General features: G+C 31.0%; 3 protein-coding genes across 3 annotated transcripts; all 3 read left to right on the plus strand.

Annotated features, from left to right (window-relative positions):
- Positions 1-6,530: 6,530 nt before the first annotated feature.
- LOC139094151 (uncharacterized) lies at positions 6,531-28,835 on the plus strand (the record flags this gene model as incomplete). The annotated part of the gene is made up of 13 exons (XM_070645097.1): positions 6,531-6,670; positions 9,685-9,976; positions 10,341-10,679; positions 10,914-11,135; positions 14,210-14,500; positions 22,642-22,772; positions 22,851-22,875; positions 23,014-23,066; positions 25,272-25,451; positions 25,822-26,710; positions 26,771-27,249; positions 28,108-28,293; positions 28,366-28,835. Coding segments are annotated over 13 exons (3,332 nt in total), but the record flags the coding sequence as incomplete, so codon positions are not given.
- A 9,547-nt stretch (positions 28,836-38,382) lies between these two features.
- Positions 38,383-39,429, plus strand: LOC139094150 (NADH dehydrogenase [ubiquinone] flavoprotein 2, mitochondrial-like). Its single transcript, XM_070645096.1, has 3 exons — positions 38,383-38,489; positions 38,607-39,125; positions 39,188-39,429. The coding sequence occupies exons 1-3, from the start codon at positions 38,454-38,456 to the stop codon at positions 39,356-39,358; spliced, it is 726 nt and encodes a 241-aa protein (XP_070501197.1). The 5' UTR covers positions 38,383-38,453; the 3' UTR covers positions 39,359-39,429.
- A 396-nt stretch (positions 39,430-39,825) lies between these two features.
- On the plus strand, positions 39,826-41,387 carry LOC139094152 (chromobox protein homolog 3-like). Its single transcript, XM_070645098.1, has 3 exons — positions 39,826-40,196; positions 40,268-40,611; positions 40,835-41,387. The coding sequence occupies exons 1-3, from the start codon at positions 39,942-39,944 to the stop codon at positions 41,100-41,102; spliced, it is 867 nt and encodes a 288-aa protein (XP_070501199.1). The 5' UTR covers positions 39,826-39,941; the 3' UTR covers positions 41,103-41,387.
- The last annotated feature ends 30,702 nt before the right edge of the window (positions 41,388-72,089 follow it).

The following is a 72,089-nucleotide window of genomic DNA, read 5'->3' on the forward strand; positions in this document are numbered from 1 at the left end:
GTTATATTTCAATATTATATAATATATATTAAAAATTTTTTGACAAAGTGATAATTGATATTGAAAATGCAATCTGTGTCGAAAGAGTAAGGGGTCGTAAAGGCTAGACGACTTCAGGACATAAATATATTTGTATTGCACATAAATTTTATTGTTTTAATATTAAAGAAATTAATGACTATGTAGAATAGCACAGTAATAAGCAATATATACACAAAGTTTAATGTATGTAATGGAAGTTAAAATGATAATAAACAACAGCAATAAAAAGTCATAAAATAGACTTCAGTTTTAGATTACGATGACTTCTTCTTGTTCCTTTAACATTTTCATTTTTTAACCATTCGCGTTTCTTTCATCGTCTTTTAAAAGAAAATAACAAGCAATTTTATGAATGGAATTGTTTTGAATGTGAAGTTATTTGCACGAGATGGGTTAGAGTCACTAAAGAATTTTACTTATATGCGTATTATGCGTGCCTTTCATTCCACCGTAAGTATTTATGCCGTGAAAATTATTGCTATCAAATTCTTATGAAACATTGTTGAAATTACTGCAACATAATATGGGAGTTGTTGAGATGGATTAAATGGATGTTGTTGATGGTGTTGATGGTTTAATGACTAGGCATAACTGGAAGAGCAATATTGAAACATATTGAAGGGATTTCGATCTTGACATATTATTTTTGGCTATTGAATTCGAGCGGCTGTTCATACCGTGAATCAATTGTATTAAAAACACATCGCTCCTAAATTGCAGTGGCAAATGAAGCATCATGTCGAAGAAGGCATTTGTGACTGGCTTTTTGTTAGGTACAATTTTGTATATTTTTGGAGGGCTGCAAATATCGATAGGCTTAAAGATTGACAATTAGATAGATAAATCAATATGTTAATAGATTTTAGCAAGCAGCTCCATATTCTCTATCAAGTTTTGAGTCTAGCATGCAAAGTTGTACCTCGTGTGCTCCAGGAACTGATTGGCGTATTTACTGGGCTTATTAAAATTGATCTTGTATGTTGATATCGAACATGATTTCATTCCTTTTAATAACCTATTAATAACTTATCTCCTTTCTGTACCTTAAAATAAACGTTTTTAATTAATATAGTGAGCATGTCCTTTAAATATACTCGACGTAAGCATTGTCTTGTTTGTATTCTTGGATGACTTAAAATCTGAGGAATTGTCTTTTCTCTAAATTCTCTTGCAAACCTTTAGTTCGAGACAGTTCCATTAGTTCGAGACATTAGTACTATAGACTCATTATCTATAGACTCATGATTATATCTTCCCAGCCATCAAAGGAGTTAAAGTTAGAAAAGGATTGGAAGTGAAAAACCTTAAAAAACTTTATTGGAATCTTAGACGTTGCTACTCAACCTCTGTGATTGCTACTTCATCTTTGGGATTAAAAACACCTTAATCAAGTCAATTTCACACTAACTGGATCTTTTAATCCAAGAGATTCCTTTGATTCCAAAAGATTTCCTCTCAAACAATAGAAACAGCAAAGGCCATTGACTTTTAGCTTCAAAATTGAACAAAAGAATTTCAATACACAATGTGCAAAAGAGAAAAAGGATATGAGTACCTGCTGATAAAACTCTTTTTTTCCTTTGTCAATCTTCTCCATCATGAAATGTCAATGTAAAAAAATCCCATAATGAACCGGAAATGTAATGAAAAGAATTTTTAAATACCCAAAAACAGACAAAGGCTTCTAGCTTGAATATAAATCGCATTTTACTGCTGCTGTTTATAGCTTAAAACAATTAGACAAAAGTGCTGGAACCGTCACAGAATATCAAGTTTGTACAGGTTTCAACTGAAATAACTTGAAATACTTAAATTATATAAAAATGTTAAAGTCATGTGCTGTTCTGACTCAGCTTAACTTATGAAATCATGAAATTCCCAAATGCATTTAGACATCCCGGTAAACAACTCTTGTATGATGCGTTAAGGAATTTCAAGTCATGATGAAATATTGAATAATATCATTCAGAAAGAAATGTACACAAAAGAGAAAGGAAGGCACCGAAACGCAGAATAGAAGGAGATGGAAAAAAAGGCTATCCAATATAATGTAACAATTCCTTACCTGCTTCAATCAGAGTAAGGTCATTCTAACAATGAAAAAATGTTTTATGATGTTTATCCGGAAGGATCAAAAAATACGTGTCTCCTTAATAGCTGTGGGAAAAAAGTATCCTCTCAATGTTGTTGTTTGAAGTCAAAAAAGAAGAACTAGAAGTTTTATGCATCAACATTTATTATTCCCAGAAATATTTTTCTTATTTATTTTTTGTTTTCTTCATCATATGTGTCTTCTCATATGACATAATCTATTGTGTTGAGGTCATCCGCAAGTGATGTGTGTCCATCTTTTGGGACACTACTTCATTTGGTCAAAGTGGCTTGGTGTCCGGGATGGTTTCGCGTCTCTTCAGTAATGGTATTGCAACTTCCGATCCAGCAATCTGGACCGAGTTCGAGACTCGGCATGAACAATTTTTCAAAGGTCCTTTTTCGATAAATATGTAGAGGAAACGCGGCTCACATGGTGAGAAGGTTTGAGTTCCGAGTTACTACTTACTTACTTATTTACTTTGCTGGTCGTGCAGATCAATTTTGATGCTTGATCTCCCCCAGAAACCACCTGAAACTTGCCCTATCACTGGCTTCCATTTGCAAATTTCTAATACCAAATGCAGTACTATCTCTCTCAACAGCTTGCTTCCATTAAATTATTGGTTCCTCATGATCTTTTGAATTCTTTGGATGTCAAGTTACGAGTTAAAACAATTAAAGCTAGTATTATTCCATCAATTTTGGTTTCTAAGGCAATACTCAAGCCATATTCCTGATGTAATTAATAATCCTGTCACATTAAGGTATGCGAGAAGGAAGAATTAACCGAAAATCTGTTGAAATCGAGAGATTAGGAACTCTAAATCTCTCCCTTAGTCTACAGACTGAATGGCACACACTGTAACAACGATTTAAATCTGTGAGGTAATAGTCTGTGCCATTAGTCTCATGATATTAAGCTTTCAATACAAAATAGTCATCCATACGTTGGTTGTCCAGTTCTGTTTACCTTGTGTTGCCTTATAGTCGGTTGTAAGCGCTAAAATCCCTAGTCTGATTGTGGGGCTGGCACCCTTCAGACAAGGTGGTTTGGATAGGCTTTTACTCAATCCTTTAATGTACATATCCCGGCACATAGCTCGGTCGCCAGCGGCGTGTTTAGCGATATCAGGGAATACCACGAGAAAGTATACACTTGACGTTTGGTTAGCTTCGGAGTCAGACTTCAGCTTCCCCAAATCCCCAGTCTTCCATACAGCTGTTATATAATAACTGACATCAAGTTGTAGCCGGTAAAGCATCTCTCTTAGCGCTTGCTACAATCATATGACAGTACTGCCTGAGCTACCTAAATAATATCAACAGAGCTACATTTTAGTGACATGACTTCAACTTAATTGGAAGCAAAACACTACATCAAGCTACAAAACGTCCTGTTTTAAGTATTAGTTAGTCATTTGCTTATAATTTCAAACAATTATGTATAAATGATGTATCTGTAGCTTAATGACATTTTATATGAATCTAATGTGCTGTATGAGCAATTCATGAATGAAAGAACAGGAAAGAAGTAGCTTAAAAATTCTAAATTTGTCATTCATCACTTACAACACCTCATCTATTTGCATTACTGCTTTATTTATATCCGAGCATTAAACATTATGAAATTCACTATTAAAGGAAGACAGAAGTCATTTCATTATAATTTAACACAAAAATAACGAAAATTATTCTTCATTGAATTTATTTTTGTTTCCTGCACAGCAATGAACCATGAAAAGTTCCGGACATTGAAGCACACTTGAATTCGCAACATTTTTCATACTTAATTATTTATTTCAAATGCTGATTTTTCCTCTTTAAGCGTAATTTTTTCACATTTAATGATGTGCCTTATTTTTCATTTTGGCACAATGTGTGTGTGGGCAGTTCAGTGAAAATGGATCGAGAGGGGATTTATGCTTCATTTTTATTGCGAGAGATCATTAAGGAAATAATAATTAAGCACATGATGTATTTTTGACAGCATTTGTGTTCTAATTATAATCTGGTATTAAGACAAGTGTCTGCTTGATGCATTACTCTGTGGATAAGCATTGTTAATTTCATAATATTTTTATAATTGAAAATAAATTGCTCGTGGGCTTCAAAAAGAAAAATTTTATTAATTTGTTTAATAAATAACAAGGTACATAAATTAATACTTTATCATATGCTTCATTTTATTCATTGAATGTAGGCAATGTGGTGTCTAGTTGATAGTGTCTGCAATTTTTGATTTATTGTTCTGAATTCTTTAATTTTTTAAATCCAGACTTAAAAATGTCTGAAATTTATAAAGCAAATCAGTTAAAAATAGATCAACGGTCATTTAGAATTCAAATTGTTTTTGCATCTTTAGTTAGTAGATTTCCCCTTTCATAGTTGCAAACCCTTTTCAGAGAAAATTCATTTTTTGTTTACAATCGTCAAATAATTCACATCTGCTTGTTAAAATCAACTTCATTCTTCAAAAGCTGTACAGAAATAAATTGGAACAACCAACTGACATTCCCCACAACAATTTCCCATCTCTACTTTATCAAAAAATTAAATATTCAAAATTCTCAAATAAATTTTTCATCCTTAACAACAAACTTTATGCTCAAAATTTTATTACTTCTTCTATTTCTCATATTTTATTGCAAATGCGGTTATCTCTGCATGAAAGTGTTGCTAAGTAATGAAATTATTAACCCCGAAGGGGTCAAGTATGATGAAGAAACTTATGAATTAGCATCAGCCGCAAAAGTTTTTCTGTCTCGTAGGAAACCTAAATTGACCTTTAGTATGAATAAATAGTTGTAATGGAATTAACTTTTGGAGACTTCTAATCGATATTATTCAATAGAAATGATTTCGGTGCCTTTAATGCGTAATAGACAAACACTTGTAGCTGATACTCAAATGCAATAAAATATTCTGGACATGATTCCGAAAAAAGCTATTTTTCAACTTATATCAAACACTTAAAAGACGTGCATGAGGTCAAAAAGACATGAGAAGCTTTGAGAGGGTTTGGAAGTTAAATTCAACCATTTAGATTCCTTAAGCCTTCTGATCGTTCGTAATGGTTTCATGTAAATAATTGCCCTTGTATCCAGACTGCTTAGATTGTTTTGAACGTCGAGATGTGAGTTCCTGCTGATGACAGGATAAATTGTTCTTGGTGCAGTCTGTGCTATGTTTACCCAGACTGGATAGAAATTAGTTATTATGTAAGTTGTGTGTCCCTGGGAAACTAGAATATCATCGCCAAAATTCAATGCTGTGAACCGAATACCGCGAGTTTTGGTAACAACTTACCACCGAGGAGTAGCTAGTGTAGCTCAACTGGCTAACCCAACTAGATGATATGCTGTCTTATGATTATCTTCTAACTGATCAAGCTTCTAAGGGCTTCCGTTTCTCCAATTTGACAAATTCTCTAGATTGAGATTGAACCAATCCCGGGATATCTTGATCTACTATTCCATAACCTACAATACATCATATTGTTGCATTTTCTCATACTTTGTTGGAAAATTTCACAGTGAACTTAATATAGAGCAGTTAGAAGTCACTTATGCTTGACTAGAATTCACTAGATTTCAACCGATTCTTTACCATAGACTGTGCATAGACAGCCATCACCCTTACCACCATACCACAGTTGCATTTCATTTTTCACATGCCAAAGACCGCTATCCAAACATTATTAAAATAGATCATGCAATTATGATTGATGGAAACGCAAACTTTTCTGTGCCATTTTCCATTCTTAATATCCAAATATTGTCAAAAACAACAATCAACAACCAGACACCCATGTCACAAATCGTCAACAGCCCAAAAAACTAAAATGCGTTTCAGCTAAAAGCACACCGGATATCATGCATGAGCATATTCATACTCGTTATGCTTTGTTTGCGTCTAAATAATATTATTTTTATTATTTTCATGATCAGAAAAAATTAATTCAATGTGAACTAAAATGTGATTTCACAAAATACAGCCAACAACAATAACAACAACAGCAATGAAATAAAGAAGACCTATTAAGCATGCATGTGTATTTGAAGTGAAAATTAATTTTTTGCTGAATTAAGTTCATATATTTATGATTTTCACATATGTTACTGATGTATGGAATAATATTTATATTAATTCCGTATATACTGTATATATTAAATCCATTAAATGGTGTGTAGACGAATATGAGTTATAATCTGTTAAATCCAACAAGAATGAAAAAATTTGTAATTGTCTGTAGATTTTAATATTAGTGCTGCTCATAAACAGTTTAATAAACTGTAAATATTTTATGTTAGATATAATATTAAATTGATGATAAGGCTTAGCGTATAAAAATTTATGTTTTTCATGTGCTTTTTTTCACTTTTCTCTAATTAAAGATAACGTCACAGCGATAAACAATAGCAGCACATTAGCACACTCACCGCGTATTATTGACGTGCAGGATATAAGTAAAATAAGCCTCGAGACACAGAAATATTTGAAAGATGTGCAGAATTCAAGTCCATCAAGCGATGAGGTAAGTTTCACTTTAGAATTAATTGAGATTGAGGCTAGATTATTTTATGGATCTAAATCGATTATAATTATTGATGTTAAGGTCAAGATTAGACTTAATTTGAAAGATCAGATCAGCAATTCAATGACTATAGATTAGATACAGATCAAAGATCCAGATTACCTAATAATTAATCTAGAAAATTACATGAAATCAGGAAGAATATTAATTAAAATTTCAAGGAGAAAACTATTTTTAAATTGCCAATTACCAACACAATTAAAGCTAATTAAGGCGGATAATAATTGATGGCAGACTGCATACAGCCTTGCAATTAACGCATTGTTATTGGATTTCACTCAATTTATTTATTTTCTGACAAAATTTTTGAATGTCGATTTCATTTTCTTATCAGACAAACATTATAGCTTGCATTGTAGTCAGGCGCCGTAATAGACATTATAAATTTATTATAGTATCATGGCAGTTAGTTTGTTGCAGTTTCGTAACATAATTTGCGACTTTGATGATTGTGAAATGTGCTGAACTTTTTAATGGCTTTTTGAAATTTTGAGCTTTTAAAAAGTTGTGAAAACATTAAAATTCAACGAAGTTTTAAAATTTAAAATTTAACGGCTAAAATTTAAATTTTCAATATAATATGAATTTTGACGGCTAAAATAAATTTGAAGTTTAACGAGTTAGAAAAATTAGAAATTTACCATAAAAATATTTTTTGGAAATTAACGATTTTAAAAATTTCTAAATTTTATCCTTTTTAAGAAATTTAAAATCTACCGGCTTCAAAAAATTTGAATTTCAATCATTCCGAATTCGATTTTTTAACAATTTTAAATTTTAACGGCTTAAACAAATTTAAATTCCAACGGCTAAAATAAATTCAAATTAAAGCGGCAGAACGAAATTTGAATTTTAACGGTCAAAAGTAATTTGAATTTCACCCAAAAGCTCATTTTTTGACAATTTCAAAACAGAAACAACCGTTAAAAGGTCAAATTGCATCCAAAATTTCCCACACTTTCCCATAGAACACATCTAATCATCCGTACAGAATTTCAATGTTTCCTTTATTAAGGTTTATCTAGTAATAATAATAAAATGGCAAACAATAATAGCCAGCAATATAAAATTACATTTAATACTAGATAATAATAAAATTATTTCCTCTCAATTGATTCAGGCGAACATTCCCAAACCTAATGGCATGAGATATCAATACTCATATTCATCCCCTCCATTATCATTCCTTTATAACATATTATCAAAAAATTTATTGGCTTTCCGTACTTCTTCCAACTTTCATGCCATGAAATTTATGACCCAGCAGCTTTTCCATCAATTTTCAAGACAAACTTTACATGTACAGGCATACATATACTCAAATTTCAATTTTGTAGCAATTTTTGATTGAATTATGTATGTTATATATTTCCAACGGTACATACATAAGATATAAATTTTTTTATTTCTGTTGAAATAAGAAATACATGAGAAGGAATGAAGGAAATAATTTTTTTTTCTCATTATTATATTGAGGCACATGAGAGGATATCGAGTGGAATTTATGGATTCAGTAATTTATGTATTTTTTTGATTTCACTTCTCTGTACATTCAACCCATTTTTCAAGTGCTTCTATTTGTTCATCTATTTGTTGCATCAGGCATGTAGTCGGGGGTCAGGTGGGTGGGTCTGTATGAGGTTTGGGGTTCTCCTCCACTCCGAGCGACACAAGATGGCGTGCCACATGGGTTGAATTAGTCAAATCAGTCAGTCACGGTAAAGTCAGGGCAACCTCGCGTCTTACCGTTGATAAGACGATGTAACGGTTGCTTAGGGAACACTCTCTGCAGTTCGAGTTTGTAGCTTGTTGCTCGAGTAGATCTTAGGTTCTTAGAGCACCATACTCTGTGCTGTATTTTAGCACAAACTCCATGTAACTGGGTCTACCTATGGAATCCCTATTATACAACATAGCGATCAGTCCATGACCTCTTTCACACACTGTGTTGTTCGAGTATGTGACTTGTTGCTCGTGTATATTGAAGGCACTTAGAGCACCAATCAGCTATATATTAGCACAAACCCTAAAGGAATAGATGTCTACCTAAAGAATCCATATTATATAATCCAGCAACCAGTTCATAACCTCCAAAACCTGACTTACCATGAATACACAAAATCCTAAGCTGCCTTGAAACTGCCTCAATCCCCTCAACTCCATCCCTGCATCACATCCAGACACAGATCTCTTTTTAAAGCCAAAAAGAAATACTTTTTCTCATTTTTTGCTAATGGCAATCATAAATTTTCATCATATTATTTGATTTTCTCGAGTGTGATTTGATGATATAGATGATGCTCTTCACTTTTTTTTATTACGTCTATAATATGAGTTCATTCATGAGTCACTAACATATTTAACTGCATTTATCATGACTGGGTTTTACTAACTGATAAATTGAACGTGAAATTAGTGATGAATGCAGTACTAATGATGATTTATCGCGATTTGTTGGTGGTTGTGAATAGATAGATAATCGCGTGTAGAAAACAAAAAGCGAAAAAAGAGAGACTTTTTTTCATATCGTGCTGATAAGATTGTAGATAAAATTTAATTTTTATTATTTTTCGCTTTGTTTCGCAGGAAAATAGTTTGTCATTTATAACTGAATTATTATTTTTAAAATTTCGCGTCAGTTTTTGCATCTATTTGCTGAAATTCAAAATAAATTTGTCAGTTTTTCACAAGTTGCTCAGTTCTTGTGCGTGTGTTTTTGAATTTTAGGTAATTTAATTATTCTGCTTCATAAAATAGTCTTGTAATTGTTGAAAACTATAGAAGGTTTCCTCCTCTCAAGCATGTAATTCGTTTATAACTGAATTATAAATTAATTAAAGAAACCTTACTGGATCTTTGATAAATAAACAAAAGAAATTTGTGAAATTATTTAATTTTATTACAATTTACCCATTCTGTATATCTAATATTGTTTCTTTTTATTTCACCCTCAGGTATTCCTTTTGTTAGTCAAACGATTGGCATCATTGCAGCAACATAACAATTTAAAATCATTACAACAAACAAAGGAAATTAGAAATTGTCGTCGTGAACGTGATCGAAATTCTGAGGATAAAAAATCAAATGAATCGAGTGAGCAGAATGATAAAAGGAACATATTAGAGCCAGCATCTGATGATCATTGTATTAATGACAAAATTAGCACATCAACACGCACTGAAAAAATTATGGGATCAAATGTGAGCTCGGGAAAAGGATTATCAGGTCGCAGAACACAATCACAAAGTTAGTATGAACTATTTTGCAGATGCAGTGTTGGCAAAGTGTTATGTCTGCTGATTGAAAGTAGAAAACTGTCATAATTTTCATGTTTACTGTATCTTCTAAGATCCAGAAAAAATTAGATACTTTTAATCCATTCTGGATGTTTATGATTGCCAAATCCAGAACAAACCAATTTGACACTCTTCCAACACTGTTTCTAGGTCGTTTTGTAACATAAAATTTATATCTTTTCGAAATGAAAAAGTTAAGTAGCTTAAAGGCAATTTGAGAGATCTAATTGAATTGAATTGAAGCCATTTCCAATTTTCTATTTAATACATATACGTAAGATAACAAAATTTAATAATGAGGTAATATTTTACAGACAATATCGATAACAAGTCATCATCTATAACTAATGGCATCTGCTGCTCAACAAAATACTCAAAATCAAAACGAAAGAACAGCAATATATCAGCACAAGATTTCGACAAAAAGCCATTTAGTAACAATAATACCGGAGAACAGAACTTTGACGGAATTGGACAAATTATAGCAGCAAATTCAAATGTGACCACAATAACAAAACCAAAGAAATTAAATCAAGGAAAAAGCAGGGATAAAGAGAAGGACAAGGATAAGAAGAAAATTATACATGGAAGTTTGCCTAATCATCTCGATACAGACATTGATTATGAGGGCAGTGATGATACGAATAGTAGCAGTAAGTATTAGCAAATTGCTTTCTTTTGTTCTATCTAAATATACATTGGATATACTATAGGCTTTTGTGATATCATTTTGTGTGTGTATAATAACATCTTACTGGTTTTCATTCTCTCTCTATTTGTTGGATCTATCTCGAGATTACATTACATTACAAAATTCTAACATGACGGAATAACTTAATGTTGTGGACATTTCTATCTTTTTTTTCTTTCTACTAACATCATTGTAGTATATCAATATCCATCAAATCAGCCACCAAGTTATGATAATGCACAATTATCAGCAATTAGGAAATTTGATGAAATTTATCAGCAACAGCACCGCTATCAAGCCGAACAACATTTTGTTCATCTAAAACAACAAAATCTTTCATTTCGCGTTGCTAATACATATGTTAGGGAAAATTTTATACGAAATCATGAAACCAATTCGTTCAGGATACCGCATCAAGGTGATTGATTGATTGATTGATTAAAATACACACAAAAAAGCTCGCGAGACATTTGCAAGGCATCCACAATTTATATGTGCATGCATTAATCACCATTTTTTTTACTGCTGTTATTTTTCGCTTTAAATTAAATTGTTATTTAGCAAATTTATACATTTTTTATGTCCCTCTCTTTTTTTATTGCCAAATTTATGTTGAGGAAAATTTCGAACGAAAACCACACACAAAAAAAAATAACAAAATCTGAATGAATGAATGATGAATGAGGAGAGATCTTTAAGCAGTAAAATACTTGTTTCCGCTACCCTCACACGAGGATAACTAGTATAGGCGTAGTTGAGTGGGGTGGTGGAAAGCGCATTTTTAAGGCAGGATAGCAGGCAAATGCCGTGTTTTTGCTGAAAGCACGCTTGTCAGCATGCTCAACTAGTATAATTAATCAGAGTAAACTCTCCTCATTGCCTGCTAGAGGCAGAAAAGCTGCAAGTTTTCTAAGAGAAATTATGTAAAAAACTAACGGTTAAATGATATTTGAAAAGTAACGGTCTAGAATTTATTTAAAAACTAACGGTTGAGAAATATTTGAAAAATAACGGTCATGAAATATTTGAAAATTATCGGACGTGAAAAATTTGAATACAAACGGTCGAAAAGTATTTCAAAAATAACGATTGAAAATTATTTAAAATATAACGGTATTTGGAACCAAAAGCTTTCTAAAAGCTCTTTTGACACTTACGCAGCCTTACGCAGAGCTTTCTAAAAGATCTTTTAAAACTACGCAAACGTACGCAGAACTTAAGTTCCTAACATAAGAATTCTAAACAAAGCAATAGAAACCCAAATAGACATAATACGCCCAACGACTTCCTATTCCTATAACATAATGTGTCGAAGGAAAAAAAAATGAAAATTTTATCTAAAGAGGGAAAGAAGCTCCTCAAGCAAGTTCCTAAAGCCTTTACATATAAAAAATTTTTTATTTATGTCTACACATAGGAATACATACGAGACAGGAAATAATTTGGAAAATAAACAGTAATCAGTTAGAAGCGCCACACAAATATAATATATTAAGCCTCACTTTGTGCTTCTTTTCAACGTCCTTTTATGTTGAATCTATAATAAAATATGCTATCATGGAAATCCTATCTCACTTATTCAGCTGTTCCATTCATTCAATGAGGAAAATCCGTATATTTTTATTATTCAAATAAGCGCGCACTTAACAAGTATAAGATTAAAAATATATATATATATATTTAGCAACAAAGAAAAAGGAAAAATTGAATTTGATTTAGAAAATTGATATAGCATTTTTATGTATTTCTTGTGTCTAAAAACGAGACATTTCCTGATTACTTTAAATACATTTTTTTTTTTGTGGCTGAAAAGAGCTTTTTTCACATAATTTTTCTCTTTTTTTAGCTATTTATGTTATTTTTTATAGATATATATTGAGATGTGTATCGATGTAGGAACACATATATGTTGTTGTGTATGAAATTACCATCCTTGATTCCTATCTATTTAATATTCGTTTTGCATTTTAATTTTTCATTTTCATATAAAAGTGAAAATGTGGGGTGGAACAAGACCTCACATAAACTTTTTTTTTTTTATGTATTCACACGGTGCGAGAGATGTTTATGGATTGAGGAACGATCAATATTGTTGGATAAAATGATGTTTTATATTTTACTGTTTTTGATGAAATTTTTAAGGCTAAAAAGACATTGATTGTATAATGGGATTGAAATGGTTTAAAAATTGAATTTAAAAAGGGCTTTTTTGTCAATATTTTATATGGAAAATGCAGAAAAATTGTGTGTTTACTTATTTGATTAAATTTGTTTTAAAACGGATTTAAAGGTAAATTAAAGGAAATTTTCATTAAATTTTTGGGATTTAAATTGAACAATTGAGCAATTTTTTTGTTCATTTTTGAATTTTTTAATTAAAATTGAGCAATTTCGCAGATTTGGATTTTGTCACTTTGCTCAGTTTTGAACTTAAAATTGAGCAACTTTGAACTGGAATTTAAGCAACGCAACAACTTTTGCTGAGCTTCTGACTTAAAATTGAGCAACTCTGCCTTATTTGCTCAGTTTTGCATTTAATTTTGAACTATTTAATAAATTTGAACAACTTTGAACTTAAAATTGAACAACTCAGTCACAATTGCTCAGTTTTGAACTTATAATTGAGCAACTCGGTGTTAATTGCTCAGTTTTGAACTTGAATTTCAGCAATTCTGTCAAACTTGCTCAGTTTTAAATTTAAACTTGAACAATTTTGAACCTAAATTTGAGCAACTCATCCGTATTTGCTCAGTTTATAACTTAAATTTGAGCAACTAAGCCACATTTGCTCAGTTTTGAACTTTAACATATCTTTTAATTAAAAAACAAATTTTTAACATTTCCCAATCCAAAACTCGTGTTATTTAGACTGAAAAACTTTACATTCAAATGCCATAAATCCTTAGCGTTGTGAGCTTTTATATTCTCAAAAGCTTCTATACACAATTACTTCATTTTTTTGTTGTTTCATTTTTTGAATTCATATTCATGCATGAGGAACACAATACTCATGCATTCATTTCGGGTTTTATTTATATTTTATGTATTCTGCAAACTTCTTTCACTGTTATTGTATTTTCTGAAAATTTATGTACTTTAAAGAGTTTTTTCTTTATTGATTTTTGCGTTAAACATTAAATCATATTTTCTTCTCATGTTTCCTCCATTTTTCCTATCTAATAAAAGTCTGTTTTTCATAAAATATAAAATATATATAAAAATTGCATGCAATACATGTATTTTTATGATATTTAAATTATTCTACATGCTTTTATGAGCTTTTTTATCCATTTTTCTTTATATATATTAGACTACTTGTTAACAATGTTGTTATTATCATGTTCATCATAGAATGATAAATTAATTCTCTTTTTCTCGTTTCTTCCCTTCGTTTAACTTTTCATCTCTGTGCTTATGATAGCTTAAATAATTGAAATATAAACATTATGAGAATAATTTAATAATTTTATTTCATTTTTATCATCATTTCAGCACACGGGCATCGTGTTAAATTTGATCCAATAAATCGAATTGTTACACAAAATCCACCACCATTACAACAAGTAAATGATCAATGTTATGATCAAGGTTATGGAAGTGAGAGATCGCCTGAGGATGAAGTTCTACCGCCACTACCGCAAATTACCGATCAATATAATACAATGGTTGTTAATTCATTACCTCAGGCAATGCTGCATAATTCGAATCAATTATTTGATATGGACTATCAGCAGAAATTTCAACAACAATCTATTCAACAAAGCTATGACTTTATAACAGAAGGTAAGTGCTGTTTTGCTGTTGGTTGTAGATAAGAAAGAAAACATAATTTGTGGATACTTATCACGTTATATCGAGCGCTGCTTTTTCCTAGAATAAGCCATGAACTTGAAGTATCTCAATTTATTCAACATTCATGACATATTCTCGTTCACTTGAAAATTCAATTACTTCCGTTTTTTTTGCTTTCGTAGCAACAGTGAAACATGTCAAGGTGTACAGAAGTCAAACTTTTTTTTAGCGTGATTAGTATTTAAGGATGGATTTGTTAGCATTTCATCTGTCTGTCTTACTAGGATAATTGATTGTAGAGCTTAAAGTGCTGAATTCAGCGAAATAAGCTTTTAAGCTGTCTTGCTAGGACTATCCTTGATTTAGAGCTTTCATTGCTGAATTCAGCAAAAAATGAAGCTTTTTAACTGTCTTCTTGGATTTTGAATTAGAGCTTTTATTGCTGAATTCAGCAAAAAAAAGCTTTCAAACTTGATTAATTTTCAAAAAAAATTTGACCGTTATTTTTTAAATATTTCTTAACCGTTAATTTTCAAAAATTATATTGTTGACTGTGAACAGCGTTATAGAAGTTTATGCCTTCATGTTCAAGAATCCTCCTTACTTACTATCCTATAATCCAAAAACATTCCAAAAAGAAAAATTTCATAACATATTTTTCTACTGATAAGAATCAAGTTTTAAAACTAGTAAGGGGCGAAATAAAGTCAAAAGGGATGAAAAGTTCAACTACATATGCTTTTGTTAAAAAAAATAATATTTATAGATATGAGGGTTACATGCACAAAAAAGAACTTTCCGTTGTTTACCTACAAATAATATGACTATGGCGCCAGGTTGCTGAAATAACTTTCTATACTGTATAATATTGGAAAGGATGGAAAAATAAAAGGAATTTTTGAATTTACATTCACAATAGCACATAGAGAATGTGAAGGTGAACATGTAAACGATATGTATGCTTAGATAATAGTAATTTAGATTAATTTGAATTCCTTGCAATTATCCTCAATCATCATATCAAACGCACACTGTTCTTGACATCTTAATATGTATACAGATAAGAATTTTGTAGAGATGCAAAATATTTTCTCCTTAAATATGTATGTCAACAATGCCACATCTTGAGCTGATATGAATGACTTCTTAACATTTTCTGTCGTCTATTGTACAATTCTACCAAAAGTGCTTGTTCCATTTTTTTTGTATTTTTTTATTTCATAATTTCCTTCTTTATCATCACCTAACAAACTAAGATATGGCATGCTTACTAATTGCGAAACAGCAGTAGTGTAAGAATTGGCGCCTTTTAGCTAGATGAATGGCTGTACTTAATTTTTGGAAGGAAGTTAGATAATGATTGTGATTCTGTTTGATTTATAACGGATATTTTTTAAAATTTTGAGGGGTTTGTGACTATTTTTTGCATCTTTAAGGGTTATTTTGAATTATTGAAAATCGAGAGGCGTTCAACTGTTTTTGCATCTTCAACGGTTCCTTTTCAAATTTTAGAATTTTTTCGATCGTTATTTTCAAATAATTTTTGAAATATAAGGGCCGAACTACTGGTTTTTGCATCTTTAACGACTTTTTTTGAAATATGAATGGTAAAAACTATTTTTTGCATCTTTAACGACGTATTTTGAATTTTTTTCGACCGTTATTTTTTCAAATTATTTTTGACAGTTACCTTTTAAATTTTATAATTTATTCCAAAAGGAGCTAACATAAAATACGGGTTATATGCGCTTTCATCGACTATCACAGACCATAATTCATCTCAGTCTTTAAGTCTTTTTTTGAGGAAATAGAAAAAAAAATTCTTTTGCTTCTGTTAAATGAGACTTTTCCTTTCGGTACGTATGACAACAAATTACAGAGCAAAGATATAGAGTGAATGAATGAAGAGAGTGGAACAGTCAAAAAAAAAAAGAATTTCTTCTTTTCAACTATTTTTTTCTATACCAGTTTCCTTATTTTTATTTGAGAAATGTGTGGCAGACAAAAGCATGGGAAAAAATTTCCTTCCTTCTTTTTCGTTGTCTGCGAGAAAGTTTTATGTCCTAATTTTTTTTCATCTTCTTCATCTTTCATCGTATCTCATCTTGTGCACTATAGTGCAACCATAATTTCTTTTAGCTCTATGATTTAAGCATCCATTCAAATTTTAGTTTGTTACCCTACTTCATAGCTGTACAGCAGAGTTGCAAAATAAGCAACTGTGACAGGCAAAAACCTTACAAATTCTCTAACATTTGCTTGTTTTTTCTTACAAAACCATACAAATGATCAAGTACTTGTATGGTTTTTGCCAGTCACAGGTGCCATTCTGCAAAAGGCACTTGTGACAGTCTAAAACCGTACAAATTATTGAAAATTTGCATGGATTTGTAAGAAAAACCATACAAATTATCGAGACATTGTATGGATTTTGTCTGTCCCAGGTGCCTCTTTTGCAACTCTGGCTGTACTTTACGTAAAAAATGTATATATAAAATATCTTTTATTCAAGAGATAGCTTGTTTATATAATATATGTGTGCGACATGCTGAGTGTCTTTTTCTTCATAAAAATACATGATCACATATTTGTTGTGAATGACGCATTTTTAGTAATATTTCGTGTTTGAAATTTATTTATTTTCATGCGAAATTGTCAGAATTTTTTGTGCTGAGTCAAGATTAACTTGAGTATTTTTTTTGAATGACATACTGTCATGATGTTAAGAAATTGACAAATTTTATTTCGCTTGTCTTTGATCAATTTTGAAATTGAACAAGGCATGAACAGGCTGTGGTGCATTTGGTAATGAAGTTTTGATGGAATGGAATGTGGCAATGATTTTGAGGTTAAAATGTTATTGTCAATTTTGAGAATCATTGACAATGAAGGTTATGTGCTGTATACTTGAGCTTATATATACATAATATAGATTTAAGAATTATTGTTAAGGATAAAAATGCTATGATTATTATTTACTTACTTCCTTGGTTAGGGCGCACGTAGGGAATGTCTAGAGACAGCTCTATCCTACGAAACCTTCTGTCAGTTCAGAATATTAAGGTTTCTATCATCCTTTTTAATATATCCAATCCAGGCATTCTTCTGTCTGCTACGCTTCTAAAAATCTAGAAACGTTGACGCTCGATTTAAGAGAAATTATGATTATTAACTAAGAATGCTAGATAGTGCTAGGCAATCAATGTACAGAATGCAATTTGTACAGGAATTTTTCAAATTTTTGTAACGGCTTTTCTAAATTCAAAAATTACTATTTAAAAACACCTAACCTCAAAAAACACAAAAAGCTCATTGTGATTCAGACTAGTAAATTTCTATTTCGAGCAATAAAAATTTATTAAAACAAATAAAAAAACAAACAAAAAAAGTTAAAAGCTTCCTCAAATTCCATAAAAAAAAGATCCTATACAATCCTAAAACTCTATTGAACTTTATTAGTTCAAATGAATTCGTTCCATTCATTCCACAAATTCATGCATGAAACCCATAACTTGCCCTTCCTCTACATTGCTCCATACTTCGTGTAATCAACAACTTAAACTTTTTTTCTGCATGTTTTTTCTAAAAAAAAATAAACTTTGGAAAGTAATTTTAAAAGTTTTCCATTTCTCAGCGTGCCTCATTTCATATTTCTGCCATTCTCATGCTAAATTTTCCATTCAAAAAAAATAGATTTTTCATAAAGCTATAAAAAAATTTGTTAGTAGCTTTTAAGATAATAAATTTACAAGAAAATGAAATTAAAAGTACTTAAACTGCGATTTCGATTCAAAATGAAAAGAAATAAGAAATAAAAAAAAAAATAAATAAAAAAGCTCAGAGGAATAAAAACAATAAAATGAAAAGATTTATTTGAGGAAAATGGCAATTGTCATTATTATCATCAACATTAGCTACAGTACAATGAGAATGAATTGTTTGTAGTTAAATTATCCTATTCTTCATACAGCTTTTCTGGTGCTGTTTACCAACAGCTACATGTTAATTGTCTGCAATTTGTCTTTGTTTGTGTAGCATTTAAAAAGGAGCTTTAGAGCTCAAGTAAATGGTCGTTATTTTTTAAATTTTCAAATTTTTTAACCGTTGTTTTTAAAAATTCAAATTTAATTTGACCGTTATTTTTCAAATTTGTAATTATTTTAACCGATTTTTCTTAAAATTCAAATTTAATGTAGCAGTTTTAAAATCTCAAATTTGAATTTGAGTTGACCGTTTTTTTTCTAAAAATTCAAATCCATTTAACCGTTACTTTTAAAATTCAAATTCTATTTGACCGTTATTCATTAGATTAAAATTCAATTTGAGCTTTAATTTTCATAAGATTGTCCCATCCTTAAATTCAATCTTAATAGTCTATGCTTAATGCCTTATGCTGCATAAATGCGCATTCGTCTGCCCCAAAGTAACACGACAGTAAACGGGTTGTCGCTTCTGATTATTATTATTATTACTATCATAATGTCAACGAGGAATAAATTTCAATCTCATTATATGTGACTATACATCCCTTTTTTTTTTAAATCCTCGGAGGACATTTAAAGTATGATAACGAATTTCCGTTTAAGCTTGCATGACTTTCATTCCATTAAGCTATAAATGTGTTGAACATATACACACAAACATTTATCATACGTAACGATATTAAGACTAACTGCAAGGGTGGATCTAGTACACAAATGAACATTAAAAGGAATCCGAGGAATTTTTGCATAAATATCATTTTTATTTACTCGACTTCCTTTATATCATGCTAAATGAATACAATAAAATTTCTAGGAATTCCTCACGTTTAAAGCTTAATGTTGTCAGGATTATGTGAATTAAGGTGGGGGTTACGAAAAAAAAAGCAATTTATTCACTGACCAGGAAAAAAAAAATCATTGCTGTAAATTTTTAATTTATATGCTTGTTTGTGAAAGCAATTCATTTGTCAGTTCTGTAAGGTCTGGATTTGAGGTTGTTATTCTGTATGCTTTTTCAATTAAACTTGAATCCTTGTTATGAAATTTTGTCAGGTTTATGAGAAGCGGATGTGGTTATGATGTTGTGTATGTAAAGTGATAGTTTTGAATGCTAATTTATAAATTTAGTTAAGTTGCAGGATGGAAGAGTTTAGTTTGTAGTTTTATCATGTAAATGTAGTCAGGAATTGTTAAAATTGAATTGTAAATGATAATTTGAACGTTTTAAATCATTTATCATTTTTTTCAGCAAAATCAACACAAAATCTGTTCAATTTCTGACTACATAAAGTTCAAGACTAAACACACATCATCCACATCCATCATTAAAATCAAAGAATATGAGGGCTTATATTGCCATGATGAATTTTTTTCCAAGAATCAAGTCGTTTAAAGTTTTAAAGAGTCGTAAACAAAATGTAAAAAGTCTTTAAATCAGACAATATTACACAAAATCTGGGCTAAAGGAACAACCTTAAATCTTTATGAATAAGAAAACAAATGAGAACTTTTCAACCTTTTTCGGATGCTATGTGCGGGTCGTATGGCTATGATGTGTCATGAAGAAGACATACAGATGTTTTAAATGTGAATTTTCTTCTAATTCTTTTTATGTCCCTCTCCGCATTAATCAACGTTCAAAATATTAGAATTTTGTTTCCTAAAAAACGGTCAAAATAAATTTGAATCAGTTCAAATTTTGAATTTTTGTAAAATGTGGCCAAGGGCAAAGATATTAAGGGATTTTGAGAATTGAAAATTAACGAATTTTGAGAATTCAAAAGATAACGGTCTTCAAAAATTCAAAAAATAGCGATCATCGAAAATTCAAAATCTCAAAATTTTGTCATCTCGGAAAGATGCAGAAACGACTAAAAATCAATTTTAATGGATCGAAATAACGGTCGTCAAAAATTCAAAAAAATAACGGTCATCAAAAATTCAAAATCTAAAAATTCTGTCATCTCAGAAAGATGCAAAAACGATTAAAAATTAATTCTAATGGACGTAATTGATGAACAACTGAAAAGTTGCCTGAAGGAACTTTTTGTCAACAGTGAAATTAGTTGCTCCATAAGTGTGAAAACCTCGTAAATGCCATAAAATGTACATGCTAAATTACAATTTTTTCTTTCTTTATAATTCAAACATAACGAACCACGTACAGGATCATTAAGAGAAGAAATATTATTTTCTTTAAACATAATGTCGGAATGAAGACTAAAAAAACGAGAGCTTTTGAATATTTTAAGAGAATCATCATTATGCTTTATGTTACACACATCACTTTTTATATATCTCAGGATTTTTTTTTTTCTTTTTTTCTTTTTATTCAAAGGGATTACACTTCATGCTTTTAAAGATATAATGTGTACAGAAAGAAAAGAAAGAAAAATCATGAAAAACGAATATGGTGGTGAATATTTTATTCCTGCCTAATCTTTTCAACTTTTCTCCTCTTTTGCCTGCCTTTCTTCTTGCTCCAGTTTATATTTTAGATATTTTATTTCTCGTTTAAGGAAAAAAACAAAAAAGAAAAGTGGGAAAATTTTCTCATTGATTTGTAAAATCCTTTATAAATGACGTCGATTAAGGATTGAATTTCAATTCAGTTCTCATGTCTTATTGAGATGTTCTTGAAATTTGAATTTTTTATGACCGTTATTTTTTTGAATTTTTGGCCGTTAATTTTTGAATTTTATTATAGTTTTTTAAATTCTGCTAATTTTTGAATTTTATGATCATTAATTTTTGAATTTTTCGTTAATTTTTGAATTTCAAATGACCGTTATATTTTTGAAGTTTTCTACGATAATTTTTTGAATTTTTCAATTTTGAAATTTTAAATTATTCTTGAACCGTTGAATGTTAATTTTTGAATTTCTTTTCGACCGTTAATTTTTCAAAACTTCCAAAAACCTCATTTTGAGTGTACCCAGGACGTCATAACAGAATGACCCTCCTAAGATTGAAAATGATAACTTTATCTTCCGCTTTCTTCCTTAAAAATCTATTTTTTACTGCCTTCACACGGTTCTAATATGAAGTGCCGAGAAAATGTTTAAAACTCTTTAGGGATTTATTCATAAACCGAGTTATAAAATTTTCTGGAAATATTTTGACTCTCTCAAAGCGTTGTTTTGAATGATTCAACATAAAAAAAAAAAGTTTAACAGGTACTTTGAGAATAGTAAAATGTACAGCATAAAATACATTTAAGTACCACAACGAACTCTTAAGTGCGTTGGAATTTTAGGTTAATTACTGTAGGTGTGAAATTTTATTATTTTGTAAATAAAATGGGTTGATGTGGTGCTGACTTTAAAAAAATTAGCGTTAATATATAAAATTATGAGATAAAATTTTATTAAAGCAGATAAAAAAGTTGTAAATTGAGCATTAAAGTTTAATTGAAGCAATATTTGGAATTGAGAATTTAACGGTTAATAAAAATTCAAATTGATTTCAATTCAGCTTTTCACATTTTCATGAATAGAATTGTGCAAATTTTAACGGTTAAATTGACTTCAAATTTGAATTGCTAAAAGAAATTCAAAATTAAACGGTAAAAAAAATTCAAAAATTCTTGAAAATTTAGTCATCTCAGTTTTTAACGGTCAAAATTCAAAAATTCTTGAAAATTTAAGTCATCTCAGTTTTTAACGGTCATAAAAAATTCAAAAATCCTTCAATATTCTGTCATCTCAGTAAGATGCAAAAAAACATTAAATCACCTCAGTTACATTAAACTAACAAATAATTCAAATCTAAAGTAATACGTCAATCAACTGTCAATTTTTGACACAAGGTTGGTTTTTCTGAATGAAAATTTTCTTTATGACTCAGAATTTATAAAGGTTTCCGTAAGAATTAACAAGTAAATGCCGCAAAATTATGTAATTATATAAATGTCATGTTTGCTGAAATATTAAGCCTCGATTCTCGTGCGGAAGCTTTTCCTATTAGCATTATGAATGCTAATATCAAATTAGAATAGAATATAAATATTTGGCATAGTGAACCGTTCAGCTTTAAGAAAATATCCGCAAAATATGTTCTTTCTTCCTCTACCGTACATCCAATACAGTTATTGATTCTTTTAATTTTTAATAAACTATTGTACATGTTCAATTCATAACTTTATTTCAGACTGCACATTTAATGTAGAGATAGTGAAAGGATTGGGTGGACTCGGACTGTCTGTGTCAGGAGGAATCGACTCATCCGATCCATATCCCGGACTTATACGAATTAAACGATTATTCCCACATCAAGCTGCTGTAAGTTACAATGTTCATTTTTTTCCAAGTAATTTCCACCTTCATAATCCACTCTTTACATGCTTTTTTTTATTGCAGTGGATGACTGGACAACTTCAACAAGGTAAAAATTGATATGATGCAGCAATGGATGTTGAAAATAATAACTCTGCATTCGTTCATTTACTCCCCATTGTGCTGTGTGCTTGTTCAAGCTTAAAAAAACAAAGTTTTTTATATTATTGCTTTTACTTTATCTTAGGTGATGTTCTACTCGAAGCTAATGGTATTATATTAACTGGACTGACAAATAATGTAAGTAAAACTTTTACTTCTTCCATATCCTTACATAGTAATAATTTTTAGCGCGTTTTACATGGACGATGCAAGCTGATGTAACTAGGTTGTTGTCTGTTACAGTCTGTTGGTCGTAATTTTATTGAATTGAAGCAAATTTTTTATTCTGACTGATAAAATTTTGGATTGATTTTATAAATTGTGTGCTAAATCAGTAAATGAACGGTTATTCAAAATTTGAAATTACTTATCAAAAATCCTAAGAATAGTTCAGATTCATGGTTCAAAATGCTTAGAAAATTCAAATCTTTAAAAACCGTTATATTTAACAGTCATCTTCAAAGCTTTTTAAGAGCTTTTTTTTAGATTGATTTTAATTTATGTGCTAAGTCAGTGCTAGTCTTTTCAAGCATCCTTTAGAACAGCTGGTTCCTTTATCAAAAGCTTGAAAAATTTTCAGAAGCATTTTTATTTTTCAAAGTTTTGACTTAATTTGAATTTTTTTCAACCGTTAAATTTCAAAATGAAAAATCAAATTGAAAATCGCTTTATTTTTTTTTTCTCAACAAATTAAACGCACTTACTGAATCACATGTAAACACATCTATGCTAGCTATATGTGTATAAACAATTTTGATTTATATGGACAAAATTTTTTATTTTTTGTCGTCTTGTACAAAAGCACAAAGTCCATATAAAGCAATTTTTTTAAACTTTTCCTTAATATTCCATTTCATTCATTTTCATAAGCTCTCGTATGATCGTAAATATCAGTGAATATATGAATTAAATTTCCGCAGGCACATCTTTTCGTTATATTATTTGATAAATCGTAAAGTTTTACAATTGCGAGCTTTTTTTTTTTTTTTCATTCATTTTTATGATGTGTGTGCTTGCATTTATTGAGATTTACTTTTTTATGTATGTGAACATGAACTGCTTTTTTTTTGTGTCATGAATAAATTGAACTTATAGTGAAAAGGTTTCCTTTTTCCGATTAGACGGATTTTTTTTTTTTGTAAATTTTCTCTTTTCAAATAAAAAAGGATGAGATGTGAAAACAAGAACTCATATCCGTATCCATATATTATGCTTAAAACGAGGAAGAGTGCCTTGCTTCCTTTTGTTGTTGACGACACACATGTCGCTGCGGTATATAAAAAATTTATAAAAATTTTAAATTTTTTATTCCTGTTTAACGCAGCTTTTTTTTCTTGTGAAATTTATTCATTCGTTTTTCCTGTAAATTTGTATTTTTATTAAATTATCTAGGATGATGGTAGCATGTTGTTTGGATTTAGGAAGATGACGAAAATTTCAATTTTGTTCTTGATACTTTTTTTTTTATTTGTGAATATGAAAATTCTCACTAAAAGCTTCTCGGAAAATGTGAAAAAATACTATTTTAAAAGTCAAATTCAAGCATCATGTAAAGTGTAATAAAAAAGCTTTTAGCAATTGTGCTGCACATAGTACGTGCAATCGAGTCAAAATAGAGTTCGTATGACAAAGACTCATTAAAAAGCTTCACTTTGTTGCTAAACTTAACAGCCATTACGTAAAATGAAACTCGTTTGATCAATTTATGTTCAAAACGACACTGACAAGAGCTTTATGCTTTTATGCTCTATCGTTTTTGTGCTTAATTAGTTAATTGCTTTTGTTGAAAATTAACGACTTTTTAAATTTTGAAAATCAACGGTTTTCAAAAATTTGAATTTTTGCTTCTTTGTTTAGCTACCAAAAAATATTTAACGGTCGAAAATTGAATTGTTGGAAAAGATGCAAATTTTTTGAAAAGACGCGAAACATTCAAATTTTTAAAAGCCGTTATTTTTCAAATTTTACAAAACCGTTAATATTGAAAATTTCAAAAATCCTTCAAAATCATTTCAAATGCGCTTAAATCATGAATTTTTAAAAATTCCTTCTTTTACAAAAATCAAGCACATCGCAAGCTGACAAATGCTGCAACGTGTATTTAAAAACTCATCTAAAGTGTAAAGCATTCCATTTCATGTTCACTTGAAATTTCATACACCGCAAACAGTCTCATGTTATATTATATCAAAAACAATTAAAATTTTCTTTTTTTTTTTCAACAAAATTTGTATAAAAAAATATGTGCATAAAAGATTGTTCATTCCATAACTTTTTATCTCAAAAAATTCTTTATTTTTCTAATTTTTTATCTTCCTTTTTTCTTCATGTCTGTTTATTTAGGAGGCACTTGAAGTGCTGCGAACGATGGGAAATGTTGTGAATTTACTAGTATGTAGACCGCATGATGAAAATTTTCGTAAATTATCAACAACAAATCTTGAAGTGCCAGTTCCTCCTCTACGTTCATCTTTTAACATAAAGCATCAACAGTACACGAATCAGTTTGAGTTATCACCAGGGGTAAGCATTTAAGTCCTATCATCATCAGAATCACCTTTGGAAGTGTGTGATGATTACGATGACAATTTTTTTTATGGATTTGCGATCCTTTTCTGCTTGTTAATGTCATTTATATGCGATACTTTTTATTAACGCCTCTTTCTGTCTGTGAATGGAGGAGCTCGAGTTAATGAAAGAATAGAAAAGTCTGTATTGGACGTGGAAGCTGCTTGACTAGAATTGCTGACTGGTCAAGTCGAATGAGCTTTAATTTTAATCCTTGGATTTATTTTTAATCTTAAGATTTATCTCAGCATATAAGACACACATGCAACCGAAACTATGAAGCCATACTCATTCTATCCTTTTATGTCCATTTCTCTATATATAGGAATTCGAAATAATGCTCGTTAAGCAGCAGGGATCGTTAGGTTTTACATTACAAAAAGAGGATGAATCCATAGAAGGACATTTTGTGAGAGCATTAGTTCGTGAGCCAGCAACATCCGATGGACGTATACAAGCAGGTGATAAGATTGTAGCAGTGAATGATATTCCAATAAGTAACATGACACACGAGCAAGCTGTGATATTTTTGCGACAGTCACCAGATACTGTTAAACTTCGATTATATCGATTTTATGATGGAAAAGATGCAACATCACCGACAGATTCAAATTATAAAGCACATCATGATAGCAATGGAACAATGAAACGTTCAAAATTACGTCCGGAAGCAATATCGCTTATATCTGATTTGGCAACAAAGAAAAATACTCAATCATCGTCAGATGGAAATTCGGAAAATTCTTCATCATTTCAATCATCAACCAATACGATGTCATCGCCAAGACGTCTTAGGAAAAATAATAATAATAATTCTAAATGTGGAGCGATGGCATATGACACAGATAATTTGTGTGATTCATCATCAAACATATCGACAAATATAAATCAAACTTATACTATATCATCATCCGATAATGCTTGTGCGACTGGTGGCGGTACAAGTAGTGGTACACATACACCATTTTCGGATTCATCTGCTGACACATTAACAATCATTTCACAGCAGCGTGTAAAATATTATGATCCTCACGAGTTGCCGGCAGACGACGATGAGACAAATGATGGATTCTATGACAGTGATGAATTGGAGAGTTTAGAGCATGATAATGAATGTTCATCATCGGATATCAGCAAAATTAAACGTCCCGAATCACTTAATATAAAGAGATGTGGACATACCGGTGATTCTGGTTCCACGCCGCTTGCATCACGTAAGCCTTTATATAAATTTTCAATTGCAACAACAAATGCATATGAATTAAATAATTTAGATTCTGTACTGGATGCACCAACCACAACATATCGTATGGATAATAACGATGATGATGATACCATTGATGGACATGCAATGTCGTTTACGAGCTTACCATGCGAGACATTACTCCTTGCCTGCAAGACTGAAAATGATTTGCGTAAATCACCACTTAATGACACTGATACATGCTTATACGTTACAAAATTTAACAAAAATCAACCGTTATATCAATCAGCGCAAGTTCAAATAAATCATAAGGCACATCCAGATGACATAAATGCTGAAATGAATTTACTAAAATGGAAAGGTGTCACAATGTCTCAACAACAGCAACAATATGAAGCAAATGATGACAATGACGATGACAAATGTTCAATAATATCATCGCAACGTGAAGATATGCCCATAGCTACAAATACATTGCGTGTATCAATACGAAATGCTCAAAAGGATATACATCTTGATGAAATGGGTATCGATAGTAATATAAACAGGGTAAGAATAATTCCTTTATTTTTATGCTGTATTTTTTGTTGCTGTGCGAATAAGACAAGAGAGATTCGAAAATTTAATCAATTATTATCGACCTTCATTTAGATGAACGGACTCGCGTTGTGGATATATGTTTGTTTTATTCATTCTCATAAATCCATTTTGGCGAATTGTCTAATTTGTTGAATGAACTGACATTTTGGCAATAACATGTACAAATTGAATTTTTCTTTTCCGCTTTTTTTCTGTTTCTTTATGAAAAAGAAGACTTAATAAGATTTAGATTAGAATTGATTTTGACTTAAAGTAGGAATTTCTAGAAATTTTGTTTGTTGGGGAAGTTAATTTAATTAATGGTTTATAGCAATTTATATGATTTTGGAATCAAAAGTTAGATTTAATGATTTTAATTCAAAATTAAATTTGAAAACCGTACAAATGTATTAATACATTTGAATGGTTTCTTTACTTTTACATGATCTTATCTCAATTTCAAATCAATGTAATTGTAATTTTAGAACCCTATAAATGTGTTTTGTAATTTGTAAGGTTTCAAATGCTTTTGAGAATTCATCAGGAACCTTACAATAGCATTTTATTAACATTTATATGGTTTTCGATGCTTAAATATCAAATCCAGTTCAAATTTTGAACCTTGTAAAACAATTGTATGGTTTTAAAAATTCAAATCTTCAAAATCCGTTAGAAAAATTAAATTATAAAGCCAGCACTAACAAAGATCACTGAATGCTCCTTATAATTCCTACAGCTATTCGCAGCTTTTTACTCTTATTTTTCCCTTTTTTTCTCATTAAATTGTTTCAACTTCAATTTCCCCCATTTTTTTCCCTTTCCCAACAGATTATTACAATCGAAATGAATCGTCGATGGAGCTGTCGTTTGGGAATTCGTCTTGAAAGTCAACAGTTGATTCCTAATGATGGTTGTGATGAGGGAGGCAAGTCAATTACAGTAATTAAGGAGATTTGCAAAGATACATTAGCTGAGAAAGATGGACGATTGAGGGTCGGCGATCGGGTTCTGATGGTAATACTTTAAATGCTTAAAGCTGTAAATCTGCTTATTTATTTTATATTTTTTTTTCTGATTTCCTTACAGATTAATGATGAAATTGTCGATTCCTACAGTACACAAGAAATAATAGACATGATGCGAATAATTCGTGGCTCGTTGAGTATAACAGTAGCTAGAAAAATTGACTAATAATCATTCTCACCATAATCTAAATGATGGATAAGGCAAGCAGCAGCAACAATAGTAGGCAACAAAAAAAATATTGTTTATATAGAACAAATTTACTACTTTATATAAAAAAAAAGAAGGAAATATAACAAAAGTCTGATAATCAACTGAAAAGCTCACGTACGCACTGTGTGAAATTTCGTCTCTTATCGATTTTTTGTGATTTATGGAGCATTCACTCATCGTTTTTAAGAGAGTAAAAAAAAGGAGGGAATAAATGAAAATCGTTTTCCCTTCAATTTTCCCTCCTTTATTTCTTTTATTCTTCTTAAAAATAATATATAAGTGAAAAAAAATAAAGGAAAAATTACATCGCAATAGAGAAATTGGCATTTTTTTATTGAGTTGGTAGAGTGAGTGAGTGAGTGAGAGAAAGAGCGGTTCTATCGATTATCATTAAGTTCTTTACTTTACTTAATATGTATGTACAATTTTTTTATCCTTACGTGCAATAACACAACAACAACAATGAAAAGGAAAGAGGAAGACAGCATCATACATCAGTATGATGTGCTACAAAATGTGCTGTGTCGAAAGAAATTTTCATTTAAAGTTTACGGTTTGTGGATTTTTTTTGGTGTTTTGTACTCAATGTTCACATTTATGAAAGCATTATACCAAAAGTAGGAGAATGAATGTTAGCTTCATGACCAAATCAATTGTTTCCATCCATGCAATGAGCCAAAAAAATATATATAAAGCAGAACTTTAGAATATTGCCATACATAGACGATTCTTACTTTTTTTGTCTATCTATCTAAACTATCTACGTACGATTTCGGCATGAGATAAATGAGTAAGGGAAGTTATCAGATAAAGGATTAGCAGTGAAGCGCAGGTTGATCTTTGAGTGGATTGAGATGAGCTTTTGGAAGGTGTTTTGTGATTTATTGCTTTATGTTGATGTGTATTTGTCAACTTACTCATCTGTGATCTATGGCCTCTCTGAGTTGACGTCTTAAACTGGCTCTAATTCTGGCTGCCCTTTGTCAATTGTCTATATCCAAATGCTACGCTGTATCTATCAACAGCCTCATTCCCTGAAATATGCTAACGGCCCTTTTATATTTGAATAATTTAAAACTGTATAAATTCTAGAACACTTGGGGGTCGTTCAGTAACTAGTTGAAGGCAAGTTAATGTTTAGTTGATTACTTACTTAGTTACTGGAACCATACTCAGACTTGAAGCCTAGGTTGCTATAAAAGGCTTTCAATCTGACTTTATTACTGGCCTAGCTTGTACAAATTTTCAGTTAACAAATTAACATCTAACTGGCATTCCATCATTACCGTCCTTTGGGATGTTGCTCTTGGAGCACCAGGACCTATTTTCTTTTGTGGATTCCAACCAAGAGCATTATAGCAAGCTTATGTCTCTCCCCCAGCTACAACACTTTTCCGTTTCGAAGTATTTAACCTATCCAGCCAGTTGATTACCTGTTCTGGTTGTCATAATTTTCCTTTAAGGATATTCAGTAGTAAGTCACAGAGCATAGTTTGAATTAGGTACTTTAACAATATCTCGAAATCAAGGCAGTCTCCGAATTCCTTGATCTTATTTCGAGGGCATTTAGTTTGAGAGTCATTCAGACAATTCAGTCTCAAATTTCCTCAATAATACCCAACTGAAGCACCAAACTGACTCCAAAAGCTCATCTAACATCCCCAAAAAATCAGACCAAGCTAATCACATTGAATTGCATGTAACATTCCACATTTATTGAATTTCCTAAAATTTTCATTATTATTTCTTCCTTTTTTACGTTCATAAATTGGAACTGCTCCTTATTCCGTGAAACTTAATTTAACGATGATATTCAATGTTTATCTTTCACATGGTAGATTAATATTGCAGATGATATTCAATTAGTTTCAATAAATTTCATTTCAATCTTTTTTTTGCTTCCATCCTTTATGTTCCTTCCTCACATTCATACCGTATGATGCTTATAAAGAAGGAAGAGATGAAACGATAAAATCGATTTATAGATGAAATTAAGAGATTCAAGAAAGAAAGTTTAAAGCTTGCAAGAATCATCTCCTTTTTCCTAAGTTAGTTCCTTCACTTGCATCTGCAAAAAAAAGTTGTTATTTGTGTTCTCGTAGTTTTTAAGGAAGAAAGGAAAGAAGAAATTTTAAATCAAGTTATTTAGTTTGAAAAGAAGGAAAAAAAAGTTTTTTTTAGATGATACATGTTGAATAGTTGAGGTGCGCTTAATTGAATGGGAAAAATCAATTCTTTGGGGGGATTTCTTTTTTTGTTCTGATTCTTAATGGATTTCTTTGTCATTTTGTTATCCGGATGGACATCAAAAGTTGGTAAATTAAAGTTAGTGATGGAAATTGTTGTTTGTCTTGAATTCTTAATTAGTACTGCACAGGATCTGGCTGTACAGGATACATTTTGTGATTCGTGGCCTTCCTTTGATGATGACTGAAGTTGGCTCCCTCAATGTTATGAGTGTAATAGGGTTTAATGTAGAGTTTAACAAGAGTGGAAAGGTCTGGTGCAACTTCACTCGTTAATCGCTTACAGAAGTAGTGGATCACAGTGATCTGAATAGCTAAAGGGTCAGAGTTGTGATGGCCGATGTCGGCGACCGAGAGAATCGGCCAGCCGTTCATCGATTTTATCGGCCACCGTTTTTGGCCGACCTATAAAATCAGGCCGTTTCACAACTCTGCTAAAGGCTTTTTTAGGAGAGTTTAACAATGTTTTTAACTCTAATCAGGTGCATAATTGAAGAAAAAGCTTTTTTAGAAGCTTTTTCACATTTTAAAACGATTTTTTTTTTGAATTTCTTAATCAAAACCATTCAACCAAGTTAAAAATAATCATTCAGAGTTGCAAAACAGGCACCTGTCACAAACGAAAACCGTACAATTTCTTCATAATGTGCAGGTTTTTTTTTTACAAAACCTTACAAATTATCAAGAAATTGTGCGGTTTTTGCATGTGACTGGTGCTAATTTTGCAACTCTGAAATCAATCGTTTAAATGGTAATAAATCCATTCAATTCCAATATAATTAGAATTTGTATGGTTCTCAATCAATTAAAGAATTTAGAATTCTGTCGATTCTAAAAACATTAAGCTTTCGATCTAAAAGTTGGACACTAAGATTTCTCCAAACTGGAAAAGCTATGCAGGATCAAGATTTCTCATCGAAATCCTGTTCATTTTAGTAACCCTTAACTGGGATTTTAATGATCAAAATCCATTCTTTATATCTTCAATCTTAAAGCTTTCCACAATCATTCACTTTCAAATTTAAAGCAATTCTCCATTAAATCTCTATTTAATTTAAAAAGAACTCTTTCATCCAGCATTTATTTCTCATAAAAATAATAATAATAACATTCAGTTCTGAATGACGTCTTTAAAGCAAGTCTCATAATTCAGTTCCTCATTCCTTATTTGCATAGCATTGTGCTGTGAAAGCCATGACATTTTCTAGTTTCTCTTTTTTATTTCCTTCAAATGCAATGAAAATCTCAATTGCTGTATGAATTACAGAGTTGAGTTTTTGAATGTTTAATGAGAAGCTTCAACTCGAGAAGTGGCTAGTCTTTGTAATTGTAAGATCTACAGCTTCCTGACTTGTCATTTGCTTATAAAATCAGTCATTTTTCTTGGATTTTATGGAATTTAATCAACTCTAATTGTCAATTGACAATTTAGTCGACTTCGAACTCTGCGTAAGCTAAGACGACATTCCACAAGATGCTAAGAACCCATTTACATTACCCCCAACCCTGTCAATAGGCAACAGCATTTATAAACTCAAGAAACCAACAATTTCCATTTTTTTTATTACTAAATAAAATCAATTACTGTAACACTAACTTTAATTAAAAAACGTAAGCTTGCATGAAATCCTCGAATGCGAAAAAAAAATCCCCATCGAATGGATTTGAGAATGACGCTTTTAAGCTCCCGTCAACTCTTTTATTATTTGATTTTATTTATTTTTTACAATTTTGATGCAATTTGTAAAATTTTAACATTTAAGAATTTATGAAAAACAGATTTATGGCACATTTCAAAAATGAAAAAAGAATAAATAAATAAAAAAAAATAATAAAAATTGTTTTTACACAAAAATAAAAGTTTAAAATCTTTTTGGATTATGTTTGGGCATACAGGCTGAAAATAGATATATTTACTGTTTATATTACAGACGTGCATCATGAAAAGGTGATAAGAATGTGAAAATTGTTAAAAATACATTGAAAAGCATTGAAGCTGCTTTATAGATTCACCGTACCCTTATCTTCCATCCTTATCCTTGATGTATTCAGAAGAGAAATTTTATACTTTTTACATTTCGCTAAACTGTTAGGAAGATGCTTTTTGTGCTCTATAGCACATGCCTGCTTTAATTTTGAGTTCGATAGGCATGAATTTGCTGTTTTTTTAAAAAGGTGATTCAAGGAAAAATTAGGCGATGCTTTTGCGTCATTCATATAATTAATGGAGAATGCTGAAGATAATTGGATTCTTAATTCTCAATTTACAGGTAAGGAAGTGCGGTATGAATGGAGGATGATTATTATTTTCTGATTAAAAGATGCAAATACAGAAGTACTGTACCTTGACTGAGTCAATAAGAAAATAGCGGTTTGGAAAAATTTGAATTTTAAAACCTTACAAATTATTTTGGTAAAAACATTTGTAGGGTTTCAATGTTTTTGATCAATAATTTCAAATTAGTTAGCAAATGACATTTGTAAGGTTCCAATGTTTTTGTTTTACAACTCCAAAGAGTACTAAATCTACAACTTAATCCTTGATTGTTGCTTAAAATAAGCATGAATAGGTTCAGAAAAGCATTATATTAAGTTTAAGTAACAATAGACATTTTAATATTGCCGCTCGAATAATTTTCAAAAGAATCAAATATCATACCTTCAACTACCGGGATGCCATGCCATGTCATATCATTTTCAACATCACATCAGCTTCCTTTCCACACAGGGAATTCTTCAGCATTTGCTTCCATTTTCTTCGATTTCAGGAGCATTTTCACGTCAAAATGTCAGGCACGATAAACGCAATACAGCCTGATTTGTGACCTATTTTCCATTAGTATATCGACTTACAAATTCCCACAGGTACATAAAAGTCAATTCATCCATCATCAAGTTGTTGTGTATATTTTTTAGTGGCATATAAAAAGCTTCTTAACATTTATTAACATTTTATGATGTAGTAAGTGCGGGGGTGTATCCAGAAATGTATTCAGTATTGACAATCGGCAGTTACTATCTGGATACTCCCCTCATAACAATAGCAAGGCACTTGAGTGAGTAAATCGTGGATTTATTATCAAATACAAAAAGACTGTAAGTTCATCGAATTGAGGGGATAAATCTTCTATTGTACATTACTTCTAGATGAATAAAATATTTATTTTACTTGATTAGAGATTCTTATCATCCTTTTTAAATTGAACATTCTGAACAACAACAAACGAACATGATATTGAGATTGTTGACGAGGAAAATAGGCGATTTACAATTGACGTCAAGCGATAATTTTGAATTTTAGACTTTTCTTTATCCTGGATCCCAATACCTTAATTGTTATGGAATTGTTACAATACTGACCTTTCCTCTAAAAGCTGGACTTGAGCTGAACATCATCCACAAACGTCCCCCAACGAGGAATCTGAAGATTTTCATTTCTTTTGTTTAAGACTTTGTTAAATAAAATTACATTCCATTAAATGTTTTATGTTGCTTGATGATGATGAATAACAGAAATGAATTGTCAGAGTTTATTGGAACAAACATTCTTTAGATTTTTTAAGTGTTTCAGTGGAGTCGGATGACAATTTGATGGTTTTTTTGGACTGGATTGTAAAATGTTTCAATTTTGTGTTTTTTCTTTGAATGTTTGGGTATTAAATGAAAGTTGGACGCAGTGGTGTTGTTGAAATTAATTATATAAAGAACTAAGTACAGATTAGAATCAAAATTGCATTGTTTAGAACCTAAAAACTGAAAATTAATGTTCTAACCTCATTTGAAATTCAAATTTGATTGTTTTGGAATAATGCTCTATGGAAGTTAGAATTGAATGTTTCTAAAATCTTAATTCAAATTACAAATGACGCTTTCTTGACAAATTAAATATAGAATTCCAATACCAATCTCTCACAAATCCAATCAACAAATCAAGCTCATTTCAAACAAAATCCCACAGAGTAAATGCTTTCAATATCAATTTAAAATTGCCGCAAGCTAAAATTGTCTGAATATTAATAATTTTTGGCATCATTCAGTAAACAGCAAACAACCAAACTCAACTTCTGGTGCAGAATAGCAATAACTTCATCATCATACTCTATTCCACAGTTATTTTTCTGACCTAATTAAAAGCACTCAAAGTCATTAAAAACTTTTTTCTTTACACCCAATTTTCATTATATTCCTTTTCTCTTATATTTCGGGCATCGAGAAAACTTAGCTTTTACGACAAGCATCGAATCGTCGAGTCTCAAAAAAAAAGCATAAGGAGGAGATTTTGATATTTTAATTTTAATGTTAGACTTCTTAATTTCTTTCATCGCGTTTTAAAAAACCGCCAAAAGTTTCACATTAATTACGCGGTTAAAAGCTCTTTCAATTTTAGATTTCAGGCTTAATAATACAGCACCGAGTAGCAAGATGAAGAATGGGGAGAATAACAGACGTGACGATGTGGTTTGGAGGTAGAATGAGCAATCATTAAAAGCTGCCAATCTTCTCATATAAATAGAAATCGATGGCAGTTTATTCTACAGATTTATTGGCATAAGAGCTTCCATTCCTTCTTTTCTTGTTTGTTTGTGACTCAATTTTCCTTGTCTTTTTCCACTAATTTAATTAAATTTCTCCTTCTTTTCCACATCCATGTGTTGACAAAGGCACTGCCATCGAGTACATACCTAATGAATTTACTTAATTAATTATGATGTAATAACTCATTAATGAGTTTATCGCGGTAATGTTGTTTATGAATGAAAACTTTGCGGTTGCCAAATTATCTATTTTCCTCGTTACTTCTTTTTATATCCATTCAGACGTGACGTAATACAATTAAAGTAAATTATTGACTGGCAAACGATTGCTCAAGTTACATTCTGATAATCTTCATCACCATGAAATTCACATCCTTTACATTCGTGGCATTTTTGTTAAAGATATAATTTCTCTTCATTATTTCTTTTTAGTTTTCCGTTCGTTCTGGTGTCGTTGTGCAATTTAAATTTAAAAGCTTCTTTGCGGTATTCGGAGTTTTTTTTCCATTCGCATCAGTGAGCTTTGGGAATTTTCATTACGTTTTTGGAAGATTGTGTTGATTTTATGCTTCTTCTATACGCTTGGATCTTTTAATTTTCTTATGAATGGCTTCTTGAGAATCTTTAAATAGTTGAATTGCTTAAAAGTTTAAAGTTTGCCACTTTATTGCTGTTATATTGAGGCTATTTTAATATTGCAAACGTTTAGTCTTTCCTAATGACTTTCGGAGATTTGTGAATTTGTCCATTTTAACTTTGAAGATTTAATGATTTTTGAATGTTGCTGAATTTGGCGCCAAAACTTCCTTTAAATTCCAATTCTTGAGGTTTTAATGATTTGCTTCAAAATTCTTTCTGTTTTCCATTTCCTTTGTATTTCTAACGGTGATTTATTCAATAATCTTCAAGATAACTACTGCTGTACGTTGAGAATTTCTGTAAAATCCAGCGAAATTATTTATTGAATTTTAAATTGAATTTCTGCAGCAAAAATTTTAAAATTCATAGTTTCACACCCTTTTAAAATTTAAAATTCTCATAATCCGTTGCTTTCAAAAAGATAATTTATACTAGTTACATGTCTTATCAGCAATAAATTAACTTTTTTTCATCTCTATATACTTATCGTAAAGGAACATAAGTTCACAAAAGACAATAAAATAGAGGAAAAGTTGAATGTCGAGTAGAGAGAGAAAGAGAGAAAAAAAATATTAAGGTTGCGTCCAGAATACCTAATCAACGTCCGTGAGATGTTGTTCGTGTGCATTATTTTGGTTCGGGGATGAAAAAGTAGATAAAAAGCTCTTGTGTGTGAGAAGTTTTCTTGTGTGTTCCTTTATTCATTGTTTTCCTTACAGCATAAGAACAAATACTCATAAATTGGTTTTTAAGTACATTATTCTATCGATTCCATAGCCTATAGAATAATTCCTCTGTTCGTCCTTTTTCCTGTCCTCCTATATACGACATCTACAAACATTGAATTGAGCAGAAACAGCATAGGAATATATCTATTGAATGGAATAAATCTCGACACACAAAAAAAGAAAGAAAGCGGAAAGGAAATTATGGCTTTAAGCAAATGATCTTTCTTTCATTCTTTTTTCTTCTTGTCTCACTCTCTCTTTTTTTGGTCTGAATTTCAATGTTTCAACCAAAAAAAGAAGGAAGAAAAAAATTTATCGTCAGTGAAATTTTTCTTTTATCTTTTTTTTGCCATTCTTTTCCTTTTTATTTTCATTTTCAAATTGTGTTCGAGTTATATTCTTCACAGGAAATTAAGTTTTCGATTTTTTATGTCAATATTTGCCGTTGTCATGTACAAAATTTACTAAAAATTTATGTTGTGTTTCTCATTAGTGCAATTTATTTGTGCTGGGGGCTGGGTAGCAGGCTGATTTTAATCGAAAATGTTGAGGAATTGAAGTTTAGAATTCAAAAAATTAAATAAGAATTTTTAAATTTTACAAAACAGTTTGAAGTTTGAAATTATGAAAACCGCCAAAAAATTTTGAACATTTGGGATTTTTTCACAATTTGAACTTTTAGCAAATCGTTAAAAATTTTGAATTTTTGAAAACCATTGGATTTGTTTGAAATTTTTGAAAACTGTCAAATTTTTTGAATTTTTGAAATTCGTGAATAATTTGAATTTTTGGAAACCGCTAAAAATTTCTATTTTTGAATCTCGTGAATAATTTGAATTTTTGGAAACCGTTTAAAACTTAAATTTGTGAAAATGGGTTTGAATTTTAGAGAAACATTGAAATTATTGAATTTTTGAAAACCGGTAAAAAATTTGAATTTTTGAAAACCGTTGAAATTTTTGAAATTTGAAAAACCGATAAAAATTGAGAAATCCACTGAAATTCGATTCGATTCTCTGTAAACAATCAAATTCGAATATCAAAAATATTCATCAACAATACATGTCGCAATCGCCAACAAAACTTCTACATCGGAAGTCATAAAACGACGTTCTGCACCATCAACGATACAACACAATTTTTTCCTTCACTAAATATTTAAAGTTTTTCCACTCATTTTTTTTTCTACTCATTTTCTTTTTATGACACATATCATACTTATTAGCATATAAAGTAGCTTTTTATGCTCATAAATATTGCATGCTCCCTGCCTGCTGCTGACCTCATTTGCTGAACAAAAAAACTTTATCCATTGAATCATATCTCGCACATGCTAGCATTCATTCTACAATTTTTCATTCATCACTCTTTTTGTGATGTCAATTGTTTGGGCCTCATCACTCTTTTCTTTCTAGAGTTAGTTCTATCGGGAGTGAAGCGTGACCACAAAGGTAATAATTGCTCATGAATAATTTCCAGCTTTTGTTTTATTTTCATGCTTTTGTTATTTCATCTGGTGTTAATAGATGTCGAGTACGATGGTTGAGCTTGTTTAAAGCAATTCTGTACAATTTAACACGTTTTGTAGGTGACAATTCTTAATTTACATTTGAATTTTAAATAACGGTCAAAATAAATTTAAACTTAAAAACAAAATTTTAGCCGAGACACATTTGATCAACATAACGGCCGAAAAAATTTCAAATCTAATGTTTCATTGTAATTTTTCACAAGGGTTTCTCTTCTAATAAAATTTTGCATTGATCGTCGATTTTCAAGCAAAATAAAGGATGTTGTCACGATCTAAATTGCTATTTCCAAGCATTGTAAGTATCATAATCAGTTTCCGGATCAGGAATAATCAAAATCCAAGTAGTTCGTGCTTTATTTACAAAAAAATTGAGTTATATAAAAACAAAAATATTAACAAAAAATTCTTTTAGGCTCGAAACATTCGATGCATTAGCAAAAGTGCAACAAATCTCAGTGACAACTTATTTGTCCATCGTGATACACCAGAAGATAATCCAAACATCCCATTTGAATTCACTGATGAAAATAAGAGACGCATAAAGGCTATTCTTAATAATTATCCAGAAGGACACAAAAGAGGTGCTATGATTCCATTATTGGATTTAGCTCAACGTCAACACGGCTGGCTTCCAATTTCAGCCATGCATAAAGTAGCAGAAGTTCTTGGATTACCAAATATGCGTGTATACGAAGTAGCTACTTTCTATACAATGTTCTTGAGAAAACCAACTGGAACTTATCATGTCCAAGTTTGCACCACAACTCCATGTTGGCTTAGAGGATCTGATGAGATTCTTGAAGCATGTAAGAGAAAGTTAGGAATCGGCGTTGGAGAGACAACCAAAGACATGAAATTTACAATTTCTGAAGTTGAATGCTTAGGTGCTTGTGTTAATGCTCCAATGATTGCTGTTAATGATGATTATTATGTGAGTAGCTATTATCTTTTAGAGTGACATAAATCCTTAACATCCACAATATAAAATTGCAGGAAGATTTGTCTGTAAAAGATACAGAGGAAATTTTAGACAGCTTGGCTAAGGGACAACAACCAAAAGCTGGTCCACGTAATGGACGCTTTGCTTCAGAGCCAGCAGCTGGATTAACTTCATTAACCTCAGAACCTCCAGGTCCAGGATTTGGTGTACAAGCTGGATTGTAAACATACAAAATTTGTTAAATGTATTTAAAAATATGAAAAAATTGAATTAATAGAGGAAACTTGAGTAAGAAGCTGTCTTTTGGTGTGTAGGATTTCAGGTGTAGGAGGTATAAAGTTGATGTTGAACTGTAGTTAAGAGCCAGGATATCTAATTTTGAGGGAATAAGAGGAATTGGCTAATTGGATAATTTTGCAAGTGTTATGAAAAATAACGGTCAAAAAAATTTTGAATTCTCCATCTTGAATTTTTTTAATCGAGCATTTTTGCGTAAATATTGAGCATTTGTGTACATTCTGTCTGTTTATACTGAATTGTTAGTGTAGCATGCTTAATTCCAAGTCTGACAGGAAAGTAGTTAGCCTTAAGTTCAATTTTAAGTAAATATTCTACGATCTCAATATCCATTCAAGCAGAAACAGTAAAATTAAGTAAATTTAAGCACTTTCTCGCAGAACGGACTATAAAAAGCGCTTTAAGGCACAGCACATCCAGTCACTTCCAAACTATATTTTTTTCAAAGAGAGAAAAAACAGAATTGTTTTTATTGATAAATAACTTAATAGTTTGTTTTGACAATAAGCCATGTCTGAATCAGAAGAAAGTTACGAAAGTGCAAAGGACAACGATAATGAAAATGATGGAAATGAAGGTACTAGTGACGATGAGCCGCTAGCTAAGAAAAATAAAAAGTCGGCGTCACCAGCAAAAAAGGGAAAAAAATCGCCAAAGAAAGCCACTGAAAAGAAAAAGGATAAAAAAGGGACGAAAAAGAAAGGACGTGTATCATTTGCCTTAGTTCCATCATCAAAAAACGATAAGGTTGAGGAGGAATACGAGGTAAAATTCAATGATTTATGTCAGAAATGATCAAAATAAATTAATTAAAATCATATAATTTTTTGGTATAGGTGGAAAATATTGTTGGACACCGCCTTTATAATGGCAAATTGATGTACAAAATCCGTTGGAAGAATTATGAACCAATACACGATACATGGGAGACCTATGAATCATTATCATGTCCTGATATCCTTGAAATGTACAACATGAAGCACAGCGTTGAAGTCCCTAAGAATATACTATCGAAAAAGGGTAAAACTGGTAAAAAACCTAAAGCGGCCAAAAAGCGGGGCAATTCTGTTAGTGATTCAGATGGAGATGATGAGGACGAACCACCTTATGATGAAGGTAGCGAAGAAGAGTATGAAGTTGAAAGGATCGTAGAGATGCGAATGAAGAAGGATGGATCAAGGTAGGTTTTACTGGATCTCTAGTATTCTATTGTGGGATGTGCTGACTTGGATGAATTTATTAAGTAATGGACAAGATGGGCTTGTCATCTCACAATTTCCTTGCCAAAATGTGCATTAGGTCTATTCAGTTGACACATAAGGCACGAAAATCAAGCAGCACAATCCTAAATACTTAAATATAAACCTAAACTAATAAAATTCTTATCATTCTATATCCAACAGAGAATTTCTAGTCCACTGGAAACGTTGGAGCAGTGACTATGACACATGGGAACCAGAAAAGAACCTTAGCTGTCCAGATCTCATTGAAAAGTTTATGAAGAAAGTTGACGAAGCAAAGAACTCAAATTTAAAAGAATTGAGAACAAACCGAAAGCATACACAGCGCTTTACATTAAACACGCACGACTCAGGACGACGATTAAGCAGACGAAATAATAAACGCCAACGGGTCACATATTTTGATGCTGAACGAAGTGAAGAAGACTAATTAAGTCGAATATAACAAAAAAATTAAAAAGTTCATTTAGTCATCCACGAGAATGCATCAATAAATATTGAGCGGAATGTTGAAGTTGGCGAAAAGAAATGTCTCTCAACACGTCAATAATCCATAATTCATAAGTAATAAGTATCGTCATTAAGAATTATAATTAATATAAAATAATAATAAATACTAAAACAAAATTTTACAATTTAATGTCTGGATTAAAAAAAAGTGAAAAAAAAAAGAATTAAAAATTGAAACGTATCGTAGAAATTCAAATATTGTGTTTAAAATTAGCATATTTCCATTTTATGAATAAAAAAAAAAATTATTATTTGCGTGAATGAATGATTTTTTTTGGGTCAAAATAAAATTTTACGAAATCGTAACTAAGGATTTTATGGCTTTTTTAAATTTATTATCTTATCCAATAGATTGATTCATATGATTCACAGATTTGGATGCATTGACACACATCAGTCATTTACATACTTGAATTTTTACACATTTTGTGATGTATGTCAGTTAAAAAATATACACATCAAAGTTTAATCGAAATTACACAACGTTACACGTCATTTACATATTGATGCGTAAAATTCACAGATTGATACATACCAATTACATATTGATTTATGAATACACATTGATTACATATGATTTACACATCAACCGTTACATTTTGAATTCTACAAAATCGTTCACTTTTAAATTCTACAAAATCGTTGAATTTTACAAAATCGCTAAATTTTGATTTTTACAAAACTGTTTAATTTTGAATTTTAAAAACCGTTAAATTTTGAAATTCCTAACATCCATAAAATTTCCTAAATTTTATATAACACCGCATAACACGAAAGCTTTATTCAAAAGTCAAAAAATTCCTTCCACATTTAAATATTAATCACAATCCTTTCGTTTCAAGAACATAAATCCCTCTACAGAATATTTTATTTACACAATAGTATAGCACTATGTAATCAAATATTTTCACAAATATTGAATTCCATTCGAATTGATGCTATTTTGTTGTTTTTTCTATGCTTACTACATATTAAGTCAATTGAAAAGAGAATTGAATTCAATTTGAAAAAAGCTCAAAAAAAATCAGAAAATAAAAAAAAATAGTATAAGTATCAAGGAATAAGCTGCAAATCGCGCTTCCTTCTGCATTTTTCAACAGCATCAGACAATATGATGAATGAAGTGCATTTGAAGTCAGAGTATCAAAAAAAAATTCATATCAATAAGTACACAGTGCATTTCCAATATGAAAATTTTTAGTGGAATTTTGACAAAAAATGGCGCTTAAAATTTCATTTTGATCGACTGGGTGAGTAACAAGCAAGATCTCAGTAACCAGACATCGTTGAGAACTCCGGTTTGAAGCATTTGCTCTGTACTATCGAGTAACTGGCTTATCCTTTGGTTTTGTAGCTTAAAATCATGATTAAATGCTTTAATTATGATTTTTCAATTTTTGATACAAAATTCACGTTTTTTGTCCTGTTTAAGTTTTGAATGAGGTTTGGAAGTGACTTGGATCCTACTGGATCTTGTATTTTAGGTCTGGAAGTGACTTAGATCCTACTGGATCTTGTTTTTTAGGTCTAAAAGTGATTAAATGCTTTAATTATGATTTTTCAATTTTTGATACAAAATTCACGTTTTTTGTCCTGTTTAAGTTTTGAATGAGGTTTGGAAGTGACTTGGATCCTACTGGATCTTGTATTTTAGGTCTGGAAGTGACTTAGATCCTACTGGATCTTGTTTTTTAGGTCTAAAAGTGACTTGGATCCTACTGGATCTTGTTTATTAGGTCTGGAAGTGATTAGAATCCCACTGGATCTTGTTTATTAGGTCTGGATGTGACTTATAGGGACAAAAATTGCGCTTAAGTCCCCCAATCAATAACACGAGGACTTTTAACATATTTATTTCCATTCACAGCTCATCTCTCTCGTGTGTCTGTAATGAAAAATATTGAATATGTATGAAAACATTGAGTTGCATACGAATTCAACAATAGAAAATTCTGTAAATATATGAGTGGAAAAAAATATGCTAGTTGAGGGAAAAAAAATAAGTTGCATAGCGGAAAATATGTAAATTTTTTGATGTTCATACAATTTATGAATAAACATTAATTTTTAATAGTCATAAAAATTATAATGCAACATAAAAAAATATAAAAAAAAACTAACAGTATGCACAGTGCACCAGAAACATCCCCTCAACCATCACTAACAAGTTCTTAATGATTTTCAAGTAGCTGCAGAAAAATTTACATAAATGAACAAAAAAAAAAAAAAGTTGTAAATTTCCTCATTTTGTTACACAATGTGGCAGAGCATCTGCTGTTTTTATCGTGGACACTTCATTGTGAAAAAAAAAAGTTTAAAGTTTTTTCTTTGTATTAAAATTAAGTGCGAGGTCATTTACTTATTGTGTTCGATAAAAATTGGATTTTTATAGTTTATCTCCCAGATAGAACTAAGTTGTAAGAAGTTATTAGAACTTTTTTTTATATTTACATTTCATACTTGCTTCCCCGAACGACATAAATGAAGAAAGTTCCATCATAGAGCTTTTAAGGCTTCGGGAAATCTTTTTTATTAATACAGAATGTAAGCCATCTCCGTTTGGGGTCCATATGGATACCAAAGCTAATCAAGTTCCATTTGTTGTTTAGAAGAGCTTTAAAAGCTCCATGTAGCCTTCTTCACTTGTGTTGCTCGGATCACACTTCATACTTGCTTTAAACTTTATGTCAATTCTTCAAATTGTTTAAACAAAGCGTTAAAGAGAGTCTATCTGGATGATTTTCTTTCAATCTGTAAAGAATTAGGTTTATTGTCAGTTGTGGGATCTTTTATAATATTATTAAATCATATGTGCAGGATTATTTTTTAAAAAATACTAAATTTCTCTAAAACACAAAGCCGATTATTTGATGGGCTTTTTATAGCAATAATTCATAAAACTCTAGTTGCACAAGAGAATGGAAGCTTGAAAACTGATTCTCTGTAGGTGGTTATTTAACTTCCAATCAGATTATTTTTGACGGTGTAATTGTTAATCTGACAGAAAAATTATGATTTCAAAAAACGGATTCTAGAGTGAGGATTTGAACCCCCGTCCTACGATTTCTGGAAGCATGCTCTTACCATTGGGCTATCGAGGGTTATTTGATTAAGTGGTAAAGTACCATATATAAATTATACACTTTCTGTATCCTTCTTACCTAAAATGCCATTCCTGGAATCCGATTCCAATTGAAATAATGTAAATTTGATGACTTTACAGTAAATTATTATTAAATATCACTTGAAGCCTAATTATGGTTATCAACCCCAGAATTCTTGGGATTCTGTACATTATAATCTCGGACAAAGCCTAACTCAGTGCGATCCTATGTATGTAACAGATAATGGAAGTGGAGCCGATTTTTTTTTTGTATTTTCCGCGGGATTAAGCTTTTTTCTATTTAGACTTGAGGTCTAAAAGGGAGGGTGAAGGTGAGATTTTGACCCTAAACCCTACCTCATACATACTCTACTGCATGTGAGTACACTCATTATCTGTTAGGACGACATATATAGTTCCCATTAAATCTACAAATAAACTGAAGACTCTTATCCAGCGAATGATAATTCCATTAAAATTGAAACAAAAGACTTCATAAGAATTAACAAGATCTTCACAATTAAATTGCTAAAAAACTCCAATTTCTCTCCTCATTCATCCTTGTAACTGAAACTTTTTTCTCATTTAATTTTCTACATAAATCTACATTTAAACAAAAGTTGATGATTATCTCATAAATATAATCGACATACAGCATAAAGCATATCAGAAAAAAAAAAAATTTCAGAATCAATTAAGAACATTGAATGTAAAAAAAAGCAGCAGGCATGAGTATGTTGATGTGAAAAGTTTCCTTTATTTTCTGCTATCAGCACATCATCAAATTAAATTCACCTGTCACAGAAAAAAAGCAGCATACACACGTATATGTGTGTTCATTTCCACGAGAAGTGAGAGTAACGAAAACAAAAAAAAAAAAAAACTGTTGCATCCGTTATCACATCGACGGATATTTTATATAGCATTAAGAACATTCCAATACTTTTCATCTATTGGAAGTCCTTCCAGTCATCATCACGAGAAGAATCTTTCCTCAAACTGCAAGAGGAGAAAATAATGGATTTAGAATATATTTTTTTATTTTAGAGTATGAGGCACCAAGCATGGAGCAGTTCTTTTCTCCTCGTACAAGCCGCTCATGCGTATGCTTTATGATGCTTCCAATATAAATTTCATTTTTATAAATGACGAAATCGTGTTTGAATCAAAATTTAACTAATCGTCGATACGCACATAACATGATTTGAAATTTATCGCTCAAATGGATGAAAAGAAGCGATGAAAAAAAAATAAAAAAAAAGCTGACAAATCTTATCGTGTTGAAATTTTTATATATTCAATTCAATCCTTGATCCTTTCAATCATTTTTATTTCGTTTTTTTAAAGAAGAATTGAGAGAAACGAGTTGAAGAAGAAAGGAATGTGAACCTCATGGGGTGAATGGAAATAGGAACGTGTGTGTGACTGAATGTAGACGTACGTAAATGAATAGCAATATTGTTTACAATAGAGGTCCATTTATGCTTGGAATTGGGCATTGTGTCAACATATCAATGCAATATAAAATTCAATGTCGAATTCATTGCCTGACTTCTTTTGATATTAAGGATTTAAATTATTTTCAACTCATTCATTTTATGAGAGAAGTTTGAAGACAAAACTTTTTCTTTTTTCTGGAATGATGAAACGTGTACGGAAGGAAGTATTCTCAAAGGAAGTCATTAGTGAATTACATGATGCGAATTGATTGATTGATCAATTAAAAATTATTCCCTTGAATTTTGTTATTCATTCATTGATATGAATTTCATCATTTTTTCATTAATATTGAGCGTCGCACTTTTGCATTTGCTGATTGAGATTTATTTATGACTGTTTATTTGAGCTGGTGAATCTAATTCAAAAGGATCTAAATTTAACATTGTCAATTCGCATAATATGTAATCCATGCCTAATCGTCTTCTTTTTTGGTTGCGGCAAATGAGGGTTCCTGACGCATCGGTATTGACAGAAGCGATGGTGGACAACTTCACGCAATTTCTAATTAATAACTACACCTTTGGTCGACTAATGACATTTTCTCAGCCATTTTCTTGCTATTAATTAGATATAAATTTATCTACTCTAGAATGCACTTCAATAAATAGGAATTAGTGGTTTGAGATAACCAGTGTTGATATGGATTGCATTTGGAAAAGGGATTGCCTTTGCTAAGTTTGCATTTTTTAAAATCAGAGGCAAGATATCAACACCGGAGGTATCTCGAGCAAGCTTCATACGGAATCCATTTAGAAGTCACGTGGAGTTAGGAGTTCATTAGGAAATTCATATTAAGTTATTCGTCTTATTTGTGTCCTTTTTCTCATTTGCAAAAAAATTCTAGATTATTGTCTGAACCAGAATTGAATTTTACATGAAATCGAGCTGAGTAAAGTCGAATTTTCCATACAAAATCCATGTCGACTCCGAGCTCTAATCTGGTAAAGACAATATGTTTAAGAATTGAAGAACTGCTGAAAAGCTTGATCACTGTCTTAAGATCCCAGTTTCAACTCATTCGACCCATTCAAAATTAAGTTTGGTACAACATAGATAAGAACCAGACTGAGACACTAGGCGGTATTTATATGGAATACCGCGGTACTACCGCGGAGTTTCTCAGCCTGGGATAAGAATCGTTTGAAGGAGGTATTTGTTGTTGAATTGTGGCTATCTCGTTGAAAGAGATAGTGTGACACTTGACATTAGAAATTGGAAAGTTGAAGTCAGCGATAGATCCAACTTCAGGCAACACCTATGGCAGGTCATGGATCACAATTGATATGTACGGCCAGTGATGTAAATAAGTAAACACCACATTGCTTTGGTGTGTATCCTTGAAAGCAACAAATATAAATCATTCAAAAAATAAAATTAAAAATATGAATCCACAATTTCTTTAAATAGAAAGGAAGCTTTTAATGCTGACCAATTTACAAGTGCAGAAAAAAAGAACCTTTCAACATTAAATTTCTCCTACTCCTCGCGACGAATTTGTCACGGCACATTAGTGTGTCTCAACAACCATCACTGACTGTATACTCGTAAGTCTGCCGTAATAAAATTATTTCAAAATCCAATTAAATTAAAAATTATATCCAAAAATAAAACGCACATGACCAAATTAAAAATAAAGATCACGAGTTTCTGTTAATTTCACTTGAGGCAAATGCCTACGTTCACACACAAAATGACATATCATTAGGCACATAAAAAAAAGGAACCAAAAAAAAAGGAATATCAAATTCAAGAGGAAAAAATCATTTTAATAATTAATACTCCAATCTACAAAAAGAAGAAGAAGACAAAACTTTATCGTTGTCATTAATTAATGAGTCGTTAATTACGAGCACAACATAAGTTAACACAGCATGAAACATTAAAATTTCATAGCGACATCGAAATATCATTTTCTCATATTTCAAATTTTCATGAACTTTATTTCCCCAAAATAAAAAAGAAAAGTTTAATGAAAAACTTTAAGCAAAGCACCAAAAAAAGAAGACGAGAATAAATCTCCTACGGTCGTTTCCTCTCGATAAGAAAAAAAGACTTTAATTTTTTTCAATGAACGATAAACGATAAAAACTAAGTACAGCTTCAATTTACATGCAAAACATTAACTTTGTAAAGAAAATGAAGAACTGGAAGTTATCGCTTCGATATCGTTCTCAAGAATCGATTCAATTCAATAAAAAATCAATTAAAAGAATCAAATAAAAATTAAAGAGAAGCTTTATAGAAAAAAATAAGAAAAAAAGGGATAAAATTGAACTGTTAACACTATTGATTCAGCTTAAGTGATGAAGAAAGGAGTGAAATAAAGTGTCTGAGATACAAGAAAGGGGTACATAGCCAGTTGCAAGTTTGGAATTGAATTGATGATCGGATTTTGAAGCGCAGTTTTATAGTGAATTTGAGAATTTTGGCAATTTCTGAGATATAACATGATTTAGAGCAGTGATGGGCAACCTGCATGTCTTTTGCGGTTCTGATCGAGGATTACCACTTAAATGAGCAGCAAAGGAAAGGTTTCCCATCACTGGTTTAGTGAGTGAAATGATCGGCATTGCATTCGATCAGATAATTAACAATCCTGAGCGACACAGTGCTACAAACTGAACTTTTGACTGTAAAAATGGATCGAAATCATTGCCGTTCAAGGATCACTGCTGTTTGAGTAAGTGACTCTCCCTACCAACTTGGGAGTGCCTTGTAGAAACCACTTGGTTCTAATTATAATGTCGACTATGCAGCAGTGCCGTATGTATACACCGAATGGATAACATTCCATCATTTTAACGTGTACCGAACAAGAATTAAGTCTTAATTAATTCAAAGCTCTTAAGTAGTCAAGAGAATTCCATTTTATTAAGGAGATACTTAATTGTCTTCAAAATGAAATGCAAAACTTAAGTTATGATCCTTTACAGCTTCAATCGAGTGAAAATACATTAATTTACCATCCCCTAACAAAGATCACAAAAAACATCAACGAAACTAGTTTAAATTTTGATATTCATCCATTAAAAAGCTTAAAATACAGCATTACAATTTCACCATCCCGTATACCATCACTAAAGTCTGAAAGAAGCCAATCGTGCTACAGAGACACTTGATAGCTTTAAATTAACATCATCATATCATCTCAAAAATGCATCTCCAAATTGTAAATGGAACTGAAAAACATAACGAGGATAGCAACGAGTTGAAAATTTTTAATGACTTGATGATCGCAAAATAATTTTTCAGCACATCATTAAAAAAAAAACAGCAAAATATCTGGGATTATATGAGATGCAGTCAACATAATCCGCAATACTTGATGAGATTTCTAGTGGAATTAACAGCAAAAAATATAATCCTGCCGTGCAACTGGAGTTGTTAATTACTATTCAGGAATATATTTTTTTTAAAGAGTACATCAGCAGTGCTAGTTAATGTGAATGTTGGTAATCTTTCCAGGAATATGACTTGACACAATACGATTCCACCATCCACTTAGTGGATTTTATTAGCTCATGATCCTTAAATGCAATGGAGATGATGGTATAAGATGGTTGAGAAGTAGTTACTGGATGTTTCTTATGTCAATTTATATTTTGCTGGGTATCTAGTCCGATTGGCACATGTTCATTCGATTGAAAAACCAAGTCAAGTCCAATTAGTGATTTCCTCGATCTCGCCAATTTTTAGTTGGACTATCCCGAATAGCACAAGCCGGTTCATCGATCGACACAGGCGTGACTCTGGCATGATCTCCGGATTTAAATTGAATCCAGCTCCTCTTTTGATATACTGTAGTTTTGGTGTCGTGGTGATAACATTTGGATATGCTCTGATCGGTAAGTCCTTCTTAGACCCAAAATTCTTATCAGTTTCCCTAACCCAAATTGCACAAGTCAGTTAATTGATCCAAAATCAGGCATCAGTCCGACGTGACCCTAACTTAGAGCCAGATTTGAGTTAAAATTGTATTTGATTTGTGCAATTCGGGTTTTTTGCAGGGTTCGTCCAAAAATGCAAGCGAACAGCCTTGGGAGAAATGTTTGCAGTCCTGCGCATCTAAAATGCAGGAAGTGCAGGCTTGCGGCTTTTGATTGAACCCTCTTTTTGATGTTGTTTTAACATTTGAATGTGTGCCGATCAGATTAGTCCTTCTTAGACTCAAGATCCTCAACTTTATACCCAAAATTTACTTAATCATTGTTCATTTAAACAACAGACAGACAAACAAATGTCACCAAGTACAATCAAGGGAGCTATAATCTTAAAACTGATGATAAAGAGCACACAAGAAGCACAAAAAAGACAGGTACATCAAAACTAAAAGAGATTTTTTTTTTTTAAATAAAAGGAGTCGAAATAAAAATGACAATAAAAAGAATTCTCATCCAAATCTTTCCTCATCCATTCATACCTGCCATAAAACTGACTGAGTAAGTATCTATATAAAAATAAAGTGTAAGAGTAAAGCACGTTAAAAGCAAGAGGATGAGACACACAACAAGAAAAACTTTTTTTTTGTCTCTCGCTTGCCTCCCAACAAAAAAAAAAAAATGTATAAAAACAGAGGAACAAAAAATATATAATTGAATGAGTCACGCACTCGATGAGCACTAAAAGGAAATTAAGATAACGTTATACATAAAAAAGGTCTTATGCAGATATATAATTTCATTCTTTTAAATGAAAAGATTACGATTTTTTTTCTTTAAATACTCTCGCATCGCACTCATCCTGCGATTGGCTTCATTTTACCTTCTTTAGCTCTCGACAAAGCAATCAAGCAGATTAACAAACGCAATAAACTATTTAACTTATTAAGCATTTTTGCACACTACTGAAGGGAAATGGAAGTAGTTGGTGTATAGTACATAAATACAGTAATAATAAAAATACTTGTAATAAGCAACAAAAAATGGTGACATTTGCATATTCTTCTCTTATGTCATAAATGAGATAGTCCCTTTCAGTTAAGTGTAAATCCACAAAAATGTGGATCCTCGATTTGTGGGGAAAGCTGTGTTAAATTTTAATAACGACTTCATTTTTTGATGACTGAGGAAGATTTGCATTTTGAGGAAGTTGCAAGAGTTGGAGATCAGATTTGATTTCGGAGTGGAACTCTGAGAATCATAAGTTGAGAAATTGATCGACAAATCAGTACTAGGCAAGAGATCGCGAAGAAGACCGAAGAATTCCTGGATTGTATGTGTTGAAAAGGACGCTAGAGTCCTTAATATCCCGAACTGGCAGAAGATTTCGAAGGATAGAGCTGTCTACAGACATTCTCTACGCGCGGCAATGGGCCCACGTGCGCCCCAGCCAAGGAAGTAAGTAAGTAAGTAAGTAATCCAGTACTATGGTGTAATCCAGTACTATCGTGACTGTAGCATGGTGCCGGATTTTAACTGAATGATTTAAACTGAATCCGACACCAAAATAGAGTCACGCCTACCTGTGACCGGTTTTATGATCAAGAGTTGCAAAACAGTCGCCTGTCATAGACAATAATCACACAAATTCTTGATAATTTGCTTGGATTTGTAAGAAAAAATTAAAATTATCCAGAATTTGTGCGGTTTTTGCTTGACACAGGTTCTTATTTTGCAGCTCGGTTTGTGATTGATTTATTGTTCGGAAACAGGTTGCAATTAGTTGCCCTGACCTCAATCAGCACACATTTGAATAATGCACCATGGAATAAAGACGGGGACTTTATTAAAGCCAAATTAGAGCTCATTTGGTAGTTTTTGATCATTTTGACAAAGAGTTGCAATTTAGATCAAATAGACAATTGTCTAGATGCCGTGATGACCACACTTTAATCTTTGTCTATCATGTATGCATGTCTTGAGTTTTAAACTTGACAATTCATTTTTATGCTAAACAAGGCAATTCATGTTTCTAACTTGACGTACAATCAACTAATCCTACTCTCTTCCACTCAGAATTCATGAGCAGCAGTTAGACGAACAATGTAAGACATCATTAAAAGATTCCCATTTTCAATTCCTCGATGTATCCTTAAACTACTTCAATTACCAACATGCAATAAAAAAAAAGGAATCTCTTTAACATCTAGCTATCTAATCTCACTACAAAGTCATCCAACCATTCACCAAGCACTTGATTAATTTCACTTCCATTTTCTTAGATAATTTTCAAACGAGAAGTCTGATTATCAAACTTTAAACGAAAGTCTCAGACTAAAACTTTTCTCCCTGAAGTGGGAATACTTTATGTTCCTCAACACAATCTTTTCTCGATTTTTATCACTTCTTTGCGAGTTAATCCTCCACCATGCAAGCTCTATTGAAATCTAATAATATGAATGGAGAAGATGCATGCATCGTAAAATTGATAATGAATTTATTTAATGAAAAATGAAGGAGCTATAAAATAAATTTGTATGAAATGTTTCATCGAATGGTGCTGGATATTGCTTAAATCCTTGGGTTTTTTTTTTGTTGTTGTATGAAATTGATTCAACTTCTTCGTAGCAAGAATTAGAGTTGACGTTGAGCATTAGTTTTTGATGTGGAAAATTAATTAAATTCTTTCTGGTTTTTTAACTAATATTTTCTTGCTAAACATTAGATTCAATGTAGAAATTATATTTTAAGAGTCAAAGCATGAACAAGTTTTGATAGATTTTGGTGTTTTCAAGTTTAAAGTTTGTAGACTTGTTGTCTTTTGCCACTTAGTTTTGGCATTGATTTTGATCTTGTTTGATTTTGCTTAAATTTCTGAATAATTTAATTTTTCATAGTAAATTTTGATGATAATCGATGATAATCGACAGTCAAAATCAAAATCTTGTCAGCCTGAGACTGCATTTTTGATCAATTAACCGATTTGTCTGTCGTTTTAGACAATTCTGGTGCGAATCGAATCCACATTCTTACAAAATAGTGATTCAGATTTCTGATCTTGTATCTGACTTCTCAGCCACAGAGGCCATACTCTCGCATTAACAGATTCACCTATAAATGGCTCGATATCAAAAATTTCGCCCTGCTTAGACAACACAGGCAGTTAGCGTTGCAAGAAACAACAGATAATTCGACAAGTGGCTTGCGTGAGTCTGACCAGATGACTAAACTAAGGACAGAAGTGCAGACAAATGCTAATCAGTTCCAAAAATTCAATATCAACTGGATTATCAAACAAACAATTTGAAATCCAGTAATAATGTCCAAAACTTCCAAAAGAAAACTCCAAACTGTACTAAAAAACCTCCTATTACCGTCTATATCTTTCATAAACAGCATTATTTTATCATAAAAAATCTCCACGGCATTAAAAAATAAATACAAAAATTTAAATGCTAAAGTTTTTAATAGATTTAATAAATTTCACATAATGATTATCATGTAGATTTCCCCATTATTTTTTTTTTCTCAAAAAAATTATAAGTAAATCTGATTCATGCAAAAAAGGAAAGATGAAACTAGAGGAGTGGGCAGAGAAAAAGCATTAATGCTGAATCGGTGAAAATCCCTAACTGTCCCCATCAAATTATAAAATTAAAAGCTTTATCACTATGGGAAACAGCTTGCAGATTTCTAAATCCTGATTTCCTGACTTGCTGGATTTTTCACAACACAACACAATTGAGAGTGGAATTTAGTCATAAAATGAAATGAAATTCTTTTCCCTTTTTTTTAAAAATTCTTTTTTTTTTTCTTCTTTTTTCCTTTTTTTTTTTATTATGCTCATGAAACATTTCAACTCTCTTTTTGCTTCTTCTTTTGCCTCTGCTTTTGCTTATGAATTATTTCCTTTTATATATTTGAAGAGTATAATAATATACATATTGTGTATATTCAGAGTTGTTTTGTGGCCGAAAATTTAGATTTTGCTTTGAATTTGAAGACAGATGGAATAAGACCCTCTTAAAAGATGAGATTTAAGCTGGATGTGGTTTGAGATTTGTAGAGCAATTTATTTTTATTTTTTTTTTTTATTTCTGCTTGCTTGCTTGTGATGAAAAAATAGCTTTGAATTGAGATAATTTCACATACATTGTGAGTTACGGCAGACGAATATTATTTAAGAAAAATGTTGTACTTGTCGTTAGATTTGTTGAAGCAAGATTTGTGATACTTTAGCTTACTCCGTTGGTTTACATTGCAAGTCATACTAATTATCAATTATCATGACAATCTTAAATCAGAAACGTAATTAGACTTAATTTACATGATTTTAAAGTCGAATTAAAACTTTCGAGGAAAGAGAGAAGAGCAATCTTAAAAATCTTAGAAATTGAAGTCGATTCCAATTTTGCATGAAAATGTCGATTTGAAATGACGTTCTGTCTAGATTCGCATAGATCGGGTAAAGCTTGAAATTCAAAACTTGGATTAAGTCAGAATTTCTTAAGAAAGGGTCTCACAAACACACTTGACCTTAAAAAATAGACTTTATCTATTCAGATCTGAAAAATCCAGAGCATTATATGCAGCAATTGCATTATTTGAATCTCATGGCTAATGATAGTTTAACGATTAAGGGTTCGCTAAACCACCAAACTCAAACCTAGAACTATGAGTTGTGTCTCCAGTACATATGATTCGAAAAAGGACAAGTGAATAATTTCCCACGTTGAGTCATAAACCCTCGCTATGTCGCTGTACAATTATTAAATTCCGAAAAAAGAAGCAATTCCGCCGTCGAACCACTTCACCTTTCTCAATTGAGACTCATTAATTCACCTACAATCAATTAAAACTCTTAGTCTGACCGTGCGGATGGACTCCCTCTCCCTGAGTATCCGCTTCCCTGAATCTCTTCATATTAGAGTCACTTAACATACGATGTTCACAGATGAACTTAATCTTTGTTACTCGATTAATACCGAAAACTTTGATTGATGTATTGTTGAAAGTATATAATTGCAAATAAGTAGCAATAATTTTAAAAATAAATAAAGAGTCTATTTATGAATTATCACACGATCATCATCACAATGGGTCACTTACCAAAAAATAATTTTCAACCCTGAGCTCAAAATTTTATTTTTATACATAAAAAAGTGCTTGTATACTTCTCTCATTTCTTTTCATTTTATTCGCATCACTAATTTTTTTACCGACATTCTTAAGCATAAATATATAAGAAGCCACAAATCCCCTTGCTATACTCCTTTAAAATAATTTTATTATAATAAAATAACAACAAAAAGAAACAGCGGAATTGATGAAAAAAAGAAGCTAAATGAAAAATAAATGTTTTTCCTTTTTTTTTCCTTTTCTTTCCTTTATTTCAATAAACTTTCAACATAAAATTATACACATAATACAGAAAAAATATGCTTTATGGTAGAATAAAATAGGAGAAAAATATTGTATATTTCATCAATTAGTGATGATGTTGATGATGATGATGTTGTTTTACTCTCTCAATCATAAATGATTTAATTTACTTTTTTTTTGCCTTTTTCCCGAAAAGCACAATCTTGAATGAAGAACTAGTGCAACGCCAGCTTGAACTACATGGATTAAGTAGCAAATCGACAATGAGCTGCAAATTATACAACAAAGTCTCAAGAAACCAGATCAAGTTTCAAATTGCAGAAATTCTTGCTTCATTTAACTTCACGGTAAGTTCTGCAAAACAGCATATTTCAACTTTCTTTGCAGTCCTAAAACAACATCAAACGAATATGATTTCAATAAAGTAACATAAAATTAACCACCGAAAAGGCCACAATGGTGTATTTATTAGAAAGTCGGACAATCAATGTGGTCAATCCAAACGACACGGGTTCGATTCCAGGAAAAATCTAATATCGATATTCGATGCTTTTAGTCACGCAAACTGGATTTGTGTATTAAGAAAACTTGGATGACATACAATTTGTGGCTGGATACAATTGTAGACTTGATAATCTTAGGCTAGATAATATATACTACGCTAATGAGATTTCCAAAATCTTTAGTACTATCTAGAGATTTCATTGAATCCTTCGACCACAAGGCAATCCAGAGATTGGTTGAGACTGAATTTTTGAATTCTGAATTCGGACTCAGTCTTAGTCTACATAGGTCTTGAAATTCAACGAAATCGAGACTCCAAGAAACCCTGTACCTGAGTTTAAAGGTTTTCGAGATCGCGAGATCAAGACTTTAAAGTCTCGAGAATTGTAAGGACCGGAATTCGGATAATCCTACGATAGAGACCAGCTATTCTATTGTCCCGAGTGGTAAATAATACGTTATAACAAGTTGTTGGCGATGTCTAGTCCTACCGTACTTTTGTTCACTTGTTGTGATAGTTGTGTAGAATGTTTGAAAAAGTGCGCGAATCCTCATCTTAATGTGTCTTTCGGGTCTTATTGCTTGCTCTTTATTTCAAGTTCACAGAAGTTATTCAACTGTAAAAGAGAGAAAAAAATCTCTTTCAATATTTTTCTTCGAAAACTTAATACAAAAATCGTCCATAGATTACATTTTATACTTTGTCACTATGTCTCTCAATAACTCCTATCTTAATTTATTTTAAGAAATGCTAATCTCGTTCGAAAAATACCACGAAATCGTCATTAATGGAACATATGTTTTAAAAATAAACAAAAAATTTACAAATCGAGTACACATGATATGCACTATCAATGACATTATTTGTTTTGTAATTGACATGCGATTCCGATTAATTCATTCATTTAAAGAGACAGATTATGAATATTTTTAAAACGTGATTTTAAAGAGCATGTATACTAAGAATTTAAAATATCTTCAAGGTTTCTATTGAAATGTTTTTGTCAAAATCAGTGTCGATTGTTTTAAGTAGAACTGCTGATAGCTTCTATAGTAATCATTGTTAATCACCTTTGAACCATGAATAGTGAATTTTTAATTTTAAACCCATTGATGACTTGGAGGCACGTTTAGAAAATAGATTGAATAACTTGTTAGTTATCTCTGTAATTCGGTAGTTATTTTACGAAGTAAAACGACACGGATTCTAAATTACTGAAAAATTCTGGTTTAGAGATTTGATTAGATCAAGATCAGAATAGCACAAACTGGTTACTTAATACTAACTTAGTTACTTCGTTGGGGATACAGATTAGTTGTGAACCATAAGCCCTCTATTTTGTTGTCTGGAATTGGCTCTATAATTGGGTATACGTTGCCAATCATTAATGCCAAAAATTGCACTCCCTATCCCTCTCGAGAGCTTATTCACCTTAAATATACTAGATAACCATGCTAGTGAGTGTTTCTTTCCAATTACTGTGTTCAAGAGCGTTTGTTCTATACCAACTAGGGATTGTCTCTATCAACAGCGCTTTTCCAAGCATTCATTGGCAACTCTCGTGTTCTTTTGTTATCTACAGAAGCACAAACCGGTTAATAGATCAAAAATCCGATACAGAAAGGTGTGACTATGGCTTGGTTTGATTTAAATCCAACATCATGTTAAAGTCATGTGTTACTACTTACTTACTTTCTTGCTGGGGCGCACGGGGGTCCATTGTCGCGTTTAAAGAACGTCTGTAGACAGCTCTATGTTTCGATAACTTCTGCCTATTTGGGATATTGGGAAATCTAATGTCCTAATCAACATAACCAATCCAGGTCGGTCTTCCTCATGATATTTTGTCGTCCACAAACTCTGCAAAGAGTCATGTGTTACCCTATTAAATGGTTGATTACATGGTGTGTTGAAAAGGACGCTAGAGTCCTTAATATCCCGATCTTGCAGAAAATTTCGAAGAATAGAGCTGTATTTAAATATTTTACAATGGACCCTTGTGCACCCCAGCCAAGGAAGTAAAAATTAAGTGATACCTTCATGGTTGGTAGGTGGTTGATATTTTGCTACGTCTAAGATTACAAAATATCACTAGGGTATAGGAAGAGAATCCTCAAAGGATTCAAAATACTTCAAAAGCAACCAAAAATTGCGCCATATCCATCAATTCCCGATAAATTATCCAATTTTTTTCCCTATTTCCTTCAGATTATTAAAAAATAAAATATTTCAAGCAGCAAAAAAGTGTCGAAAAAAATTATTTTACTGCTGATTTATGAACAATTTATTAAAAAGTTAACGTATCGTCGAAATATATGCTGTATGTTTCTCGTTCATAATCTCCTGTTGTATGCAATCTGATTTAATATACATCACAATATTATCTCATATACATGCATATAGACAGGAATGTTTTATTCAGAGGTATTGAAGGAATGAAAAGTAAACAGAATAATAATCTACTTACGATGGGAGTAGGGTGAGGGTAGGTAAAAAAAGGAAAAAAGGGAAACTAAAAAATTGGATTTTAACGAAAATTCAATTTCCTTACTGAATTTCAATTTTTATCCTACTCGCATAAAATACGTAAATGACATCATGTATGTTTTTTTGTTTTTATTTACATAAAAAAAAAATTCTTGATTTTCAAGGTAGGCATTATGTATTGCTGTTGAATTCATAATAAGCAGATTTATCAAATCATCACATTGGATCATGAAATATAAAATAAAAAATCTTGTCATGATGATAAATTTAAGAAAATTCTTGAGAATTCTTTTATGACATTATACTTTTTTCGAGTCATATTTTACATTTTACAGCTAAAGTAATTTTGAAATGTTTCCTTTAAAAAGGAAACAAAGTAATATAAAATCGTGAAAAATTAATAAACGGCTTTTCATCTTAATGGAGACAATGCATGAGAATGGATGTAAATAATTCAAATGAAAATGTTAATAATATTCAATGGCTGTAGACTGAAAACTGAATTTTATCCAATAAATAGATATAGAAATAAATAGTGAATGATCCACAAATGCAGTTCAATTGGGTAATTCATTCGTAAGTTGGATGAAAAAACTTGTTTTTATCCAAAATACACAACTTGTTTTACTTCCCTTGATTGGAATCCATAAAGAAAAAGGTGTCCTGGATCCTGGTGCTCCAAAAGCAACATGACGTAGAACAGTAATGCAAGAATGCCAATTAAAGAGCGACATAGACAGATGGAAAGTCTTTTGTAACAACCTAAGCTTCCAGTCGGAGCATGGTTCCGACTCCAGTAAGTAAGTAATTCATCCAGATGCCTAACCATTAGTTCTGTTGAACGAGCGGATAGCTATGGGTTCGAAAACCGAAGAGGCTTGATTGATCTAATGAAGAGTTTGTAGGATTTTGGGAGTCAGGACACCAAAAGTTTAAAACGATGCCTTCATTATGGAGATACCCTCGAAAAAAGGAGAGTCGCCACTAATGGAGTCCGAACTCCAGAGAAGGGGCCTCTACTATGGAGTCCTGGCAACTTTGATCTAATGTACAATCCTAGTTTTTATTATGTTAATCCAAGTTGCTTGATAAAACAATGACTGAGCATGATTCGAGAATTGCAGGCTTGGAAACACTGGTTGGCATGCATCCGAGTATACAAAAATACGTTAAAATTGGCCATTAACTGGACCATAACTCCATTTGAGGCAAAATTAGAATTGCTTGGTTAAAATGCTATTGTTCAACAATTTTTAAATATTAAACATTACAGGAAGTTTTCAATTTAAATTTTTTATTTACCTAAAATTCTCATATCATATCTAATTCTCGGATAGAATAAATTACTTTAAAAACATTCGTATCATAAACCCTTACAAAATTCTACGAACATCATCAATTTTGTCAAAAGTTAACCAACCTTGATTGAAAATCTCATTTTTGTGACTAACACATACATCTTTTATCTCATATAAAGAAACGAAAAAGAAATTTATCAGAAGTTCATGAGTAACGGAAGAGCCTACCATGAGATAATACGATACATACGTATCTAAGTAAAATTGTACACAACATCAACAGCCGTAATGAAAAAATGTCAAAGTTAAATTTAAAATAGCTTAATTGTACAAATCCTCTTTATGAAAATTAGATTTTACACCAATTGATCTTAACGACTATTGAAGTTTCCGCCTATGAAATGTTGGTACAGATAACTCATTTGTCTACCAGTATTTTGTGTCTAGCAATTAAACTTTAATGGAGCGGATGCTTAAATTAAGTTAAAATTTTTAATTAAACATCCTACGTAACGGGGAAAAATCAACGGAGAGACGATGAGTAGGAATTAAATCACATTACTAATTATTTAATGTCTTATGTTGAATGAATATGTTGTTTTGTAGTGCACTTATGAATTGAGGCAATGAGCAATCTCCAAAATAAGCCAATAATGAAATTCCAGGAAATTGTATATAAATTTTCACGTAGTCTCAAAAAACATTCTCAATTAAGTAAGGGGGTGGGAGTTGTTTTGAGGTTATGTGACATCATACTAAGCCAAAGAACATTTGGATGGATGTTGTCGATAGAGGTAGCATTGGAATTGGTTTTGGGAATTGGCAGGGAGTAGACAGCGATATGCCCAGCTTTAGGGGCTATTTGAGGGATGCCATGGATCACAATGGATCTGTACAGCCAGCGAGTTAAGTGTAGTATGAGACTTTATTGAACCAGAGCTCTAAATTGATTCAAATTTTGAAGTAGAGAGCCGACTACGAGCTCTGGTATCAACCCATCCTCTCTATAACTGATGTTAGAGGTTACCTAATCCCCAATATGATAAGAGATGTAGTCAACTTAAAGGGACATGCCTAGGATATACTAAAGACATATCACTTGATGTATCTTAGTAAAATGGAAGATCAAACCTTAAAGACTACGTGTCTAGTCATACAATACACAATATTAATCTCTACCATTCCCTAACATCCATACGACTCCCCGATTAGAGTCTCCACTTAGTTATTCCATTCATAACAATAATATAATCTCCAATGAAAATCGTTTAAGTCATTCATGACGACACTGCACTATATACATTTTATTTAATAATAGCAATAAAGAATAAAAGAGAAAAAAAAAATCTTTTTTTATTGAATAAAATTGAGTTTAAATCCGAATTTCCTGTTGTTACTTAATATTTCACAAATACTAAAGTGAGAATCGAGATACATAGTTAAATATTAATCATTTGCTTGCATTTACCAGCTCATTTTCACAGCATCCATTTGTTGTTGTTGCTCATTTCTTATACATCATCACTTCACAATTCTCATAAATAAAAGAAGGAATGGAATGAAAGGAAAAGAATGAATTTATGAAGGAACAGAAGCTTTTTTAGAGATGGGATGGAGTTGGGGGATGGGGGTATTAGGGGGGCTGGGTTTGATTTGGAGGTTAGGATTCGCTGTTGTTATGGACAGTTGCATTCCTGGAAAGGATCGTTCTATCTCATGCCTTAGGCAGCCTTAGACAGAGCCAGCATTGATCAAATTCATCTGAGTGTACTGAGGCATATTTGACATGCTGTATGCCTAGTTCTAGCTACAATAAATTACATTTAGACGACACCATGTCGTCCATATTAGTAGCTCTCCTGATCAAGCATACCCAAACCATACTCTTACTCCAAATCCGACTCTGTATCTGCTGAGAATGTAGAAGATGTAGCAATAGGAAAGAAAAAAAGGAAAGAATTTTTTCTCGTCTACTTAAAAGATGAAAAATTTATGACAAAAAAAATTTTTTTTTCCTTCACAATTCAATAATGTCTTAATGCACATTTTGCATTCATCCTTAATGGTATGATTTATGCTTGATTTAACGTATTGTGATTTAATTTAAATGCGAACAAAATTGCCTTGTTTATTGTGAGATAAGAAAAATATAATCTCTTCTTGTTGCTTGCTCAACGTCGTTAAATTCATGATTTATTCTAATGTGAAATGATGGATTATAAATATTTTTTTTTTTTTGGAAGAGATTGGATAGAAAGAAGCAGCGACATGAACGCTTTTTAACGTCGTTACTGAAATAGATACGATGTATGTGTACATTTGAAGGGGTTTAGTCAAATCACATGATCATAAAGCTAATGTGTAGAGGATGATGACCTCTTCTAATTGAATAAGCTTTATTATGCTTCAAAGATTGAATAAATAACATTTAGATGTTCAGATTTTGAAAATATGGACTCCTGGCTGTGCAAGGACAATTGATGGTTTGTGGAGATTGATAGTTTACAAGTCAAGTTACTGCACTCAAACCTAGACAGTCAATCTATAACGCGATCTGAACGCATTTGGCATCAAAAATGCATATGGCATCGGTGATTTACATGCAAATGCCAGCTATAAAGCCAAATTCAGGCTCAAATTAAGAGATGCTATGGATCACAATTGATCAGTAAGGCCAGCATAGTAAGTAAGTAAAAACTACCTTTCGTGTTATGTTTCTTCACAAGTCTAATGATGGTTTAGCTAGTCAAGCTTAGAACCAATTCTGATTGTAGCTGGAGGAGAGACACTCGGTTGGAAGAGAGAGACCATTGGTTGAAATCCACAAGGGAAAAGGCGTCTCAGTGCTCCAAAAGCAACATGACGTAAGATGGTAATAAAGGAATGCTATTAAGATGTCAAAACTAAAAATTTGTACAAGCTTTGTGATTTGGCCTGCAATAAAGTCAGATGGAAAGCCTCTTGTAGCAACCCCATGTCGATAAGTAATAATACAGAACAATAAGCCTACCCCACCTAGTCGCATTGACACGCTTCATTAAAATCATAAATTGATTCATTTATTATAAGATACAAAACATTAGCTTTATTTAAAAACTGAATAAAAAAATTCTAAAACAAATTAATAAACAAATTTTCAAAATAAATTCACAGTCAAATCAGGTTATTTGTTTTGGCTAGCATATTAAAGACATCAATATAAATATCAATAAAAACTTGTTCTAATCTAGATTTTATCATCATTATATAATTTGAATCTAAGTTATATAAGTTCACAAATCCATCAAAACATGTTTTTCACTATTATTTTGTTTCAAATTTTAAACTTTTTTCAATAACTTTTAAAATATCAAAAAATCGGATTTTTTAAAAAATTATTCTGTATTCTTGTTTTATGATTTTAAAGGTTTTGCTGCTCAATTTTTGAACAACTTTTAATTTTTCACACTTTTTATTTGAAATTTCAACTTTTTTTACTTCTTTCGACGTACGCAGCACTTTGGGTAACGTTCTTTACTGTTTTGATTTCTATTACAACTTTCAATCGTCATAGTATAGATTTCTGAACAAGAATATCTTGCACATTTTGGTGAATTAAATGATAAAGTTTTATTAGGTTCAACTTGAACTCCATCATATAAACAAACATTTTTAGTAGGATGCTTGGTGTTTGGTATTTCTTCTGTAATGGCAAATACACCTGATGTAATTATGAAAAAAATAACAAAAATTATGATTAAGGCTCTCATCTTAAGTTATTGAGCGTCAATTCAAAACTGAATTTTTGAATTCTTTTATTTCTATATTTATATTAAGTCAACTCAGATGATAATCACAGAATTTTTGAGTTTTTTTCTCTTTGAGTATAATATTATAATTCTAGTGCGCATTTAAACCTGTTTTATAATTTCCTTAAATTTAAGTTATTTATAAAACAAAAGTATTAATTTAAATTAATTAATTAATTAGTTAAAGTTAACTTTAAAAGTTAAATTTAAGTTAATACTTTTGCATTATAAAATATTGCATTAAGATGCACATCAGCGACAGCATTCTGGATAAACTCTATTTCGACTTCTATTCTTCTCACATGTTGTGACCTTCATTATATATCTCTGCATGCATTCATACATTCCACATCTTGGATATCCAAATGGAATTGCATCATAAAGGTCAACTTGATGTCCATCATATGAGCACCTTCTCCTTAAGTAATCTCTCCGACTTGGATAATATTCTGTCCTTGGTGCTTGCGTGACTGTTAAATCAATGATCACAAGTAAAATTATGGCTATGCTAATTAGTTTCATGTTTCAGAATTTAAGTCACTTGAGGAACTAGTGAATAAATTATTTTTGCTGTTTAATTTATACATGTTTTGTTATCAATTTTTGTCTACACAAAGTAAAGTTTTTTGATAATCCTTTTTTATTTAGTTCTAAATAGAATTTCTATATATAGTAACCAGGACGTAATCAGTTGACATTATAAAACTTCTATATTCTAACTCTATCAGAATGGTTTAAACCTTATTTTTTGAAAAATATAATAATCAAAGTTCTATTTTTTAAAAAATTAAGGCGAAATTGTTATCAACAAATGATTTTTCCGTATAAATTTACAATGTGTCGATTCTTGACCGATCAGAAGTTCGCAGAAATCATTTTATTTAAAAACGTATGCATACATTGGTTATCAGCAGAAGGTAGACTGTTAAGGATAAGGATAATGGATTCCTAAAACAGTTGTTATGAGTTCAATCTTATTGTTGACAGAGATAGTATAGTATTTGGTATTGGAAATTGTCAAGTAGAAGCTAGCCAAGCTAGCGATATGGCCAATTTCAGGCGTGATCTGAGGGAGGTCATGGATTACAATTGATCTGAATGACCAAAGAAGTAAGTTAGTCAATCAGATTAAATCGAATTGTTCTTCCTGTTCAAGTCATTCCAAGTAAATAATGCAATTATTCAGAATCAGCAATGAATTGATTTTATTGCTAAAAAGACTGTGTGCTGTCCAAGATTGATTCTGGAAATCTGATCTTACTTATAACTTAAAAGTATGTATATTGTCAAAACAAATGTAGAAGCAATGTGGAACTGTACCAGCTATATGGAGAGGCTGATTATACAAGAAGAGTCAAAGTAAACAGGCTCCGATGGGCTGGACACGTTTTTTGAAGACCTGTAGAATAATAAAGTCTTTAAATTAGACGTTGTGGATGGTAAGAGAGCTCGTGGTAGTCCGAAGAACTACTGGAAGGAAGCTGTCGATAGAGACAACATTGCATTTGGTATTGGCAATTGGCAGGCGAAAGCCGGCGATAGAACCAGTTATAGGCAACATCTGAGGAAGATCATGGATAACAGTTGATCTGTACGGCCAGCGAAGTAAGTAAGTAAAAGTATTCATATGCAAATAACAATTGGATAAAAAATTGCTGAAAAGATATTTAAAGTTGTAACAAATCCAAATGGATAACATGGCATAATGTCAAATTATTAACTAAACCTAAGATGGACTAATGGCTGTAAATAACTAGACATTATGTCAATTGAAAATCAAAAGCAATTGATTAAAGATATAAATTGAAATTATTTTATTGGATATCATATTTTTTATAATAAATTTAAAATTTTTAAAGTATCTTGCTTCTTATGAAGTTCCACACGGTTAATTTGTGAACATCTTCTCATGCACAGCAAGCAGGGAATCGGCTTTTGCTTCTTGGTCTTGTATTGGTGCAGAAAGTTTTACGTAAAGTATAGTCTGGTAGACATTCAAACATTGCACAAGGATTGCTGCGTCTTATTGATCTGTTGAGTTCCACTTGAACATCATGCCTTTTACAAATTTTCTTGCTTCCATCTCGGGTTCCTCTGTAGTCGACTGTACGAAGTTCACAATGTGTAATTGCAATTATTGCAAGAATGACTGTTAATTTGAAAATGATCTTCATCTTTGAGGTTTTAAGCTTTGTTGAAAACTGATGGCTTAACCATTTGGCGAGTCTCAATTTATACTAGCTTACTATCTGTTTGATGGTCTTTACCAAGAACTGAATCTTCAGCTTTAACATCTTCACTTGAAAATTGATTAACTTTACGTCACGTATCGTTATCTACATTTTTAATTGATTTTTTTTTTTTGACACATTTTTGAGATTGAGAGTTTTTCAAAAAGAGAGATTTAATTATTATTTTAACATGTTACACATTAAACAGACATTGATTAATTTCAATCTCACAATAGAATTGAATATTGAAAATAGCAGTAGGTAGTCAAATTTTAAAAATATGTCGTAATTAGGTGATGTTCTTAAAATGTGGCTTAAAAATGTTTGACATAATTTAATGTTAAATCTGCAATATTTCAAATCCTGCTACTGCTGATGGATATACCTTGATGCATAGGAAGAAATTGGCTTTTTTTAAATGACTTAATTCCACCAAGAAATTAAAAAAAAAAATGTTTTAAATCGTCAAATCCGTCTTTGCTCGAATTTAAGTGATTGTCCAACTATATTTAGTTCTACGATAGACAATGGCTAGACTTAGGCTAGACATTTTCACAATCTTGATCAATTTTGATCTCTTGAACTAAATACTGGGGTACAGTTACTATTTTGAATGGAAATTAAACCTTTTTTAGTTTTTAATAAAACTGCTTTCAATTTAAAGTTCAAAATTCAATTTTGCAAAATCTACCTAATGTAAGAAATTCTGAAATTGGAAATGATAAAAAATAAATAAATAAATTTTAAAAATTTTTTGATTTTATTTGAAAAACTAATTGTTCATGCTTTATTCTCAAAAATTTTCATATTTCAAAAATTTAATTTTAAAAATTAATCATCAGTTTTCGGCTAGCTGCAACAATGTGGGTAAACTTCTTTGCTGTTTTCTAAATTATAACAGCTCGAGATTCCCAAAGTATAGCTGCTTGAGCAATAATACATTCCACATTTTGGTGAATTTAAATCAACAGTTTTGCCTTGTTCAACTTCAACACCTTGATATGCGCAGACATTTTTGCTTGAATGTTTGGTATTTTGAATAGTTTCCAGTTCTAATCCAAGTCCAAATGCAATTGATATAGTTGCAAAAATAAGGAATATTATGATTTCGAACCTCATGTTTAGTTATTAAGCTTATATTGAGAACTGAATAATGCATTTTAAGTAAATTCTTTATTTATATTAAGTCATTCTCTTAAAATAATCTTTAATTTATTTTCTTTTAAATTAATGTCTTAATTAAAATTCACAATTAAGCTATTTTAAGGGAAACTCAATTGCAATCGCCATATTTTGAGAATCTGTTGAGTTAATGCGAAATTATTATCAATAAAGTATATTTCTGTGTAATTTTTTTTACAATGTATCGATTGCTGACTGATCAGCATTCATAAAATATTCTCTTAATTAGAAAAAATCATTTTATTTTGTATTTAATTGAGTACCAGGAAAATAGACAGTTTAGAGTTGGTCAGAAAGGTTACATTTTATGTCATATCATCTAATATGAGTTCATAGAAATAGAATCCATTTTAACTTGATTTGCGTATTCGTTACTCATAAATTGTAGCCGGATACAAAGATATACGCTGGAATAAACATTTTAAAACTATTCAACATCATTTAAATCTTCTAAACATTGTTAATTCTGATATTTTTATGCTACTCCGAGTGTTACCAGATAATTATTGTTCAAATAATCTCGACTTACTAAAAGAATAAGTAAATGAAATAATTCATATTTAAATTGCTGGAAATATTATTGAATTTTGTAAAGATTGAATACAAAAGATTGATATTACATTTTTGAAATAATTTTTTTATTAAGTTCCTTAACTTTAACAGCAGAATTTTTAAAATTTAATACAAATTTATGCAGCAACCAGGGTATCGACTTTTACTTTTAGGTTTTGTATTGGTACAATAAGTTTTGCGTAAAGTGTAATTATGCAGGCACTCAAACATTGCACAAGGATTGCTACGATTTAGAGATCTGTTTACTTCCACTTGAACATCATGCCTTTTACAAATCTTTTTACGTCCATCTCGTGTCCCTCTATAGTCTACACGCAGCAGGCAATATGCAATTGAAATTATTGCAAGAAAAACTGTTAATTTGAAAATGATCTTCATCTTTGAGGTTTTAAGCTTTGTTGGAAATTGATGGCTTAAGTATTTCGAAACTCTTTATTTATACTAGCTTATTATCTGTTTGATGGTCTTTACCAAGAACTGAATCTTCAGCTTTAACATCTTCACTTGAAAATTGATTAACTGTACGTCACGTATCATTATCTATATTTTAATTGATTTATTTCTTCTTTTTTGACACATTTTTTGAGATTGAGAGTTTTTCAAAAAGAGAGAATTAATTATTATTTTAACAAGTTATACATTAAATAAATTCAATCTCACAATAGAATTGAAATCTAACAATTATTATAAATCAGTCGTAATTTGGTGATCTTCTTAGTAAGTACTAGCTAGGTTCTTCAAAATTTGTTGACTAAATTTGATTTTAAATCTGAGATTTACTAATTTTTTTCTATTTTAATGAACAGTTAACCATATGTGCCGCGAAAATTTTTTCGGAAGTGTGCCGTAGCGCAAAAAAGGTTGCCCACTATGGTAGATCTAATGGTTAATTATTTGGAGCCAAAATCGATGAGAAATTTGAAAATGTCTTAATTCTCCTCAAAAAGGTTTTAAAATATCGGTTACACTAAACAATATACATAAAATCAGGAGAAATGATTCACAAGTCCTTTTTTGATTCATCTGTAGTAGGAATGTGGCTCACAGTCTTCTTCGTAAGCTACATGAATTAATATAATCAAAGTGGCGATTCGGATTCTACTATAAACTTTTGGTCTAATTAGTACGTTTATCCAGCTCGTAACCTCAATAATTAACAATTATTAGCAGCGAACCGCTCCAGCGCAGTTCTGGATCTCAATTATCTGTATTGATGTTGGATTTTTAACAACAATAATAATAAGTAATGACACAAAAAGTTCTGAAATTTATAATAATTTATTCTAAAAAGATTAAAACAAAATTAAGTTATACTTTCAAAAAAATATAATTATTTATTTATTTATTCACTGATATGATAATGTAAAATATTCAAAAATCTAGTATGTAATACAAAAAATATATATTATTACAGTATACGCAAAAACACAACCTCAGAATTATGCAATTACAATTCACTATTTCTTATCATATTTTTTTAAATATTATTTTCAATTTAACCCAATTTACCACTTGATTGTACAGACAAAATGACAAATGAAATATCCTGAGTTGAATAAAAATTTGCAAATAAAAAAAAACTGAATTGTTACTGTTAAGTGATGGGGAAAAAGAATTCATAACTGTACAAAAAAGAAAAAAAAATGCCGCTTTTTACGGTCATTAACGTTCCTCCGTATGTTCTTTAGAAATTTCTCTCATTCATTCATCTCCTCATCATCATCATCAACAACAATATTTTTCAGCAATACAAATAGAAATACATAACATTATTGTATAAATTCTAGTGGCCTTGACATGCGGGTTACACAGAGACATAGAATGAGAGAAATATAAAAAAAAAGAATGAATGGAACTCCTACTTTCATAAAAACGTCCGAGATTTTTAATGCACAATATGTTTACATGAGCACATTTACTTCCTCCACCCCGTATAAAAAGCAGCAGCACAAAAAGAAATTTGTAAGTGAGGTTTTCGGGGACCAGGAAATATCAAGCATTAAATCATTAAAGACCAGTAGAAAAAATTTTCATTCAATAATAATAAAAAGTAACAAAAAATTTTCTACATCCATTCCATAACAAGCATTCGGTCACTTATACATATACATTCATATTCTCTTAATTGTCAATTGACCCTAAATGTTCCCCAATTTGGTTTAATAAAATAAAAATACTTAACCCTTATTATTCAATGATGCTTTCTACTACATACTACTGGATATTATTGTACTCCATGTATGTATATTGTTGAAGTCATCACATTTTCACTGGTAAAGTAAATTTTTTTTTATTATACAGAGTTAATTGAAAACTGGTGGTTGTTCTGTGTGCAGTTTGATCGAGGCTGGGTGACTGGATTTGTGAGCTGTGTGATAGATTCAAGTGAATGTTGTATTCTATGATGAAGTGTGGCTAGATCAGTATTTTCCAAACACTTTTGCGTCACGGCACATCTTGTTGGCAAGACTCTAACAAAACTGCATACTACAACACTGAGCTAGATTCTTACTTACTTACTTACTTACTTACTTACTTACTTCGCTGGCCGTACAGATCAAGTGTGATCCATGGCCTACCTCAGTCAGCTCTTGAATCTGGTTCTATCGCTGGCTACCATTTGCCAATAACCAATTACAAGTATGACACTATCTCTATTGATAGCTTCTTTCCATGTGTTCTTTGGTCTACCACGCGATCTCTTGCCATCTAAAAAGTCAGAGCTAATTCATACTTATGATAATGTATCAAGAATACAGTTATTAAAATGTAAGTTTGGAAATTTGGGATGATCATGATTCAGTTTTAAAATGTTATGTTTATAATTTAAATTTTCAAATAAATGTCAAGAATTAAATTTTTTTCTAAATTTTTAAATTTTGGAAGAAATTCAAAAGTTCAAATTATTTAAGTAAAGTATCTTAAAAAATTCAAATATTCAAAGATTGTTAAATTTTAAAATTTTTAAATAAACGTGAAGACTTTAATTTTCTTTTTTTTAAAAAAAAGTCAAAATCATAAATTTTTAGAAACTCAAATTTTAAAAAACAATAGAAAATCAAATTTTAAAAGAAAGTCAAAATTTTAAATTTTTAAAAATCGTTGAAATTTCAAAATTTTAAGATTTAATTTAAAATTTCAAAATTTTAAGATTTATTTTAAAATTTCAAAATTTTAAGAGAACTCTTAAATTCCAAATTTTAGAAAGAAAGTCAAAAATTGAAAATTTAAATGAAATTTATGAATTAGAGCAATAAAAGGTCGTTAATTCTTTAATATTGTCTTAACAAATGGCAAAGTGCAGTCAGCGACAGAGCTAGCTTTAGATATCAATTGCAAGAAGCCATTGATCACAGTTGATCTGTAAGAACAGCAAAGGTAAGTAAAAATGTAAGTAGTTCAAGAAATAATTGTAAAATTTTATGGAAAATATAAAAATTTGATTCAAAATTGATTTCAAACACATTTATACAAACCAACTCATTCAGCTTAAGACTACATAAAATGCGCTTAACCCCCCCAATCAACAGCACAATGATTATTATTATATACATATACAGAATTTTTTCTTCATTTCATTTCATTTTGACTCTATCTGTGAACACATATCTGCGATATATATGAAATTTCTTTTCTCCGTTTCAGGCAACTCCTTCGATATTTTTTACCATACAAATTCTCTCCTATTTCTTTACTGTTCTGCAATTGAGCACTATTATGTCCTCCTATTTTTATTGTGAGAAAAAGAAAGAAAAAAATAAATGTTTTTCTTATCGGAAAAAATTGGAGAGTTTATCAGGTTAAATGCAGTGATATTGTTGGAATATAAAAATAGAAGGAATGGAAAGATTATTTACTGAAAATAGGAAAAAAAGTATCAGAATTAAGGGCAAAAGAATTGAAAATAAAGATTACTGAAAGATTTAGATAGAGAAATTATTGGATTATTATTGCTTTAGGTAAATTAGAAATGAAATAATAAAAAAGTTATTTTTAGATATTTTCTACTTCCATTATTGGTTATTCTGCTAGTTGCTGCAATTGCAGTTAGTTGAGGGAAATTGATATTTAATATCGATTTGGATTTGATTGAATTTTTTTTATCGTTGATCTTTTTAATGCTCAATTTTTCCTTAAATCCACAATTTTAAAAATGTGAAAAATACGTCATTATTACTCGATTCTTTGATGTTCCTTTAAACCTTTAAAAATTGCTATTTTTAAATTTTGTCAAATGGTTCAAATTTCCTTTGAGTTTCAAGTCTAGACACTCGACAAAAGAGTAAATTTTATTTTAAAAAAACATATATAATTTTAAAATTAGTCTTCAGAATTACCAATGTGTTATTGACACACAGTAGAACAAAGGAATCATTTGCAACCCGTGGCAAAACCAGCGAGTGGGAGTTTGAGGTTAGACAATTACCATTGAAGAAATAAAGTTCTTTTGAAAAGGTTTTGGAGAATAAGCAGCAGAGGCGAAGTGGTTGCTGTCTATAGAGGTTGAAACAAGAAAGCAATTGCTGCAAATATCATGAAAATGAATAAATAACGATATAAAAGGCTATGAAATGCTCAGTTTAAAAACAAGTGAGTTTCGGTCGACCGATCCGAGTTTGGTTCTAAACAGTTCTGACTTTGAGCTGCCAACTCGGTGTGTGTGATGAGATTTTGTTACTAAAAGACAGAATTTAATTCCAAAATAAGTCACGTAATAAGTAAGGTTTGTGCAAAAAATGCAAGGAGGACCTTCGGTGATATCAAACTTATTTCTTACATTTTTCACTGTCCTTGATTTTGCTGATCTAATTGTGATCCATGACCTCCCATAGATGTCTCCTAATACTTGTTCTATTGAGAACTTCCGATTGCTAATTCCCCATTCTAAGTGCAATCCTCTAACAGCTCATGGAAGGAAGCTGTCAATCGAAACAGTAATGGACTCGGATGGAATCGGGAATTGGCAATCGTTACCCAGCA

The sequence above is a fragment of the Chironomus tepperi genome, unplaced genomic scaffold (genome assembly GCF_022539635.2).
Source record: "Chironomus tepperi strain 1889 unplaced genomic scaffold, CSIRO-AGI_Ctep_v1 contig_350, whole genome shotgun sequence".
NCBI lineage: Eukaryota > Metazoa > Arthropoda > Insecta > Diptera > Chironomidae > Chironomus > Chironomus tepperi.

Bases quoted from the DNA above. Each gene is read 5' to 3' on its own strand.
- LOC139094152 (XM_070645098.1), top strand. From the start codon at position 39,942: ATGTCTGAATCAGAAGAAAGTTACGAAAGTGCAAAGGACAACGATAAT. The intron at 40,197-40,267 runs GTAAAATTCAAT...TTTTTGGTATAG, and splicing joins AGGTTGAGGAGGAATACGAG to GTGGAAAATATTGTTGGACA. The intron at 40,612-40,834 runs GTAGGTTTTACT...TATATCCAACAG, and splicing joins ATGAAGAAGGATGGATCAAG to AGAATTTCTAGTCCACTGGA.
- LOC139094150 (XM_070645096.1), top strand. From the start codon at position 38,454: ATGTTGTCACGATCTAAATTGCTATTTCCAAGCATT. The intron at 38,490-38,606 runs GTAAGTATCATA...AAATTCTTTTAG, and splicing joins AATTGCTATTTCCAAGCATT to GCTCGAAACATTCGATGCAT. The intron at 39,126-39,187 runs GTGAGTAGCTAT...ATAAAATTGCAG, and splicing joins CTGTTAATGATGATTATTAT to GAAGATTTGTCTGTAAAAGA.